The 71,839-nt window shown below is 44.9% G+C and overlaps 2 protein-coding genes and 1 pseudogene across 3 annotated transcripts in view; 1 reads left to right on the forward strand and 2 right to left on the reverse strand.

Annotated features, from left to right (window-relative positions):
* Window positions 1-465: 465 nt before the first annotated feature.
* CPEB1 (cytoplasmic polyadenylation element binding protein 1) lies at window positions 466-51,443 on the reverse strand. Of its 2 annotated transcripts, XM_035132118.2 has the most exons (12): window positions 51,334-51,443; window positions 47,504-47,681; window positions 39,765-39,953; window positions 18,859-19,073; window positions 15,823-16,069; window positions 15,596-15,709; window positions 11,010-11,099; window positions 9,183-9,319; window positions 7,003-7,201; window positions 5,292-5,386; window positions 3,713-3,793; window positions 466-1,844 (listed from the first exon to the last, which is right to left on the reverse strand). In XM_035132118.2, exons 1-12 carry the CDS (start codon window positions 51,349-51,351, stop codon window positions 1,734-1,736), a joined length of 1,674 nt encoding a protein of 557 aa, XP_034988009.2. In that variant the 5' UTR covers window positions 51,352-51,443; the 3' UTR covers window positions 466-1,733. The 2 variants fall into 2 exon arrangements, with proteins under 2 accessions (XP_034988009.2, XP_060138614.1); XM_060282631.1 differs by lacking the exons at window positions 47,504-47,681; window positions 51,334-51,443 and adding an exon at window positions 40,232-40,484.
* Window positions 27,733-27,829, forward strand: LOC118093327 (U6 spliceosomal RNA; annotated as a pseudogene).
* A 7,339-nt stretch (window positions 51,444-58,782) lies between the features above and the next one.
* The window catches only part of AP3B2 (adaptor related protein complex 3 subunit beta 2), a 48,379-nt gene continuing 35,322 nt past the window's right edge, over window positions 58,783-71,839 (reverse strand). The window contains exons 22-27 of the mRNA XM_060282744.1: window positions 70,978-71,084; window positions 69,281-69,512; window positions 67,944-68,028; window positions 66,121-66,218; window positions 61,265-61,403; window positions 58,783-59,483 (exon numbers count right to left, since the gene is read on the reverse strand). Coding sequence (XP_060138727.1) covers window positions 59,333-59,483; window positions 61,265-61,403; window positions 66,121-66,218; window positions 67,944-68,028; window positions 69,281-69,512; window positions 70,978-71,084 — 812 coding nt within the window. The 3' untranslated portion in view covers window positions 58,783-59,332. The remainder of the gene's footprint in view (window positions 59,484-61,264; window positions 61,404-66,120; window positions 66,219-67,943; window positions 68,029-69,280; window positions 69,513-70,977; window positions 71,085-71,839) is intronic.

The raw sequence follows: 71,839 nt of genomic DNA on the forward strand, positions 1-71,839 counted from the left end.
CTTGGCGCATGCGCCGACCGCACGCTTCGACATCCGGAAACCTCGACTTACGAAGACGGCTGTGGAACGGATCGTCTTCGTAAGTCGAGGTACCACTGTAGTGTATTTCCAGTGAGGAGGATGTAGCAAGGCACTTTAGGGAGGCTCAAACACTGCTTGCCATCTGTGTGCTGTGATGCTGTGAGAACAAGATGCTGGACAAGGTAGGTCACTGGCCTGATATAGCAGGCTTTTATGTTCTCACAGTGACCAGCCAGAAGTCTGTGGGAAACTCTCAAGCAGGACTGGAGAACAAGTGTCCCCCTCCCCTATTAACGTCATGTTTCTCTGTATCAAAAATGCAAAAAAGAAAAAAAGTGGCTTGTTTTGCTCTGTTAAAAAGCCTGTTTGGAAGCTTCCAAGACACACGCATTCTCTCACATGCACACCTTCAAAGGAAAAAAGGGCACCTGAGGATTTGCTGCAACGTGTTTATTATGTGCCAAGAACGACATCACAGCTTTACTCCACGCATCTGTAGGAGAGTGCAGTCTTGCCTGCATGTACAACAATGAGGTAGAGACTTCACATACTGCTTCACAAAACCCCACAAAGAGCAGCTGGAATATGCAACATCAGCTCAGCAGGAAGAAGGGAGAACTTAGGACACTGGTTCTTTGGCACACAGCTTCCAAAAGAGGGGAAATAATAAAACAAAATCAAAACTTCAACTCCCAGCACAATCTATGGGCTGTGCTGCTGGCTTGACTACATTCCTTAAGGGTACCTCTTGTTTCCTCAGGACAGAAAAGGGCTCCTACTAAAGCACAGCCCTTTAAACCAGCTTAGTTATAAAAAGAAAATTGAAGTCTTGGAACTTTGTGATTAAAAACCTTTATCAAGCCCCCTTAGTGCAACTTAAAGTGCAACGAACTATATACAGCAGCTCGAAGTTCCGTTTATCCGGTCCAGTTTCAAAATCCAAAAATCCTATCCTTCTGGGTTGCAAATACTGCTATTCACAACTGGTAAACTTCATTTTTTTTTTAACTTAACAGCTCCCAGACACAAGTTGCAATGATGTTAAAAGCTGCCAGGAAAGAAAAAAATCTCGTCTCAAACGACTTAAAAACCATTTCAAGAGTGTAAAAAGGAACTGGTAAAAATCCTGGAGCGTAAAATATGAAATATGATTTGGTTTAAGTGAAGAACAAAGTCTCCTTGTTGTTATAGTAAAAAACTCCAGCTGAACAATTTGTGTATTCCGTTCAGATGGGGGGGTTAAATGAATGGAAAGGCACTGTATGGCAACTGCAAAAAAACGGAGCCAATGAGACCTGCATTATTACCATCAGTATTGCAAGGAAGATAAAAAAGGGCCCTTGATAAATAAGAAACCGAGGCGAAGGCATCTGCATTAAACACCTTCTCAACACATGGTCCTTGGCGCTTCTCAGCAGCAACAAGGAACCAAAGTCTGGGAACTGCAGAATCATTTGAGGGGCCCTCCCCTCTGAAATAATCCCCAAACAAACCCCCGACAAAAAAAAATTCACTGTGCATTAGTGCAGAAACAAATAAAGACCAGCAAGTGCAAACGTGAAGGCAAGATTCCCCGTTAGTCCTTCCGACGGGCACCCCAAGCCTGGGTGTGGCACCGGCAAACATCTCCGGGCTCTCTTCCGGTGGCGGGTGAACAGGAGAACTTCCTCCTGCAGCGACTGCAGTGGCTCCTGGTATCTCCCAGCTCTGCTCTAGCTGGAGTCTCTGTTCTTCTGGTTGCGCATCAGTGGGCGGTGGTGATGCAACATCTCAACGGAATGTTTCCAATGCCAGCAGGAGCGACAGAAGTACTTGAAGCAGACCTATGCAAAGGGGTGGGTGGGAGGAGAGAGAGGGATCAAGAAGCATCAGCCTGGCTCCATGAGATGCTCTGACATGCAGCAGGAACATGTAAGATTATAGAATTTTGCTTACACACACACCAATCTCTGGTTGGTATGCCTACAAGGTTACCTTATTATTCTGGAATGCAATTTATCAAGAGATATCAGATAATTAGATAATTAGAGCATATTCAAAAATCTCTTCAGTTATCCCTACTAAATAATAATAATAATAATAATAATAATAATAATAATAATAATTTATTTATACCCCGCCCATCTGGCTAGGTTTCCCCAGCCACTCTGTGTGGCTTCCAACAGAAGTATTAAAATCCAATAATTTATTAAACATTAAAAGCTTCCCTAAACAGGGCTGCCTTCAGATGTCCTCTAAAAGCCTGGTAGTTGTTTTTCTCTTTGACATCTGGTGGGAGAGCGTTCCACAGGGCGGGTGCCACTACTGAGAAGGCCCTCTGCCTGGTCCTTGTAACTTGGCTTCTCGCAGCGAGGGAACTGCCAGAAGGCCCTCGGCACTGGACCTCAGTGTCCGGGCAGAATGATGGACAGATGCTATGAAGGCATTTTGCCAAAAGGAAGTTCTGACATGGTGCTACCCACTGCCAGGATCTCTATAGCACCACAACAGAATGGTTGAAACACCTGAATATCCTGGATTATAGATAGGCTACCTTTCCAAACCTATCTAGGAGAAGGATAACTCTGATCCTAAACCTGTGCTGCCTTGCGGGAGAAGAAAAGGCAAAGGAGTAAACCCTACACCAGGCATCCCCAGACTTCGGCCCTCCAGATGTTTTGGACTACAATCCCCATCATCCCTGACCATTGGGTCCTGTTAGCTAGGGATCATGGGAGTTGTAGGCCAAAACATCTGGAGAGCCGCAGTTTGGGGATGGCTGCCCTACACATATCCAGAGTGGAACCTCTAAGGTGGTTGGATTGCACCTTGAACGCTTCCTTCTGGTAACTGCTGCAGCAATGCTGGTGCCAAATGCATTGCTCTGCTTTTCTTTGGACCGTATCAGGGGGCCTTGCCCTGGGCTGCCCATATGACCTCCAGACACACCGCCCAGGCTTGCGCCCCGGGGGAGATCACTTTGGTGCTGCTTATGCAGCGGTCTGACTTCACCCCTGGAGGTGCACTCCATTGTCTCTTGAGACGGATGCAAACAACTCCCAATAGCCCCATCAAGCATGGGCCAATGGTCAGGGATGATGGGAGCTGCGCTTCAACAACACCTGGAGGGCCAGAAGTTCCCCACACCTGCTAGACACGGACGCCAAAAGCTTGCCTCCTACCATCACAAAACAAAAAGTTTGGGCTGGGAGTTAGCTAGACATCCAGCTCTTCATCCATGAAAAACCTGCCAAGAAGTTGAAAAGAGGTTGCCCTTGGGCAAGTGGAGACTGTTCTCATCTACGTTAGTCGTCCTTCGGAATATCTGAAGCTGCCTTATACAGTGTTGGATGATTCGTCTTTCTGTGAGAGGGACTCTTCCCCAGTCCTACCTGGAGATGCCAGGGATTGAACTAGAGACCTTTGGGCATGCATGCATGCAATGCAGATACGCTACCACTAAGCCACAGCCCTTTCCCACCCTAATCAAAGAGAACACAGGACACCAATGACAGCTGTTTCACCTGCGCAACAGAGCAGCTTCCACTCACTCCAAAGACGGTGAAAATGGGCAAACATTTTAAAAAGGGGCAAAGGGAATGGAGCCCTTGAGAAGTTTGTTCTGTGCACTACAGGAGAGTGGGTGGGGTAGGAAATGCTGCTCCTTCAACCAGGTCTAAGGTGGGTGGGGAAAAAAACCCAAGAGCCTTACCTGGTCTCTGCAGAAGAAGGGACCTGGTTGAGACCTGCAGACTTGACACATGGCATCTTCCAGGTATGGATCAATCTGAACCTGCCCCAGAGGTAAGGAAAGGAAATTAAAGCCAGATAACACACTGGCCCAGAGAGAGGGAGGGAGGTCAGGGGACGAGGCAGCACAGCTGGAGTTCACAGTGCAATCTTAATGGTGAGAGGAGGAAAGAAGAAATGGGGGCATGCACTTCGGGGGAAACAAGCAGGAGCAAAGGCTGAAAGAGTTCTGAGTCTCCTGCGAAAGCAGCTCCCAGGGCTTGATGTTGAGGAAGACCAGTGCTACTGTCACGATTCATCTGGCTAAAGCTTTGCTTTCATTTCCTCCACTGGAGAAGTCTGCACCTTTCCCCAGAAGAGGACCACAGGGGTAGTGGTCTCTGCACGGAACATGAAAATCAACTAGGTGCAGCCTCGCAGAATATGTATCCCCCCCCCCTACCATGAGTGAATGGCTTGTTTCTGAGGCACTAAAACCAGTTTGGAGACTGACTGGCAGACTTGCTTCAGTAACTGCGTAAGGAGAAAAAGACCGCCCTTTCCCAGCATATTTGGAACACAGAAAGCTGCCGGAGTCAGATACATGGTGGTCCATCAAGATCGCAATTGCCTACAATGACTGGCAGCAGCTCTCCAGGGTCCCTCCCAGGTGATTGAACCTCAAACCTTCTGCACGCAAGGCAGATGTTCTACCACTGCGCCACAGCCCTTGCCTCTTCTACTCCCACCATTTCTTTGCTCAAACAGGGTTTTCTGCAGACTCAAGCTACAAAGGCTGCTCCTGAAGGAGAAAAAACACTCTTTTTGGTGCCTGTTATGTGAAAAACCGGCTGTGCTTACTTGAGGCTAATGCACCCTTTTTTGAGGCCTTATTACAGTGCGGCTGCTTTGGTAAGATTTTAATCAGGGTCAAAGGGCAACGTTTTGAAGCTTAGCTTCCTTTACACGGCTATTCTCTGTGATCTTAAATTATGAAAGGGATGCTTTATATATAAGGAATTTCTTGAAATAAATGCCTTTACAAGCTTGCTAGCGTGGATATAAATATATTATGAAACATGTTTGATGTATTTATGACTGTTTCTGATGCACCTATATATTGATCTGTTTACTGTTCTCACGAGCTGCTTAAGAGCACACTTTGGAAAACCAGCATATAATAAGCTTGATGATGCTAAGATTCCTGGAATATCCAACCTCCTTTGCAATGCTGGAAGAAGATCTATGCCAGGAAGAGGCAGTACTGAGATAGGTGAACCAGTGGCCCAACTCTTCATGCCTTATATCTGCTATTTCTTTCCAGCTCCCTGCTTGCTTACTGAAATCAGTATTTATAGGGGAAGAAGTCCTACTAGCTTAATTCCTATTCACACCCCAGCTCTAGTGAGCCCTTGCCCTCTGCTGATGTCCCCCAGGATATATATTTTATCCCACCTAGAATCTCTGTTCTAGTTCTAGGGACTATATAGCAGCACCCACTTTCGGGATCCCTGCCGATAAGCACACCACAGGAGCTTGTCTTTTCCTTTTGCGCATCTCACCTTTTTTGTAAACTTGGTTGTTTTTATCTCCACAAACGCAGCACTCACTGCTTTCAGATAGCTGCGCTGGTTGTTGAAGGTGACACGGCCAGATCCTGAAACAAAACCCAGCCCATTAGTGCAGTGCACAGCTCCAAGGAAAGATCCTGGTACATATCTATCTACCAGCATAGTAATGCAAGACTTATGAGTCAGCACGAACGTGACTTGCTTGCCAAGGTCTACCACAGCAGGAAGGGAGAGGGGGTTCAGAGGTTAATGGAGGGGAGGGATGCTTGAGGAATTCAATCTTCGCAAATTCCTATACGGAACGTCCTGATCTGCAACCCACAGACTAATGTGTAGATTGGAACCTAGCCACCCAACAGATTTCACACGACAGCAGCAAGGCGACCCGTTTTTCCACTTTATTCTCACAACCAAGCGGAGATTTGAACCAGAGTCTTCCAAGTCCTAGCTCTTAAGCGCTCCATCACTCTTTTTAAAGTGATATACAGACTTCTTCAACAGTGCAGATTAATGTGGAAAAAGAAGGAAAATATGGGAAAACACACAAGAAAGTGACACCGGCCCGAAATAGTCAGATTTGTCTATTTCCAGTAGCAGCCTGCTGCCTATTCATCTTGACAAACTATACTCAAGAGACTTCTAGTGCTGAATGGACGGTTCAAAGCCTTTTTAACTTGAAGCCAAAATAACGCTGTATAGATTTATAGCAAGGGAAGCTAATCTGTGACCCTCCAGTTATTGTTAAGATTTCAACTCCCACCAGATCCAGCCAGCGTGGCCAATTGTCAGGGATGATGAGAGCCGTCAAGTCAAACATAATCTGGAATGGCAAAAGTTAGCCACCCCTGATTTATACCTTCACCATCCTGATAAGCTGAGGCAGAGATCAAAAGCTACAAAGCCGGCAAGTCTTTGGCCGGAACAGCCTACCCAGAGGGAAACAGTTCAGTTTAAAGGGCTGTTATCCAGCGTTCTCTGTCCACTCGCACTAGCGGGTAGCCGAGTTTTAATGCTGCGCAATGGAGGAATCAAATGCAGCGGCTGCGCTAGCATAAACTCATTGCCTTGCAGAATGTGCAATCTGCTGTGAAACAAACTTAACAACCTTCTCATGCACTGTCTTGCAGAACACCATCCGGAAGCCACAAAATACTGCCAGTGGAACAAGGGAACCACCAAGTGTCTTTAACTTAGCACTACGTGGGATACAACTCAAAGTGACCACGAACCTTTCCCCCAATCATGCTATCCAGCAGTAATATGCCACCCAGTGCAAGGCCATTTGATACCCTCCCCACAACCCTTGTGGCACCGGCTTAAGCCAGGCTTTGGGAAGGAGGCGTGAGACTCTGGCAGGGTCCAAAAGCCTGGTAAGCACTTGCCCAGCTTTGGGAAGGAGGTAAGAGGACTCGAGGATCTAGGACCCTGCCGGAGCCCTCATTCCTCTTTCCCAAAGCTGGACAAGCACTTACTGGGCGTTGAGAAGGCACCCTTTTCAGCTGCGCATCTGGTGTGACCACACCACTCGCATTGCCCTAAAACTGTCTCTGTATCCAGGGTCTTCAACTTAGCCATTCAACACCACTTTCATTTACAAGGTACCATCTGTACCTATTTTTGGACAAGAGAAATCATGGTAAGGTACCACCAAAAGGCCCAGAAACCAAGAGAATATGAATGGTCGTCGATTAGCCTCACTTACCAATAGGGTACTTGTGCTTGTCAGTGTCGATACCTGCATACACGACGCCAGCAAACAGGTCATTGAGGATCCCTGCTAAAGCTTCGGCATTCAGCATCCCATGAAGAGCTCCCACGAAGACCGTTTTGCCCGGGTCAAGCCTCTGGGTGGGGCTGCGCACAAAGTTGCTGTCTGCCAGGACCCATGGGATCACTTGTACCTGAAGTCACCCGAGAGAAAACTGTGTTCAAGTTGAGTCCACAAGCCACATATCCTCCCCCTTTGAAAAACAAACCTACCAACTTATTTTTAAGTGCACCTTAAATGGTCTTCCCATGTCCTTATGCCAAGTCTACTTCAACCATTGTAACCTTCCAAACCGCTGAGTCAACACACAGATGGCTGCTCTTACATTCAGACTATCTGACTTTTGTACAACTGGCCTTTGGGTCAAAGGTGTCCTGTTGGGATCTGAGCTATTAGAGACACCAACTAAGCTCATGGGAATTGTAGTCAAAACCCATGTTGCGGAAGGCATAATGCCTAGTTCTGGGCACCACAATTTAAGAAGGATGTCGACAAGCTGGAACATGAGCCGAGGATGGCAGTAGGAGCTGTTCAACATGGGAATGGTCTCCCTTGGGAGGTTGTGGACTCTCCTTCATTGGAGGTATTTAAGCAGAGGTTGGATGGCCATCGGTCATGGATACTTTAGCCGAGATTCCTGCATTGCAGGAGGTTGGACTAGATGACCATTGGGATCCCTTCAAACTCTATTATTCAGTGTTTCTATGGAAGCCAGGAGATGGCTAAAGAATAGTTCTTTTATTCCACTTCCCAATTCTGGTATACTTTGGTTCGCTACTCTATTTTAACTGAATATTGTGTCCTGTTAACAAGGAGGCTGCAGTCTCCTTTCCGTTCAGTTCCTCTATGTAAAAGCGTATTCTGCCTTACGGACTGCATTAATTACGCATTCCCTGTGAACAGCAGGGTTGGCATGACCCAGTGATAACATATGCTTGCACCATGGAAACAATACTTTGCAAGCAGTACATTTATGCAACACTTGCCCAGATTATAGTAGAGCCAAGATATGTGACTGAAGCAGCAACGCAAAATGTAGTCGTAGCCAAAATCCTACGTGCACTGTCCAAACTTGTCTCACAAGGGTCACGTCATCTAAATTGTGCATCCCACTTGAACACGTGAATTCAACTAGGGACATAGGTAACTTGTTATAGATGTGTGGTGCTAGTATCTTAGGGATGGTTTGTTTAGCAGAACACAACCTTGCCCTTAATTTGGGACATGCAAATAAAACACAGAAGGGTGACTGAGCACCCTGCTGGTGTGTTTGCAGTAGATAATAATTTTATTATTTGCAACCTGCTCATCTGACTGGGTTACCCCAGCCACTCTGGGTGGCTTCCAACAAAATATAAAACACAGTGAGACATCAAACATTAAAAAACTTCCCTATATAGGGCTGCCTGGAGATGTCTTCTAAATAAATAAAAATATTTATCTTTTGTGGTTGGTTGTCTGCACATATCCAGCCATCTCTCTGCAACCATAGGCACTAGAAACAATATTTAAAGAAGCTATTTTCAAGATGATACTATCCAATACATTCAGAACACCCCCACCACTGGCAATGTCACAGGGCAGGAAAGCAGAAGCCAACCAGCAATGGGATGCATTTTTCATGGTGTTACTGCTTGCGCAGCTATCCTTCAACAACAAAGACCTCTTACTGGAGAAGATCAATGAGGAGCCTTGCTGCCAATTCTGTCAACACAGAGTCACAAGCAACCTCTTCCAGCATCTATCACACTCCACAACGCATTACCCATCCCCCTGACCCACTGGCAACACAAACCATGTGCTTAGAGACCTTCAGAACTAGCACTTTTCCAAATGCACCACTCTCTATCCCTATCCCTCTTCCTTTCTAGCTAAAAGCTGCATGTGTTTGGAGTCAACAACCAGGCAACATATGGCACAATCAGCCTTTGTGCAAACTGGGAGCAAATCCACCCATCACTGAGGGTAGCTGCCTATGCAGAAGTCACCCTGGAGAATGAGGGGCCGCTGCCAGTGCTTCAAAGGCAATACATGGCTCCTAAATAAAGCAATGCGAGGTTATAGCCACCCACCTGGGCGCTTTGTTTGGACTGCACAGCGGCACATCCTCTCACCTCTTTGCAGCGCATCCTGCGGCTGGACATCTTGAAATAGTACTCGCTCAGGCCACTGGGACTCAGCACATCGCGGGAGCAGTTCTGAAGCAGAGCACGCACAGATTTCTCCGATTCAAACACTAGATATGCATAGCCTTGGGTGGAAGACAAGAAATTTACTTACAAAGTAGGGTACAAGCATGTTCCCTTCTTCCCTAGGGAGTATTTTTGCAGTGCAGTCTGTATTAAGAATTGCCCAGTTGTACTCAATGACCTGACTTAGTTCAACAGCGACCAGTTTGATATTTTGGGGATGCTTAAGAGCAATGCCACTCTCCCGCCTGCATGCTGGTTAATCAGGCAGGCTGCCTCTGAACATCGAGGCTCCATTTACATATATCAGTGGCTGATGAGCCCTCTTCTCAATGCTTTGGAGAGTGCAGGATCAGAGAAAGATAACCTTTTGTCTATATACCACTTTCACAAATACATAGCAGGTAATTTCCACCACTGCATAGAGATGGGGGGAAATAATGATATTAGGCTTGCAATGTACAGAATCTCATTCCTTTTCACCGCTTCCATTAATGGAAGATGGAAGAGTTGGGTCAACTGAGCAATTCTTAGGCACAGCAGAGATTGAAATCCTCTACTCCAGACCGTCGCATTTGCCAGAGACACAATTTTCTCCCCATTAAGTACTCAAATGGTGCACAAAGACTGCGGTGCCAAGTGATCCAGGGTGCTTGCAAACCATAAGAAGTGAGCTTTTTCGTTTTGCTAACACAGTGCTATTTCTAGACCCTGTTCTGAGCTAACAGTCCCTGTGGGTGGGATAGCCAGGGTGGGATGGCTAAGCCGGGGAAACCACTGGTATGTCCAACTTCCCATGGCAGGTAGTTGGGGAGAGAGAAGAGAATATACTTATCAATGTACTTTTCTCAAAAAAGAGGCCTTGCTATTCCAAGCAGGAGATTGAGATTCCCCGCCCTTGGCAAAAAGGAGTGTGCACACACTAGCACTGGACAGACTCAGCACTTAATTGTGTACTTTAAATCAACAGAGGTGTATGGGATACACCGGTGTGCCTGTGCACATGCCCAATTAATGTGCACAAGCTGAGCGGTAGCAGTCATAGCTCTGTCTAAAGGCAGCTCCCTCTGCCCTAACAGCACCCACTTCCTTCCAAGTACAGCCACCACCACCCTTCTTGGGACCTGTTAGATGATCTAGACGTCATTCCTAACTACTGGGCATCCCTATGGGTCATCCTGGCTAAACCGATGAGAGTTGCAGCCTGCAACATCTGGGAATGCACCTGAACTGCCCAATGAGGGAGGAACGGTGCCAAAATTGGAGAGAGGTGGAAGGGGGGAAAAAAACCTAGCATGGAAGTACTCCAGGTTTCTAAAGGCTGAACATTAGGGCTGATGCATCTTGAACAACAGAAGACAAGTCACTTCCCCAAATGCCTTAATGGCAAAGAAAGGTTTCCTGCTTGGCTCAGCAGTAATTCAACCCTTAATACAACGGACTGGGGAGAATGTCAACGGCAGCTGCGGCTTCCTCAGCACAAATAAACACAAAGCTCTGTTCTTTTCCCTGTGTCCTGTGTGACTGCCACCGTGTGAACACCGCTGTGTGCAGCCCCTCACCCCGAAAGAGCTGGCAGATTATATTAACGGAAAGAACCTGTGCACCAGAGTGAGGCCTGTAACCCTACGGTGCTCTACCCGTCCGGTCTCCACCATGCAGCCATGCCAGCCCAGCAGCCCTCAGTGCTCTCTATACGTAGCATGGATAAAAAGGTTCCTACCATGTCTGTATTACCTTTAGGCATATTACCTTTGGGAGGGTAGCGGGGGTGCTTGCTATCCTTACCAGGCCACTCCACTCTCAGCGAGCCAAATACACGGAAAGTGCTGATCAGACCCGCTGCACAAATGAGAGATTTAGTTTACAGGGGTAAGAGAGAAGAAGAACAGTTTGGATTTGATATCCCGCTTTATCACTACCCGAAGGAGTCTCAAAGCGGCTAACAATCTCCTTTCCCTTCCTCCCCCACAACAAGCACTCTGTGAGGTGTGTGAGGCTGAGAGACTTCAGACGTGTGACTAGCCCAAGGTCACCCAGCAGCTGCATGTGGAGGAGCGGAGACGCGAACCCGGTTCCCCAGATTACGAGTCTACCGCTCTTAACCACTACACCACACTGGCTCCTGTGCATGGAGTTATGCTTTGGGCATATATATAAATTATAAACATACAGCAATGTAATTAAATAAAACTTCCCCATGGCTCCATCGAACGTTGCATCAATAACGGTTGGCTAACAGATGCGGGTGGCGCTGTGGTCTACTCTAAACCACTGAACCTAGGGCTTGCCAAACAGAAGGACGGCGGTTTGAACCCCCACGATGGGGTGAACTCCCGTTGCTCAGTCCCAGCTTCTGCCCACCTAGCAGTTCAAAAGCACGTCAAGTGCAAGTAGATAAATAGGTACTGCTCCGGCAGGAAGGTAAACAGCATTACCGTGCACTGCTCTGGTTTTGCCAGAAGCGGCTTAGTCATGCTGGCCACATGACCTGGAAAAACTCTGCGGAAAAATGTTGGCTCCCTCGGCCAGTGAAGTGAGATGAGCGCCGCAACCCCAGAGTCATCCGCAACTGGACCTAATGGACCTTTACCTTTAACAGACACATGGGAGGGACAAGCACAGGGGAAAGTTTCCTGGCCAGCACAGAACCTCAACGGAGGAAAATTATGAACTTACCACCACTGGTAGGTGTGTTACTTTAGGGGATGGAACTTAATTTTTGCAAATTTCTTCAGTGAGGGGTCTTAAAAATATGTTTTGGGATTTAAGGAATTCAAATTTGATATTTTTGTGACCGGACAACATTTAGCTTGGCAAGTCAACGTTGGACGAAGAAGCAAATGAACTGCTTTCAGAGAACCAGAGAATTGTAAATTTTACCTTCTGAAAATGTTATCATTTGGCATTAACTGACAACTAATGATGATTATATACAACATAACCGCAAGTACTTGATTTCCATGCTATTTAACTTGCCAAGCAAAACTAAATTGTATTAATTTAACCAAAATCTCTTTTGAAATCCCAAGCTGTGTTACAACTTTTTAGCACCCCTCATTTTTGGAATGTGAGCTGGAGGTTAAAACGAGGAGAGAGGCAGATTCCCGGCCGCCCCCTTGGAATGTCCTGATTGGATGCGCCAAGGGAGTGCCACGGCCAGGAGCCAGGCAATGGGCTGGGGGAATGGCAACCATCCCCCCCCCCAACGTGTCGGCCTCGTGGGCCCACAACCTCCACTCCTCCTTACGGCGGAATGGACTTTTGAACTTCTGTACTCCATATCCAACCCAAATGCTATTCACTACTCCTGATAGGCATTTTCTGCCTTCTCATGTAATGACACTTGAATCATTCCCCTTTTTTGTGCAATTCAGAACAGCAGCTCTGATATTTTAAGTGGCATTCTGTGAAACACATAATAGCAATTATGTGGGGGACTCCACCGTTAGTGTCTTAATTATTTGCAGAGCCCACACACTCAATGTGAACCTATCTTTATCCTGACTTCCCTTGTAAAGCAGCCTGGGGAAGCCACAGATTGAGGATTTTTCTTGATATTATCTGAGACTGACTGGCCTGAGTTTGCCCAGCAAGCTTCTTGTCCAGCAGAGGCTTAAATCTGGCTGTCACCAAGCCAAGTCCAATGTTCTATTCACCACAATTCACCATCTCATGCTCAGAGCATAAACAGCACACTATGTCTCTGTTCAAGGCCACAGACCAAGGAAGACGAATACAAGAATATACTTCAATGCATGAAGCTGGCTTGTATGGCCTATTTCAACTGGCACTGGCTCTCTGGCAAAAGTCTTTCCTATGCCAAATAATGACCTGCTGTGTGCAAAGCGAAGAGGCTTAACACTGAGCTGTGGGTCTCTCCTATGATTGGTGAACTGCTTCTGGAATTCATGTGGTTCCAGAAACATGTGGTGCTTTTTGGTGTGTGTGTGTTTCTGTGCTTTGTTCTGCTTTGCAGCAATTTTCATGCTGATGTTTATAAATGTTGCATCATTTTTGGTATTTTTGGGTATGCTGCTGGGCGGCGGGGGGTGGGTAGCTTTGCAAAAAATAAAAAAGTAGCTTCTAAATTAAATAATTGTATAATTGTATAGCTGGAAGGGACACTGAGGTCACCTAGTCCAATACTCTGCTGTGCAGCAATCTTTTGCCCAACATGGGGCTCTCTTGCACCACTGAGCTATCTCCAGGTTTTCAGATAAGCAACACAATACTTTACACTGAAAGCCCACTAACTTTAAGAATAGCTAGGCTGAGCAAACAATTGATAACAGAGGCAGCTGTACTAGCTAGCATTATCAATAGACCAGCTCCAAGAGCAGTCGAGCTGCATAGGCCACATCCCTTGAGGCTGTAGACTTGGTATGGAGAGCCTGATGTTGCCGCACTAAAAATCCCTTCATCCCTGGCCTCTGTGCTCATGCTGGCTGGGGCCAAAAGGAGTTGAGTTTCCAACACTACCTGGAGGGTCAAGGCTTCCCCACCCATGCCCTGGCGCCCTCGAATAAGAGGCAGATCAAGTCAGGATGAGTTGTTCTGAGGACAGACTGTGGAAACCCCTTAATCTTGCTCTGAAACATTAACAACCACCTTCAGACCAGGAATGGGAAACCTGTCTCTCTCAAGACATTGCTAACCACAGCTTCCATCATCGCTGACCAGTGGCTATGACGGCCACTGTGGATGGGAGTTTTAGTTCAGCAACATGAACTAAATGCATGTGCTTGTCGTCTGAGACTCTTCTGTGTGTCCCCCATTCCAGAGAGGTTCGGAGGGTGGCAACAAAACAATGGGCCTTTTCTGTGGTGGCTCCCCGATTGTGGAATGCTCTCCTCAGAAAGGCTTGCCTGGTGCTATCAGTGCATGTCTTTAAGATACCAGGCAAAAACATTCTTCTTTACCCAGGCCTATGGCTATTAAATAACCTATGGTCTGTGAAAGTGTGGGGAAGTGGGAATTGGAAAACTGAAGATATACCCGCGGTGGACGATTGGCAGATGAAGCTGACAGAATTCATGGAACTGTCCGAGCTGACTGGGAAACTCCAGGACCAGGGGGAAGAATCGGTGAAAGAAGATTGGAAGAAATTGAAAGTTTATTTAGAAAAGAATTGTAAGATTAGCAGCAGTGAGCTAAAGACTTGGAAGTAAAAGGAGGTTGTAGAAGAGTGTCAGTTAAGTTCATTATGTATTAAGATTTAGTTAAGTGTTATTATTGTATTGAATTTTAAGATTTAATTAGAATAGAATTGTATTTTGAGATAAGTATAAGAGATTTATAGTACTGATAAGTTATTAAGAGTATTAATAGGTTTAGATAATTATTTAAAAGGTTGGAATCAAGATTTGGAAAGTACTAAGGACCCAGGTGGCGCTGTAGGTTAAACCACAGAGTCTAGGGCTTGCTGATCAGAAGGTCGGCGGTTCAAATCCCTGCAATGGGGTGAGCTCCCGTTGCTCGGTCCCAGCTCCTGCCAACCTAACAGTTTGAAAGCACATCAAAGTGCAAGTAGATAAATAGGGACCGCTCTGGCGGGAAGGTAAACAGCGTTTCCGTGCGCTGCTCTGGTTCGCCAGAAGCAGCTTTGTCATGCTGGCCACATGACCTGGAAGCTGTCTGCGGACAAACGCTGGCTCCCTCGGCCTATAGAGCGAGATGAGCGCCGCAACCCCAGAGTCGGACACGACTGGACCTGATGGTCAGGGGCCCCTTTACCTAAGGAAGTAATACAAAGAAACGCAGTTGGGAGGGAATGGAGGAAGTCGATAAAGATACGTGATATAAGATTGATTTGACATTCTTTTTTACTGTAATGTTGGTATTTTGTTATGTTGTGTATGTTCTGTGTTTTCTTTTTTCTGTTGTGGTCATATATATATATATATATATATATATATATATATATATATATATGAAAGTGTGGGGAAGTGGACTGTTATTGTAATTATTATTTTATTATAATTATTTTACTATTAGGCTATCTGTCGTTATGTTTTTCAATATGTTTTTATCATTGATGTTCTGCAACCTTTTTTTTAATGTTGTACACCACCCTGAAATCTTCTGATAGAGGGCAGTATATAAACTGAATTAACAACATCATCATCTGGAGAGCAGCAGGTTAACCAAGCCCTGCTTTAGACAAACCGGAGGGACAGTCTCTACAGTGTTTTAGTCTTTAGCTAAACATCCCCTGTAAATGAGGAACAAAGGTCACAAAGAGACAGTTATAATCGCACCTTAATGAAGTGGGGTGGGGGAAAGAGCTAGAGGAGGCCAGTTCCTTCACTCCACAACCTGCCTTAGCAGTTACTTGCCTTCTGTGATATCCCAGGGGACTCCTCCTAAGAACACCTTGCAGGAGTAGATTGGATTCTTGTAGTTTCGGGGTGGGAGCTGCCCGCTCCATGTGCAGGTTGCCTCGTTCACAGCTGAAGACAAGAACCAAAAGAGAGAAGCTTTGTCTAAGAGCCAAAGAGCATTCATCTTGCACCCAACTCTCCCCCGTGCCAATCTCCCCATGCAAGGCCAGGCTCCGGCTCACCCGCTGCCTGCTTGTGAAGCCTGGCTTCCCTTTCGATACTGAACGGGTCGTCCAGGGAGTCTGGGAGGACCCAGGAAGGCCAGGAAGACGCTCCAGACCATTGCTTGGGTATGCTGGCTGGGGTGGAAGTAACTGAAGCAAGAGTAGCTTGATCTTGATCCAGGTGGGATCCTGCTCCACTTAAGGAATCCCTGGGAATGCCACCAAGAGGCAGGAATGACATAGGCGGGGAGATCCGGAGATTCGACTGCAAGAGAAACATGTTAAGAAACACAGTTTGAAGGAACCAAGTACATATAATTTCAATGCAGCGGTTAATCTAAAGCGTCCTAAGATCCCTCATCTCTCTCAGATTCTATGATCCCACCTCAACCAAAGGGTAGGAAAGCTACAATTACGAATTCAGGTTACTTAACAAAAGCAAGGGGGTTTGAACCATTTCAAACTATGAAAGGATATTTTGCAGACTTTACTATGTACCAAAGGTGATAGAACCTCATGGACGCCTCATATATTTTCTCAGCTTAATATAATGAAAGTGTAAGTAATGTCTCGAATGGTAGGTGGGGGAGTCTGTTTCAGTCTTCAAGGTAAAGAATTAAATTACCAGAAGATTATCCACAATGAAAGTACTAAATGACCCTAATGGATCATCCAAATGTGCAATTTAAGGCAATCTAATGGGTTGAATGCTAGAAAATTTCTGCTTTTGTCTACAGCATGCTTCTATTCCTCGTGTCTCTATGCAAACCACAGTAAAAGGAAGCCGTGTTTAGGGAAGCTTTTAATGTTTAATAGATTATTGTATTTTAATACTTCTGTTGGAAGCTGCCCAGAGTGGCTGGGGAAACCCAGCCAGATGGGCAGGGTATAAATAATAATAATTATTATTATTAAAAGATGCTTAAGAACCCAGAAGCAAGGTTGCAACATTTTCTTCCAAGCTTTTTCTCCCCATCCTGACTCAAACTGCTATGCATCTATTCTTTATTTCAGAGCCAAAATGAATATTTTTTAAAAATATGGCTTTTAGCTGATATTGTATGCTTGTATTTTATCTTGTCAAGTGAACTCTAAGACTTCTTTGTATAAAGTGACAAGCAAATGCTGCTAATCATAAATAATAATAATAATGGGCAAGAATTCCAAATCGGTGTTACCATGGCAGGCATAATTAACTGTATTTTGGCAGCTGCCAGGTTCATTAAACTATATGCAGCTTATATCTACATGCAACAAGAATAGGCTCATTAAATGCAAGCTTCCAGTTCTACATATATGGCTGGCTAAGGCCCTGCACATGAAACAAGCAACGTTCATGTTAACAGCTTATTGCAATGTCTCTTGTCAGACCTATGACAAAAGTGGCAGTGCTTGGTATTAGGCTAGTAAACCTGTTTTACAAAGCCCTGGACAACTTGGGTCCAGGACACCTTAAATGATGCTGCCCTCTGAGCCCTTATCTCCCAGACTGATCACTGAAATCATTCCGAGGAGCACCGTTAGCTGTAACTTGTGTTACAGAGGTACAACTGGACGGGCATTTAGTGTTGTCGGTCCCATGCTGTGGAACACTTCCAGCAGAAATTTGGGAGGCAATCTTTGCTTTGGACTTCTTGGAGACGTCTTTATGTCGGCCAGAGCTGTGGTTATTTAAAATTTTCTTGCATAACTGGTCATTTTGATTATTCTTTTGTGTTACTTTTAACGGTTTCTGTGTTGCTGTAAAGTGCCCTCATGTTTTGTGAGAGGGTGGCTTATAAATACTTTTATCAACTACATACAATAAATAAGGGGGGCAAAAAGTCTTCAGCACAGAATTCTACAACTCTCTACACAGTTAAGAAAGCTACATTTCTAGCTTCAGGAAAGGCTTCAGATGAAGGCAGTGACAACCAACAGCTCAGAAGCCTGTTTGTAAAAAGGAGGGTAAGCTTAACAGCAAGTCAAAAAGAAGGATGATCTTCTGTATCCATTTCAGTCTCTGTACTCCTACTAACCCGCTAAATGATGAATTTCCTTGTCCTTACTCTGCTCCCTAAAGAAAAGCGATTTGATGAATTCTATCACCAGAAGTCCATCCAAAAAAAGTGTTGCATTTCACAACCTGTTTATTTTGCAGCAGTTACAAAATACAGTCGTACCTTGGGTTGTCAAACGCCTTAGTTGTTGAACAAATTGGCTTGCAAGCAATCAAAACCTGGAAGTGAGTGTTCCGGTTTCTGAACGTTTTTTTGGAAGCCGAAAGTCCGATGCAGCTTCCGATTGGCTGCAGGAGCTTCCTGCAGCCAATCAGAAGCCGCACTTTGATTTCTGAACGTTTTGGAAGTCGAACGGACTTCCGGAACGGATTCTGTTTGACTTCTAAGGTACAACTGTACATCCTGCCTCCTGCCCAACTTTCAGATCTTCTATTCCTTCTTAAAGCTATTTTGCCCTAACCAATAAATTTAGTGCAGAAAAAATATCCCTTCCGACTTTGCAATGAGCAGGAAACAAAGTGTTGTGGTGTATCTTGCACAAGACCAACAGATCAATGATCACTAGACCCAGCAGAACGTGCAACGCTCATTTATATTGTGAGCAGATCAGGGTCTAGCAGTTTTGCAGTCACAGGTTATTTCCCCAGGAATACAATCTGAAGCAGGACTCTGATGTTGGTGCCATTTTGCTTGAAAAAGCTATAGTTTGGGGAAGCAGAATAGCTTAAATCAGGCACCCCCAAACAAACTGCGGCCCTCCAGATATTTTGGCCTACAACTCCCATGATCCCTAGCTAAGAGGACCAGTGGTCAGGGATGATGGGAACTGTAGTCCAAAACATCTGGAGGGCCAAAGTTTGGGGATGCCTGGCTTAAATCCACCCGCAGCTGCTTGAGTATTCTCCCATTTCCTAGCGACTGGATGGGGAGTCCACAGCCAGACCATTTTGCCATCAAATCAATTCAGAATTTCAGAGTTTCTGCACACCTGCAGTACCCACTTACCTTGCCACAACCTCCCCGCCACAAGGGTACAACCTCCCCAGCAACTTACAAGAAAGTCTGAGAGATGGTCAGAACCAGAGCTGAATCCACTGGTGTCAGAGTCTGAGGGGCTGCTGGAGCGTGAATACAGGAACGAACGGGTGTTGTCCAGGCGGGAACCCCTCAAAGGGTTCGGAAGGGTATCAGTCAGCTCAGAGCCAATGGGATCCATTGTCAGGAAATTCACAGGGGGCTTCCCCAGGGGATTGCTAAACACGCTAAGAACTGCAAAAGAGACAAAGTGATGCTTTAGGTACTCTTCAGCCCTAGTACCCTCTGTTCCCCTTCAATCAGATGGTTTGCTCTCAAAAAGAAAAGAAAAATCAATTTGGGGAAAAGAACTCCTTGAGGATTATAAATCACCATCCATTGCTGTGTCAGGGAACAAAAGGACTGCCCACAAAGATCTGTGCTAAGTGCTCCAATGCAGATGCCCACCTATACCAAGCACACTGGCATCAGCTCTTCTGAGTGAAAATAAATAAATGGTGATGTGTCCAAGCTTTCATTTGCTGTTCCGCGACCCCTGCTGCTCCACCAACTACTGCATGCAGGATCCTGCCATCTGTGGCTTTGTACACAAAGACCATTTATGAGATGCCGCATGAACATCTCAGGCAGGGACATCAGAAGGTGGATCCACTGGTCCCATGAACATGTTTTGCTCTCGAGGAGTACAACATGCCAGACAAAGCTGTAAGCAGAGGCAACATGCAAGTTATGCATGATCTCAAATACGGTACTTCAGCGATATGGGACCTCCCAAATATAATTGTCAAGGCTGCCTCGTTTTTTTTCATCTCACTGTGCACACAGACTACATTAAACCGTGTGTTCTGCTTACACCAGGGCCTGTAAGCAGAGCCACTGTCATCAATAATGCTTTCGGCTCAAAGCAGTTTACACAAAGGACATTATCCAAGACAGTGGCTCAGCTTGTTGTGTGCTCCCCTCGCAGATAAACCTCACCCAGTCCCCTCCAACACGCCACTGGACTCTCTATAGTTACACACAAGCAAATGGGCGAATCACCATACACAGAAAGATTGTGTTGCTTTGAGAAGCAGAAGCAAGAGCTCTGCCAAGATGTTGGCATTTTCCTTGCCTACATCTTGATTGGGCTTCTATGTTTGTATTTTCAAGTAGAATAGCTAGAGGCTTTACTCACAGTGAAGAGTAAGAAAAGAACCTGTGTTATGCTAAGCTGGCAAGTAGGCACGTGGGCACGCTTACGGAGATTAAGAGAATTGTACCTTACCTTTTTAAAAAGAAAAGTTGCCGGCCCTCATGATTTCAAGCATGCACTTGAACACATGCAGAATCCTTTGTTGTTGCAATATTCAGCAAGTGGAGCTCTGAGCTCTTTATGACTACTCTCCTTAGTTCTTCACCCCAGGTAAATCACCTTAGCAAGGATGCTCATTTATTAGCACTCAAGTTTTAGGGAACTTAAAACACAAATGTGAAAATGCCAACATGTATTCACTATAAATAGCCTAAATTAAAAGAGTCTTGGGCTCTCCTAATTCATTAATTCACATTCTTGTCTAGTTCAGATGTCATATATGTCCCTGAGTAAACAAAGTCCCTACACAGTCTTCTGTAATTAAAATAAATAAATATTTATACCCCACCCATCTGGCTGCGTTTCCCCAGCCACTCTGGGTGGCTTCCAACAGAAGTATTAAAATACAACAATTTATTAAACATTAAAAGCTTCCCTAAACAGGTTCAGATGTCCTCTAAAAATCTGGTAGACAAAATGGATAAATACATTTTTATCCATGTTATCTATCATCTTTATGTCTAGCTTAACACTGCAGAGGCAGCACTGGCATATTGTGCTGGCAGCAGTTTCTCACTCGCAACAGATGGAAGATTATGCTGTCTGAGGGGCTGCTTACACAACTCATGAGTAACCTCGCTGCAGAACGTGTAACAGGTAAAGTCAACCTGCTAGCATTCTATTTGCATGATTTATTATGGGTTCCAATCTTGAAGTATGGGTATCAAATGTGGATTTCCTTAACACAGAAATCTCAGCAAGAATTGAGCTCAGCCAGGTGATTCCTGGCTCTTACAGAAACTTAAGGCAAACCTGATGGGAGAGAGACAGACCTGCAAAGATTAGCTGTGCACTGGTGCCTGTGGTTCTTGCTTTGATGAGTCTTAAGGGACGGTAACTGTGCAACTGGGTGTCAATTGATTATTTATATCTGTATACTAATGCAACATGTTTTACCTCTGTGTTAGGCTCCCTGCCCTGCTGAACAGCTTGTTTGAACATAAGAAACCCAACCGGTGAAGAGCTTCATATTCTAATGCCTTCTCCTCCATCATACCAGCACTGAACACCCTTGTCCAAGCAATCTGATGGTGGGAACAGCAAGACAGAAGGGCTAAGTGGTTAGAGCATCTGCTTGGAAAGCAGAAGGCCCCAGGTTCAATCTCCAGTATTTCCAGGGACAGCTGGGAAGGACTCCTGCCTGAAGCTCTGGGCAGCTGCTGCCAGTGTAGAAAATACTGAGCTAGACGGAGCAATGATCTGATTCAGCATAATGTAGTTTCCTATAATGCAAAGGTGGCTTGGAGGGAAGCTGACGCTATCTCAGAGAACCATCTTGTTTGGGATGCTTATTGCTCCTATGAAAATTAACTGGCGTCTCCTCACCAATGTTGGCTTCATAGCAAACGAAACTCTGCCTGAATTTAATTTGTCCCATTTTTAGAACAGATTCAGGTAAGATGGTATTCAATTTTAACAGAATGGGACGAGACACTGTCCAGAAGACATGAAGCAGTACGATGCTCCTGTTTATTGTAATTACTTTTATACCGCCCTTCAATTATATTCTAGGGTTGCTTACAAAAAAGAAGAAGTGTAAAATCCATCTAAGCTATAAGCCACAAAGTCATGAAGAAGCTAAGAACAGTAAGCAGGATTAAAATTACATTGGAAAAGATTGGGAATGTAACTGTTCAAAGGTCCTTTTACCTGAAATCAAAAGGGCAATGGGTGTCAGTGGCCTCCTCTTGGGTATCTACCTGCCTCACCTCAGGTGGAAGCTTACTCACACCATCTTTGGTTCAAGCATTAAGCAAACATCAACTGAATGCTTCTTTAACTACAGAGGACCAGATACTAACACCACCCACGCAGAGAGCAGATTCTCAGAACTCTACAGCAACAGCAATATTCTGCCTCAGAAGCTTCACAGCTCAATGTTCCGGCTTCATGGTGGGCCTGCAATCCTGCCAATTTCTAGATCAGGCATCCCCAAACTTCGGCCCCCCAGATGTTTTGGACTACAATTCCCATCATCCCTGATTACTGGTCCTCTTAGCTAGGGATCATGGGAGTTGTAGGCCAAAACATCTGGAGGGCCGCAGTTTGGGGATGCCTGTTCTAGATGCAAGGGTTCTAAAGCAAGGTGGCCTCCTATATGAAAAAAGCCTTTCAATAGTATAACAACAAGGGGTAGTGTGGGGTGTGTGTGTGTGGGAAACCAAGGCCCTCCTAATTCTGTGAGTTGTTTCCAAAAATCGGCCAGCCAGAATGTCAAAAGGAGCTTCCAAGCACCTTGGACAGAAGGGGCAGGAATACTGTCACACAGCAAGAATCTAGAGATACCGAGTTATCGTATTCTGGTTGAGAGAGGTTGCACACAGGGTCAATCTCCATTCTGCTTTGATAGCCTAGATGGCTATCTTCATGGAGAGGTTACACTACTTGAACAATCGCTTCCAATCCATGTGGACATCATAAATTCCCTGTTGAGACAGACACGAGGTACACTTCCACCCACAGCAGCAGCAGGGGGCCTCCTCCTGTAGCACTCACAGAGCGAATGTCTCCTGGTGTTTGATATGTGTTTTTGCTGTCCAAATTAGGACATATCTCTGCTTCAACAGATCCACAAAGACCAGAAGACCCTTGAAGATGGCTCTCAACTCCCAACTAGTTGTGTGGATTTATATGCTCTATTGCCCTTGCAGAAAGCTAGAGTGGCATGTTTCCTACCAACTAGGGATGGGCAATATCTGGTTTTCAACGTTGTGAAACAAATTGTTTGCTTTTTAAAATTCTATTGTTACCCACCCCTGCCAAGATATCTAGTAGATTTGCCAAATGTTAAAATGAGAACAGCCTTCACACAGGCAAGACTAAATGACCTTCCGTTAGCAGATTGGATGGGCTGACACAAAGGAGTTCCTAAGGAGGACAGAGTTTGCAGCTGCAATTCTGTGTCATAACTCATGTACTCCTTGAATGCGCTTTTTATAATGACCTTAGAAACAAATTACATCCACCCATTGTTAAGATCGCAGAAGGGAAGGACGTCTCTTGCAAAGCCATTTTTTGTTGTCTGATGTAAAGAGGTATATAACCTTTAGAACATCCAAATTTCTTACCGAGGCTTTACAAATTCATGTCATAAAACTTAAAAGGGGGAATGGGAAATGATTTACCCTGTAAAGGTTGGGGAGTAGAAATGTAAACCACTGTTATTATCACCAGTATTCTTGTTATTATGTGTGTAATGGCTGCTTAGTAAACACAATAAATTGAACTGAACTGAACATTGTGATATAGCACCAGGTAAACATTGCAATATACTGATATATCACAATGTCTGAAATAAGGAGGAAGGAAAAAATAAGGTGGGAAGGGAGTATCAGCCAAGTGTCTATTCCTGCATGTGGACTTCAAACCAGTTTCGAATGGAACATTGCTCAGCCCTAGCTAAGAGCAATGTTCTCCTACAGAACCTTCTTTGCATTTTCTTTTGGTATTGGTGGCAATTGCTCTCTCGCTCTCTCATATATATATCCCAGTTGTCCAATCACTGAATAAGAGGTGTGTATTTTAGCGTGGGTGGCGCTGTGGTCTAAACCACTGAGCCTAGGGCTTGCCGATCAGAAGGTCGGTGGTTCGAATCCCTCCGACGAGGTGAGCTCTCGTTGCTCAGTCCCAGCTCCTGCCCACCTAGCAGTTCAAAAGCACGTCAAAGTGCAAGTAGATAAATAGGTAGCCAACCGCTCCGGCAGGAAAGTAAACAGCGTTTCTGTGTGCTGCTCTGGTTCACCAGAAGTAGCTTAGTCATGCTGGCCACATAACCCGGAAAAACTGTCTGCAGACAAACGCCGGCTCCCTCGGCCAGTAAAGCGAGATGAGCGCAGCAACCCCAGAGTCGTTCGTGACTGGACTTAACTGTCAGGGGTCCTTTACCTTTTTATTTTAGTTTATTGCCGGTTTTAGTTTTTTCAAAGTTTTAAATTGTTGTTAATTCCTTTTTTTTGTTCTATCTTTTTAGCTTACCTGCTTTGAGGGTATAAAAAAAGAAAACTATCAATAAATCACAAAATAATACTAACAATTTATGCCTCAACACCCTCCAACATGCCCCCAAAGGACCAAGAACCATTAACCCAGCTCTCCTATTAGAGGCAGTGAAGACTGGGAACTGGTAGGAAGATTCCCTTCCTTTCCTGATGTTCACAGTAAACACCTTCTCGAGTTAACCACATATTCTGCTGGCTCCATTCCTCAGCTGACCAAGAAACTACCTCCTTTATTCCCCTTGCAGCTAATAATTTTGAAAGCCTCTATCGTGCCCTTTCTTCAGTTATATATTTTCCTAGTCTAACAAGTCCCAGATGCTTTACATCTCAGTGTTAAGGTGTACTAATCCCTTGATAACTTTCACCTGCCATTTTCTATATGTTTTCAAGCTCTATCTCCTTTGAGATGGTGCTGTTAGAACTTTTGCACAAAATTTTCAATGTAGCTGCACCCAAGGATTTGGGATAGCACTAATAAGCTTATAGTTTTATTATCCGTATTTTTTCCTACTAATTCCTTAACACTGTATTTGCCCTGTTCACAGCAACAGTACATTGAGACAAACTTTTCCGTTTGCTCTCCACAAAGCTCAAGTTCCCTTTTCCGAGTAGCTTCTTCAAAATCAGAACAGCATCAGCATGTACCGTACTGGCCCGAATATAAGCCACACCCACAAATAAGCTGCAAATCTTTAAAATTCGGTGGATTGGGGAGCCATGGGCTTGGGAGCCACGGGCGTTGTTGCCCCACACTCCCAGGCTGTTCTGGGTGGGGGAGAGGAGCCCGCAAATATAAATTGCACTTGACTTTTCACAATTGAAATTGGGGGGGGGGGAGTGCGGCTTATATTCAGGCCAATACGGTATATATGATTTTTGGTTTTCCATGTGCTCACAACCAGTTCTGCAATTTCATTGTCTACTTGCCCAGGTTGGAAAGATCCTTCTGGAGCTCTTCAGCCTGTTGTTTCACTATACTGAATAGTCTGTGGTAGTCAAGTGCACAAATTACATCAGGGTTCACCTAACTCCAGATTATTTATAAGTAGATTACACAGCATTGCTCCAAATAAATTATTTCTTATTCTTTTTCCCTAGTGGGAGAGATCCATTGTTTTATTTCCCCTAATTCAGAAGAAAGTATGTATGCTTATTTATTTCTAACTTTTATTTCCTATTTCCAGTTGGTATCTGTACTGCATCTGAATTGATTTTATATATGCATTATTGTTGTTTTAAATATGTAAATAAAACATATAAAACAGTTTTTAAAATCGGTTTTTAATATATGCAGTTCTTAGAAAACATTGCTTTAGAATTATTTTAAAATGATGCAAGCTGACTTGAGAGCTCACTGGACTGAAAGGTGGCATGCAAATGTTTAAATAAGTATTAAAAATAAATAGCAGTTTATTTTAAAGTACCTGGGGACTTACACTCCTGCCAAACTTCTACATATAAGAGCCAATTAGCAAATATTCACTATGGGGCAGACGTAAGGACAGAGAAGGAACATTTTTCTCCATTCAAGTCCATAGGAGAGGGAAAACACAATTTGTACGGAACCCCAGTACAGGCCTGAATAAAAGCTTCTCCCAAAGATATCTTAAGACTTTCTCAACTGGATCCTTTTATCATTCAGCAACAAACATGGCCAAATGGAATGGAAGCAAGGAAACTGGTTTGAGCCAGTGGCACAGCTTAATCAATGTAATGCTTTAATTGCAAAGACCTGACAGCTCAATCTTAGTGAGGAAACGTTCTGCCTCTTATTGCAGTATTGCCAGCCTGAGAACAAAACTATGTGAAGCAGACAGCACTCCCAATAGTGTACCACACAAGCTAGTGACAACTGACTGCAATGGGACCCAAACAACTGATAAAGGAAGATACAATTTACTGGGATGTGTCTTGGTATGCTCATATGCTTGCCACATACAGCACAACACACAATGACAACTTTTAAAACTGCTTTTCCCCAGACCGTCGCCTAGGAAAGTTAATATTCATGAAGTGGTACCTTGGTTCTCAAACTTAATCCGTTCTGGAAGTCTCTTCCAAAACCAAGTGCACTTTCCCATAGAAAGTAATGCAAAATGGATGAATCCATTCCAGACTTTTAAAAACAACCCCTAAAACAGCAATTTAACATGAATTTTACTATCTAACGAGACCATTGATCCATAAAATGAAAGCAATAAACAATGTACTGCAGTCACACAACCAATCAGTAGCTGAACTGGGTTCCACACAGTTACAAAAACAAAGAGCTGCAAAAACAAAAACGCAAAATAAATAGCAAAAAAAGAGACAGACCTCAGTGTAACACTGAAAATGGAAGTATGGCACTCAAATTGGAAGTGTAACACTCACGTTCGACTTCTGAAAAAGGTTCACAAACCGGAACACTTACTTCCGGGTTTGCAGTGTTTAGGTTCCAAGGCGTTGAGAACCAAGGTACCACTGTATCTAGGAAGACTGATGCCCTTAAGGTTCAGAATCAACACCAAAGAACGCAGCAAGGAGTCAGAGACTGAACTGCACACGATTTTGTGAGTGCTATCTGCAAAATAAGCTTGAAGAAAAACACAAAGGAAAGGCCAAATACAGTCTCTCTGGCGTAAGGAGAAAGAGGGCCGCCTTAGGTGGTCTTAATCCAGCACAGCTCACTCCAGAATGGCATCACCAAAGGAGAGGAATTAAGCAACTATTCCTATAATTCCATTGCACTGTCCAAGAACTGCCACTCCCAAGCTGGCAGCAGCCCAAACATCGTCACTTGTGACTCAGCTGTTCTATTAAGCACTGGAGAGACCCTCTCTATGGAATAATCTGGTGGTACTTTTATTTTTCTATACCAGATCAATAAGCACAGAGAAGGACAAGCTTCCCTCTTTCGAGGAGTAAATCGACTCCAAGGATTCAGAGGCCAGACAGCATACTGGCTCTCCATCCTCTGAAAGAGGACAGCATACGATAGGAAAGTCTCACAGCTGTTAACACTTGTGTTCCCACACCTCTCATAAGAGCATATAGCAAAAATATGCAAAAATACTTCTGAGCAAGGAAATAAAAAAAAGGGAGGGGCAGTTCCCTGGGACCCATTGTAAAATCAGCTAGGGCTGTATAAACATTGCAGAGGTAAATTCACAACAAAGGTAATTATTTCTCTCAATTTGGATCGAAGCTGTTTTTTTGGGGGGGGGGAAACGCACCAAAATGCAGTATTCCATAGGAAACGACAAGATAGATACAGAACAGATATGGATTGTGGCTAATGTCAAAGCAGGAGCACACTGGCTGCAGAGTAAACAGGAATGTATACACAGCCCAAGGGTGCATTAAAAAAAAACTACCCAAGCCTGACATAGGTGGGGTGGGAAGCTTAGGAAATGCAGACGTGGGAAAATGTTTTACACTAACACACACACCCCATCCTCTGTACAAAGGTCTCTGCAGAAATAAGCCCCACAGGCTTCGAATGGGGCTTACTCCAGAGCAAGTGTTGCAGCCTTAAGGCTACTGCACAATGGCTGCTTGGATGCTCACTTTAGCAGCATATACTACTAAAGCTGAGAAGATTATAATGGCCTCTGCACAAGGATGACGTGCAAATTCGTGAAGCATTCCATCTATAAAAAAAGGTTGCTTGGGAACTTTGAAGCTTTCTTGGTGGTGGCACCCCAATTAAGGGACTCGCTCCTTGCAAATAGATCGGGCGGTTATCTGCATGCATTTTGGACACCAGCTGAAAGCAGCTCTGTGTGCAGGTGGATGCTAAACATTAATGCTGAGCCTTTGCTGTTTTAGTACTACAAAAAGCCTCCCAAGGGTTGATTATGTATTGCTGGCTGTGTTTGTGTGGACAGACGGAGTCCCTCAAACCCCAGGCGACCCCTGAGCGGAATAATGACTCGAGACAACTTGCTATAGGATTAAAATTGGCGACGACAACCTCTCGGCATATGGCCAATGCCTCCCCTCAAGACCCCTTTAACGGGGAACCCTGATATCAATGCTGCAAAGGGGGGCGTGGGTCACCACTTCAGGGTGGTCCCTCCCCTTACTTGGCAACGCCTCCCCTGGCAGGATTGGGCGGTTGACTGAGGTAGGCGAAGACCCCAGATATCCTGCCTGGGGAGGATGAAGCCAGTCCTGAACTACCAGGTGCCGCACTGGGATCTAGGGGGCTGTGCGCAAGCACGCAAAAGTCGCCCCCCCCCCATTTGATGTGGGGAGCGGTCATTGGTGTTTCACTTCAAGTTCTGCACCCAGCTCTGGGATTGCCTGTGGCAATAAAGAACAGCCAACAATATAATTTTAAACAAATGTCTACACGGAGCTCCCTTGTCACAGGGAACAATGTGCGATATTGACCAAATCCAATTCCCTTTTAAATGTGCTGTGGGAGAGGGATTATTGGTTTGTTGTTCTTATTTTTACTATGCATTTGGGTTTTTTTAAATATTGTAACTTTATGTTGTGAACTGCCCTGGATCTGCAGGTAAAGGGTGGTATACAATTTTTTAAAAATAAGATAATAATAGTAATAGTACTGTAATAGTAATAGTAATAATAATACTTTCCCTACATTCAATGCTTTTACAAACAAAAAGCAAACTCAATAGCTACTAACCACAATGACTAGGTTCTGCATCCACTGTCAATAAGGTATTACGTCCCTGAATGCCAGATGGTGCGTTCATCTCCAGCTTGCAGGCTTTCCACAAACATCTGGTTGGTCACTGTGAGAATAGGATGCTGGACTAGATGGGTCTCTGAACTGGTCCAGCAGGCTACGTTCTTAACTAGGAAGGGCGACTTGGAATCTGTACAAAGCCAGCAACATGTGGGGAGGAAATTGAATGGGAATTCAGAGAGAAGAGCTCCTAGTTTATACAGCATGGGGCTATGATGGGCCTTCCAGGCTGTTGTGGGGGCTTTCCTCACCATGTGTATTCTACAACATGGATCACATCCACAGCACACATTTGAAGCACTCTTGTAATAATTTTAACAGCCATGGCTTCCCCCAAAGAACAATGGGAACTGTAGTTTAAGGATGCTGGGACCTGTAGCTCTCTAAAACTGCCACAGGGGCATAACAAAAACAGCCCTGAAATTCTGCAAACATTTGTGGAATGAAATGTTATGGGATTTCAGTATCAAGTTACACGATATGCCCTGAGTGGAAGTGAAGCAGTTGTTAAAAGGTAAAGGTAAAGGACCCCTGACAGTGAGTCGCAGACAACTCTGGGGTTGCGGCACTCATCTCACTTTACAGGCCGAGGGAGTCGGCATTTGTCCGCAGACAGTTTTTCCAGGTCATGTGGCCAGCATGACTAAGCTGCTTCTGGTGCAATGGAACACTGAAACCAGAGCAGCGCACAGAAATGCCGTTTACCTTCCCGCCAGAGCAGTACCTATTTATCTACTTCCACTTTTTGGCGTGCTTTCAAACTCTAGGTTGGCAGGAGCTGGGACTGAGCAACAGGAGCTCACCCCATCGTGGGGATTCGAACTGCTGACCTTCTGATTGGCAAGCCCAAGAAGCTCAGTGGTTTAGACCACAGCGCCACCTGGTCCCTTAGAAGCAGTTGTTACCACCCCTGAAACTTTTCCAGACACAAACGGTATTGAAAACAAGATCACATTATTACCACCTCAGCAGCATCATGAGCACAAATAATCATGAATGCAGAGTAAACAGGGATATCTGAAGGGGCTCTGAATGTTTTTAACCCCTCCTTCATTACACACGACTACTACTAAAAGTACTATCATTACAACATTCCATATGGAGTGTTAAGAAACAGGACTAACTGTACTGGCAACCCTAGAGAAGTGTACTGTACACAGCCATTCGCGCTCCACACCAACCTTTCATATCTTAGGCCAGGAAATCCCTATTTAGCACCAAGTTAGTCAATTTAAAGGCAGCTTAGACAACACACTCCAAGTTTCAAACACAGTATTTGAGTTTTTGTACAACCTAAATTTCTATCATAAGCAGCATTACTGATCTGGAAAAAAAGGGCAAATCTCTATACTGCGCCACAATAAATCCATCCTGTGAAAAAAATTTTTGCCTACTGCTGAAAAAACAAAGAAAATTCCGCAAATGCTAATAGCACGCTGCTAATATATCTTGCAAATTAAGTCCAGGAGCTTGCTTTTTGACTGAATTATGCTCTGCCTGGAAATCAAATCTTGAATGAATTGCACATTAGCAAGGGTAAGCACACCATTCTTCCATATCACAAAAGCCAAATTGCATTCAAGGATACAGGAAGCAGATTTAAGGGGGGGAAATCTTCATGATCTGAGGCTATGTACCAACAGCATGAAGTTGTGTTTTTTTAAAAGGTTTGAGGTACAAGAAAGCAAGTTTGCTAAAGTTGAAAGCAGGCTTAACTTTACCATAAAGCTATTCTTGAATAATTAAGGCATTGGTTGTACTTGTAGGAAGTGGCAGAATGGTAGGGTGGGTTGTATCACTTTTAAAAAATCCAGAAAGCAACAAGCGTTTCCCTGCTATATTTTTGCCATGAGTTAACATGGAGGGGTGGTCAAAACTAGACTCCCCAGAAGTAGAACAGTTCGTTCAGCTACATATCTAGCAATAGTTTAGTTAGGCCATGACAAAACAATTGCATAGTTCAGCGTTTCTCAACCGCTGTTCCGCGGCACACTAGTGTGCCGCGAGACGCTGGCTGGTGTGTCGCGACGTGCGGCGACGAGAAGGGCGATTTGCATTGTCACGTGCCTGGCGGCTGCCAATAAACAGCACTGACCCGCCGGAAAGCAATATTTCTCCTCCTCTTTCCCAAAGCTCAGTGCAAACGAGCCTGGCGGCCGCCAAAACACAACACTAACCCGCCGGAAAGCAATATTTGGCAAGTGTTTCTTACAGTCATAATTATAATATAGGGCGGCACAAAGTTAAATTTTTTAACTTTTTTAATGGTGGTGTGCCTCGTGATTTTTTTCACGGAACAAGTGTGCCGTGGCCCAAAAAAGGTTGAGAAACACTGGCATAGTTAAGTGGACCTCTTGACTAGGCCTCAAAGGACTCGGGAGTGGAAAAAGTACAGAGAAACACAATATTGTTACCACCCAAATTCATGCTGCTGCAAATTGTTTGGATCCATAAGTCAAAGGCAGAAATACAAGTGATGATAGCATGGCGGCCAAGGTTTTTGCACAACACAACCTCTAGCTCCTCTTGCTTCTTACTTATTTCAGATTCCTCCATCTTCTAAAGCGGGGAGGGGGCAGGGGGGAGAAGGTCTATGTTTGCAACTACACCATTTGTTTTACTGTACCACTGATTGTTTTTATTGTTTTTTGCCTGCTTCTCATAAACTGGCAAAACCAAAGAGATGCTGGGTTTATTAAAGTTCAGCAACTTGTAGCTTCTGGAGAAGGTGCGAGGATAATATGCTCACCTGCAGCATGTTACACCTACAGCATATTTTACAGTAATCTTAGTCACAAGGTTATCCATACTTCCCTGTCCAGGAACAGTTGTAGTTGGTGCACCAAGCAAAGCTGCTAATGAACCACAAATGGTCACCAGGGCTTCTAGTGACAGCAATGGATTTGGGTCCGAGCCGACCAAACTGTTACCCAGGGCAGGTAAACAACCCAATTCCGAGAGCTAGAAACCACCCATAAATAAAAATCATTTTAAAATGGTAGGCGCTGCAGCAATCTAAAGGAGGTACCTGGCACATCTCGTGATGCTGTTATGCTAAAGCATTGCAAGGCTGGAGTACTTCTTTCAACAAGATTCCCATTCACAACGACACTGATAAATTGTATTACTCGTTTTAGCCAGGCCATTTGCTATTTCTGGGTTTGAACCTCTTTCTCCCATTGTTGCTCCAACTGAAATTGTGCGTTTCTGTGACCTTTACACACGATGTGGCTGCGGACATTGCATTGCCATGATGCAGAATGCAGGGAAATTGGAGAAGCTGTGGATGACTGTTGCCATACCAATAAGGTATCCTTGAGCTCAGAAATGATTGGCAAGTAGAATACAAGTTGCCAAATTAGGAAATATTCTTAGTACAGTGGTACCTCGACAACCGAATGCTTCGACTTCCGAAGTCGACAACCCCGGGAGTCTTTTCGCCACGCATGCGTTCTGCACCTGCACAAAGCAGCGCGCGCGGTCGGCGCATGAGCAGAAGCGCAAAAGCGCACTTCACGCACAAGCGGCGCTTCAACAACCGACAGGGTGGATAAAAATCAACGATTTTTTTTAAAAAAAATTAAAAAATCGGATTTTTAAAATTTAAATTGGATTTTTTAGATTTAAATCGATTTTTTGATTTAAATTGGATTTTTTAAAATAAAATGCTTTTTGAGGAAAATATATTACCACCCAAAGGTGCTTCCATCATGAAATGAAGATTAGTTTTTTAATTATGTAGAATAAGGTTGGATATGCCAACCTAGCAGTTCGAAAGCACGTCAAAATGCAAGTTTCCATGTGCTGCTCTGGTTTGCCAGAAGCGGCTTTGTCATGCTGCCCACATGACCTGGAAGCTATACGCCAGCTCCCTCTTCCAGAGGTTTTTGTAAGATTATTGGGCAGTTTCTCTGTCTACAAGATATCACAGGTGCTTGGTTTACTTTTGCAGTTCTCAAAACTGAATTTGACTCAACAGAGATCACATGCCTCTTCTTCCCAGCAAAAATGTTATAACATGAACAGAGTTGAGAAAAAGACCTTAATCCTATTGTTCTACAAACCTATGAATACAGAAACAACCCCTTCAGTGCTAAGTTTCAAGAAGTTCAGTGAATAGAATAGAAACAATATTTTTCTGATTGTTTGGAGTGGACAGTATTTAAGTTTTTCATGTGTAGGCTGGGCTGACAGTCTAAGTTTCTTAATATATATTGTTTTTGTTTAGCCAAATTAGTTAACAAACATGGATGTTTGTTTAAGCAAATAACATATGCTGTAATGTTATTGTTTCAGTTGAATAAATCTATTTAAATTGTTATTATTAAGGTAATGATTATTTTTCTCCTTCCTAAGTACAACAGTAAAGTTGTCCAAATATGAATAACCCATTAAACTGGGGATAAAAAACTAATATGAAAAGTTGTTATTCTAAAAATCTTCATCTACTTGCATATTAAAGTTATACCAGCAAGAATTAGTCTTTATGTAGAAAACTACAGTATGATTTAAATCAAGCCTTACTGACTAGTGATTTAAATCGTGATTTAAATCAGTTTGATTTAAATCAAATCCACCCTGACAACCGAAGACTTTGATTTACGAAGATGGCCGCGGAACAGATCGTCTTCGTAAGTCGAGGTACCACTGTATACTGGAGTAAGAGGGGATGGTGTCAGCATCCCACTTCCAAAACTGGGCGTCTAGGTCTTCTGTATACCCAGCTGCCCATTCCCATTCTGCTAGAATTTGTCTTATGCCAATGTCACATCCATGCTATACATTTAAAGCATTCATATACCTCTGGTACAGTCATGTTGTTGTTGTTTAGTCGTGTCCGACTCTTCGTGACCCCATGGACCAGAGCACGCCAGGCACTCCTGTCTTCCACTGCCTCCCGCAGTTTGGTCAGACTCATGTTCGTAGCTTCGAGAACACTGTCCAACCATCTTACCTGAGCCAGACCATTTATCCCCCTATTATCTACTCTTAACTTGGCAATGGCCTGGTAAAGTTATATACAGGACTTCTTTCTCTTAACTGGGTATGCCAGGGAATTGAACCTAGGAAACTTCTACATGCAATGCATGTGGTCTACACCAGTGAGCTATGGCTCTGGACAGGGGCCAGGGGCTGGGGCAGTTAACTCAACTGTTGGCTCAGCAACTTGCCTCCCTTTCCTACTGTGTTCTGGTTAGCCCTTGCCAGCATTGCTGCCTTTCTTCCTTGCTATCTGGTCTTAACTGCAATGCAAATGTCTGCACCCTCTTGAGGATTTGCTCTCAGACCACTTCAGTCAAACTCTGGAGGGTTGGCTGGTCAAGTTGCTTCATCTCCTATCAAACTTTCAACCAGTGGCTAAGTCCTAGCGGTCCCTACCCTAGCTCCCAACAGGCAGTAGTACTTGACACTCTACAGCCATGGCCTCTCCACCACAACCAAGATGCCACAACTACATTCTGCTTAAACCAGTGTTTCCCAAACTTGGGTCTCCAGCTATTTTTGGACTACAACTCCCATCAGCCCTAGCTAGCAAGACCAGTGGTCAGGGATGATAATAATAATAATAATAAAATTTTATTTATACCCCGCCCTCCCCAGTCAAAAACCGGGCTCAGGGCGGCTGATGGGAATTGCAGCCCAAAAACAGCTAGAGACCAAAGTCTGGGAAACATTTGATTTAAACCATAGGCTTCCAGTACAGTTCGGTACAGTTCCAGGACACGGGTGGCGCTGTGGTCTAAACCACAGAGCCTAGGGCAGAGGTCGGCAACCTCCGGCCCATAGGCCGGATCTGGCCCACAGAGGCCTTTTAACCAGCTCACGAGCTGCCCGCTCACCGAGCCGCCCGGCAAGTCCCCCGTGCGCTGCGCTAAACCGGTGCAGCACGGCGCAGGGTCTCGTCGAGTGGTGCCGGAAATGGCACCTGCGCACACAGATACCAGAAACCGTGTCTGCACATGTCCAGGCGTCGAAAACTGCTTTTGCGCAGTTGTGATTTTCAGCTTCCGGGCATGCGCAGAAGCACGTTCTGGCGCCGCGGACATGTGCAGACGTGATTTCTGGCATCGCGCTGCACATGTCCGGCCCACGGACAATTGTCCGTGGGAATGATCCAGCCCATGCCCAGAAAACCTTGCCAACCCCTGCCCCTGGCCTAGGGCTTGCCGATCAGAAGGTCAGCAGTTCAAATCCCCACGACAGGGTGAGCTTCCGTTGCTTGGTCCCTGCTCCTACCAACCTAGCAGTTTGAAAGCACGTCAAAGTGCAGTAGATAAATAGGTATCACTCCAGTAGGAAGGTAAATGGTGTTTCCGTGCGCTGCTCTGGTTCGCCAGAAGTGGCTCTTAGTCATGCTGGCCATATGACCCGGAAGCTGTCTGCGGACAAACGCCAGCTCCCTCGGCCAGTAAAGCAAGCTGAGCACCGCAACCCCAGAGTGGTCCGCGACTGGACTTAACGGTTAGCGGTCCCTTTACTATGTGCCATTCCCTGCAACTAAATATACAAGACAAAGGTGGTCACAGAGCCCAGCTGATAAATCTGCAACAGAGGAATCACTTTCCTTACCTGGTGAAATAGAAGGCTGTGGACTATATACTTCAATGAAAGCAGCACCGCTGTAAACAATGCTTAATAAAGCTACAGATCACACAGTCTTTACCACTCTGGATGGTGAGAGCGAGTCATAGAGGAGCTGCATGCCGATTTAAAGGAATCACAGCAGTAAGTACATGCTTGGATTCAGAACTCATCAGTAGTCAAACACTGGCACTTCAAGAGTGCAGATCAGCAATAGTATTTTTAGCATGATTGCGAACTTTTTGCACTTTCAGCCAGCTCCCTGTAGATTTGTACAGCTGAGTCATTATAGAAGCTTCCAAACTGCTCAGAACCAATGGCATAGTCTGGTACTTGGCAGGGCTTGTCCCTCCCAACCTACAGGCTGGGGCCTTGAGACAAATCTGGGCAATGCTGCAGTCCTGGTGTCCAGCACTTCACCAAGATGCCAGCTGCTGCACCAAGACATGGCGAAGGAAATCTGCCTGCTGGAAATCTGACTCTTGACAAAGCACCCAGTCTTCGCTTACTAAAGCAGCCAACTCAAGGAGATTTCTTCCTTTGCTGAATGATGCACTTGGGAAGGCCATCTACATTGCTACTTACTTTTTGAAAACATGTCTGGAACTGTTATGTACTAGGCTTGGATCCTGGAGAACCAATGCCAGCCCATGCAGAGGATACTAAACTGCATGGACCAACAGTATGACTCAGTATAAAGTTGCTTCCTATGTTGTTCCTAGGCTTCACTGTTCTTAATTTTGAACTCCTTCTCCAAAATAGGCTTTTCCATACATAGGCAAAATCAGCTCTCTCCTGCTGTTCCTCTGGCTCTGCAGAGTCATTGCAAAGCAGAAGAAACAATACAATAAGGGGCAAGGGAGGCTAAAACAGTGAACATGCAATGGCAGAGTTTTGCATGGGAATGCAGACACCCACTGCTTCTTCCTTGCTGTTCAGCCACTTCCAACACGTGGCTTTTTGTTTTTGCTCAAGGTGGTGGTGGGGAGGCCACCCAGCTCAAGCACAATTCTGTGCTTCGATTGAGAATCAAAGTGGTATGTGATTCAGAGCTGACTTAAGACCACAAGACGACAACACACCCATCGTTCAGTTTTTGCAGAGGAGTTAATGTAGCTGCATGCACCAAAAGCCACACAATATTGCCAACTTGGGCCTGCTGTCAGCCTTTCCACCAGAGTACCTGTCCCCTTTCGCTGAAAGATTCTCAAAAAATCCAATGCCCTTCTTTATCCGCTAATGCTCTATTTCACAGAATCACAGAATTGTAGAGCTGGAAGGCACAACAAGGATCATCTAGTCCAACCCCCTGCAGTGTAGGAATCTTTCACCTAACATGGGGCTCGAACCCACAACCCTGAGATTAAGAGTCTCATCCTCTACCAACTGAGCTATGTAGATTTCAATTTTTTTCCTTTTTATTATGGACTGTTTATGTAATTATTGCTTATTGTAGGATGAAAGGTGGGGCTAGCTGTTTTTTTTAAAAAGAAAAATAAGTGCTTATACACACACAGGATGGAACACCCTGAATGTTATACAATCCCTGCCCTCTACTTCAACAAGGTGGGTTAATAGATGTGTGGATGTTGCCACTTGTCTTATTTCTAATATGACTTTCTCACATTGGGTATGGTCTGAAAATCTCTTGCTATGCATATTGTCTGTTGAACCTTAGCTACAAATTCAGGCCCTACATTGGCACTGGTTAACTCAGGCATCCCCAAACTTCAGCCCTCCAGATGTTTTGGACTACAATTCCCATCTTCCCCGACCGCTGGTCCTGTTAGCTAGGGATCATGGGAGTTGTAGGCCAAAACATCTGGAGGGCCGCAGTTTGGGCATGCCTGGGTTAACTTAATGGATTTATTTAACAGGTTACATACATAGCTCGTTGGCAGCACTCCTAACACAGACCTATGCAGAACATCTTCTGGCCTTAGGGATGGGAGTATAGGAGTCACAAAGCTCGGCTGTACACTTCGGAGACCAATGTGCAGTTAATTTACTGTGTCCACATGTACAACACATGATGCCCAGATTGAACTGGGGCTTGGGCCCATATGCAATGCTATTTCTGCCCTAAGTCTCTTTTCTGCCCTAAATATGCTCCCAATGCCAATGGGACCGTTCTGCATTGCAAGAATGCCTCTAAATTGCACGCTCATAGTCAATGGAAACTGTTATCTAGGTTGGTGAAATTTTAACTTCTGTGGCCAGAGCAAACCGTGGGTATCAGAGCAAATTTCTGCCATGGGCAGAATTTGACAAAGTTTTGCATTACTGGAAAGAGACTCGAGCAGGATTTGCTTTTCTTGTCGGGGCTCCCATCCGACGGAAGTTATTTTTGCAGCAGTATCTTGCAGCTGGTTGCAGTGCAGTTAAGAAGTACTGTAGTCATATATTGCTGCAATACAATTGAGACTAGTGCAGCGGCTCTACAGTACAGAAATAAGTTACGGAACATGCTCTGTTCAGGTAGTTGCCTAGGCAGATCCGGTTAATGCTGGCCCTCGTTGAGGCCTTCATGATCACATGCACTCTGTCTGGAAATCCTTACTGATATCTTACCCCTTCACACATTGCCTCCCTGACTTGTATAGTCAAAGTGGCACAGCACACACAGTTTTTATAGACTGCTACAGTTGAACAAGTGCCAATACTGCCCCACCTTAAGATGTCTGCACCAAGCTCTTGCCCCAGCCCACTGCGCCCATTATTCTATTGCAATACAAGCAAGGCTCTTAAAAGCACAATATATGCCTAGCAGAGTTAATGGCTGCGTTTACAGGTCTCTTTGGGAATCAGTTTGGTAGGGCAGGCGTCCTTTGAGCAACCAACATCTTCCACTAATGCAGCCCTGCATTAGTTTTCCTACAGAAACTAGTTGTATTAATGCAACACATCTGTTGCCAAAATGAGCACAGCCCAAAAGGACAACAGTGGAGGAACTAAAGTACTTCCCTGACAAGCAACTTTTGCAACCAAGACTAATAACATAAATGGGCCTTCTGCATGTGGTTTCAAGCCCACCTGTCCCACTTCCTGGGAACACCCACCTGTCCCCCCCCCATTACACGAGCAGGAAAGGTACACAAGCCTTTCTTGCTAGAAGTTTGCAGAACCACTCAGAAGCTATTTAAGATGCTGATGCCAAAAAGCATTTACAACAGCCTGACTGGACCAGCAAAAATACTGCTGAAACATCATACTGATTTGTCCTGCCAGCCATCAAAGCCAGTGGTAGTTTCCAAGGCTTTAACAGGATAAAAATGTATTTTGGTTTCTTCTGCAAAAAGCCAATACAACGCACATTCTCAAAGAACTGTACTGAGTATCATTGTAAACCTTGAGAAGCCCAGCTGAGCAAAAGCAGAATAGTTTTCAGAGGGCAGTGACTAGACTATTTTGGGTTTCTTTTACTTAGCTTGGCTTCTCAAAGTTTCATCTTCCTGACTCATCACATGCTGGTAAATCACAGAAACTCTGCAGTAGGAGAGGACAACACTCGGAAGAAACAGGTGCAAATGCTTGGCTTCCCCATGAAGGAAAACTTCCAAAGGCTAATGGAATGTGAGAGTTTAGTGCAATCACATCCAACCAGAGATACTATCCTAACCTGGTAGATCGGTAATCTCACAAGTGGAATAGAGGCATCTCTCACAGGCCCTTGACCCAGGAAGAGCTACCACCAACCGCCTAGAGTCAAGATTTGGGCATCTGCTAATGAGCCTCTTTTCTACACCCCCTGCAGGGGGCAGCTTCAACTGCTGTGGGAACTTCTGGTGGGTTGAAAAGCACAGTAAAAAAAAACAGTCTAAATAAATACAATTAAAACTCCTTGCAGTCATCCCACGTTGCAACAGCCTGAAATATTACAACAGCCCACGATTCAAAGCCACTTTGGGGAGCACAACTTTAGTCCTCCAACCAGCTGGCTCTACAGGAGCATCACAGAAAACACTACTACTCTCTCTCTCTCTCTCTGCCCCCACCCAATATTTACCATTGCATTCTCAATGCAGTATCAGGTTTAGAAACTTATCGCACCCTATTATTAGTGGGGGCGGGAGGGACAGCTACAGTTCTCCTTCCCCAAAAGGTCTCACTTAGTGCCCCAAACCACTATATTACTCTTGAGGGAATGGATGCCTTAGTAAAACAAAACAAAACAACAACAATAATAATGTTAAGAAAGAAGCTGTCGGTAATAATCAGAAGCTGGTGACAAAGCTGGGGGGAAAAGCAAAGCAATCCGGCAACTGTTGCTGTGCGTCAGCAGAGTCACTCACCAGACTGCAGGCTAGGCTGGGCTGCAGCATCCGAATCCTGGGAGCTCCATGGCCTGTCCCACCCTGGCTGGCTGAGAGACTGCAGTCCAAGGCACAGGTCAGTGGTGTCTGGGAGACCCCGCGGAGACTCCTGCACAGAAGGTGGGAAGAGCATTCTGCTTGCTGCCACTCCCTTGGAGTCCTGGAAGTCTGCTCAGACAGGGGGGGGGAGAGAAAAGAAAATACACAAATAAAAATACACGCACGCACGAGCTCGGGAGTTTAGGAGTTTTGCAGAGGGCGAAGCCCAAACCAGATCTCACGATATTCAGCAGCTATTATTTCTACAGATAGTGATGACACGGAGGGGTGGCGGGGAGGAGAGGAGCAGAGCACCAGATGGCCTGTGCCCAGACCCACGTCCACCCTCCTATCCCGCCGGCACTAGTGACTGGGCCGGCATGTGATCAGGCTCTGCTGATGCTTACCGTTCTGCCAGAGACGTCACTCGGCCATGCAATATAGCCACATCTTCGCTTACATGATAGAGGTGGAGAGCAAGCCTGCCCATGGGAGCCGAGGCAGCATGCAGGAGGGGAGAAGAGGCGACACAGTTAAACAGGGAGCTGTAGCTTAGCTCTGAGCCGAGCAGGGAGGTGGCTAGAGGCAGCAGCCACCCCCCTCGGTTAAAGCAGAGCAGCAGAGGCAGCAGCAGCAGCACAGCCGCGGAGGCAGTGTGTGAGTGTGTGTGTGTGTGTGAGAGAGAGAGTGAGTGTGTGTGTGAGAGAGATCACACTGTTGGCTTGGTGCTTTCCAGCTCCCCTGGCCCCGCCTCCCCACCCACAACCCCCCCACAACCCTTTCGTCCTGGAATGTTTCCAGCTGCTGGCGCAAGCCCTGGAAGCAGCAAAATGCAAAGCTTCACAATTCTGCTAGCATAGTCTGTTTGCTTTAAACTTGGCTATTGTGTGCCCTCACAGTCTCTGCATTGTTTACCGCTATGGGTAACCTTCAGATAAAAGAAAGATCCTGAGCTACACATTGGAAGGTGCATGCACACTTAAGGGGTAGTGGTAACAGAGCCTGACATTTAAACGGAGCTAAGGTTAAAGTCAGCATCCCCTTGCCTTAATAATAATAATAATAATAATAGCTATTTGGGGGGGCAGCCACACCCAAAGCATAACCTGTCACTACACTGCTTTCCCATCTCAAAAAAAACCTCCAAAATAAATGGCACAGGGCTGTAGGAGGAAAACGCAGTAATGTTTTGCAAGTCTCCAAATTCCAGCATAATGCAGAACAGGGTGGGAGCCAGACCAGAGAACCTTGTCTCCTTTGAAGCTCCAGTCATAAGGTGTTCCAGCAGTAACATCACTGCCACCCACTTGAGATTTAACAGCTGGAACAAACACCACAGAGCACAGCTACCTTGTGCCAACCTCTGGAATTGCTAAGAAATGGCAGTTTCATTCTCGATTTAGACCAGACACGCTGCCTGAAACCCTAAAGGGGAGCTACGAAGCGGCCACATTTTTAGTGCAGAATCAGGAGGAGATGAGAGGAGGATCTTCGAGGATGCAAAATTGGCTTCTTATGAAATCATCCAGGGTTGGGTTTTTTTTTGGGGGGGGGGGACAGTCAGTTATCACTAAACCAACCGTCATTTTTCATAGTCAAGTATTACATGAAGTTAACACCCCGCTTATGTAGTAGGCAGCTTGCATTTTATGCACCATCACCTGATAAAATCCTTCCTCTCCAGCCCAGCAAGAATCTCTACACACAAAAGGACCCCTCCAATTCAGGGATAAGGCATTCGCTGCCTTGCATCATAACCACAACTCAGATTTTGAAAAACTAAGCTGCATTACACTTGTTTGGAGTTTTATTGTAAACGAAATTTGCAACAGTTGGAGTTGCCTGTAGGATGCAAAATGAAAACCAACGGTTGCTCGATCCCAGTATTCCTGACATTTATAGTTAACTATTCATGCATAACTTTGTTAGCTGTTGATAACTGATTACAGTAAGTTTAGAATAGTCCTTTGTTTTTTGTTGGTCTCCCCCAGCTGTGGAATTCTTTTCTCTTCCCCTTCAGAAGCTTTTTTAAAAAAACTGATAGAAGAATAGTTAAAACATTGCAATTTAGGTTGTCATTTGTTGGCTAAGATTAAACTGGAGAGATGTTATTGTAAATGGATCATATTGCATGTTTCCATTTTTTAAAAGAGTGTGCTCTGAAAGTTTTGGGATAGAAGTGAATGCAAATTTAGGCTAGGAAGTCCTATTCTGGAACTCATGGGATTTTATAAAAGCTATGACTTAAACATGCATGCTAGCTGGGTAGAGTTTTGATTGGGGGGGGGCTTGGATCAGTTGAGTGGCTGAATTGTACATGCCTTTAGAGTGCTTATTGGAAGCACAGAATTAAGGATTCTCTATTAGACACAGCAGAGGTCTAAGTACATTAATTAAAAAATCTGCACAAAGTGACATTTGATGGGCAATATTGTTTGATAAATTTCTTACAGGAGGGAGAAAAGGGAACACAATTCCTTGTTATCTAGGTTTAGAATATGCCTAATAAACTATATGCTGCAACAGCAATGTTTAAAATGAGAAAATTGCTTGGGAAGGGCAGATTGTAAAGTCCCCACACCCTGGAGGGCAGAAGAAGAAGGGACCCGAAGGAGTCTCAAAGCAGCTAACATTCTCCTTTCCCTTCCTCCCCCACAACAAAGACTCTGTGAGGTGAGTGAGGCTGAGAGACTTCAAAGAAGTGTGACTAGCCCAAGGTCACCCAGCAGCTGCATGTGGAGGAGAGGGGATGTGAACCCAGTTCACCAGATTACGAGTCTACCACTCTTAACCACAACACCACACTGGCTCTCTCAGTATTTAGCCATGTGATTTCGCCAAACCACAGCCCAGAGGTGAATGTGCTCAGAAGAACATCTGAATCTGCTCACAGTCTGGATAATTTTAAAAAGTCGTTTGTGGCTGTATTAGGATGCCAAAAATGTTGCACACTTTGCACTGGACTGACCAGCGTTCAACATGACTTGGAGAATTTGTATCTGATGGAACTTCAACATAAGGCTCCAAGTTTGAGAGTGAAACTGGTAATTACCTAAAAACTGGAGAATAGACTTAGTAGTGTGTTTGCTGCAGGTTCATGCAGGCACAGCGGAAAAACCCACAGAACACCACAGCAGCACACAACTGTTTCCTAGGAGTTTCAGTTTTTAGCAAGAAAGCAGCAGTCTCGTGGTTGCCAAGATATTCTTGAATGTGTGGGCAATGTCTGAAGTCTCAGAGCCAGAGGAAATGCTGAACAAAATTTATACTACTCCTGGGAAAAGAGAGTAAGGCAGGGCTTGGGTGCCCTCACATGGCTTTCCAACTTTCTCGTGGTAGCAGAACTATGGCAACTGCAAAGTACTGATGTAAACTTGCACTGATATCATTCACACAGTTCATAGTTGTCCGATTATATCACTTGCAGTTGTATCAAATTTACTGCTAAATGAAAGTTGCTAAATGGTAGATTTGCTGCACTGGCAGAACGTCGTTGCACATGGGAAAATTACGTGCACTACCAAAGATGGCTGTGCAATGGATTGCACAAATGTTTCACAACCGTGTTGGATTCCTTGGTTGTGCAACCTTTAAACTCTGCCATCTCCTACAACCCTAGGTTATGTCCACACGAAACATGATTTGTGTTAGTTACAGGTAGGTAGCCGTGTTGGTCTGAGTCGAAACAAAATAATAAAATTCCTTCAGGAGCACCTTAAAGACCAACTAAGTTTTTATTTTGGTATGAGCTTTCGTGTGCATACCCTCTGATGAAGTGTGCATACACACAAAAGCTCATTCCAAAATAAAAACTTAGTTGGTCTTTAAGGTGCTACTGAAGGAATGATTTGTGTTAATAGCCTTACGGGGTAATCCTATGCATGTCTGCTCAAAGACCCAATGAGTTCAGTATATTCCAAAGACTAGCTGTTTTCATGCAGGAACCTTTTGAGCTATGTCTGCACATAAGTGCTATACTGTACTGCAAGTGTGATATACAAACCTATTCTAGAGCTATACTCTCAAGAACAAAGCTACATTCTATTCTAGAGCTATACTCTCAAGAACAAAGCATATATTTGTGAATGCTCACTCAACATGATCTCATTTGCGGGAATAATATTCCTTTAATCTGAAATCCTGTTAAACATTAATACTATTCTCAGAAAGGTGTAAAACTTAAATCTTTTTAACAAGTGCCAGCCCAATCTTCATTATCTGAGGGAAAATCTCAATCAGCTAGGTAAAGCTACTAAATTGGGATTCTACGACTTTTTCTAAACCTAGAACTCACCCTAAAACTTCATATTTACTTTTGGCAATGTAAGGGCCACCTTGTTTTTCCACCTACAAAGGAATCAGCATGTTCCACCAAAGGATAGAGGACAGACACCTAGGCATTTGCACAGGCAATACTAATACTAATAATTTATTATTTATACCCCGCCCATCTGGTTGGGTTTCCCCAGCCACTCTGGGCAGCTTCCAACAAAAGATTAAAAATACATTAAAACATCAGTCATTAAAAACTTCCCTAAACAGAGCAGCCTTCAAATGTCTTCTAAACGTCTCATAGTTGTTTATTTCTTTGTCATCTGATGGGAGAGCGTTCCACAGGGCGGGTGCCACTACTGAGAAGGCCCTCTGCCTGGTTCCCTGTAACTGCTATTTTATGTTTGAGTGCTTTGCTTCCCAAGAGGTCTATGTTTTCCATTGTCCATATTTATGAAAACCTGGACAAACATCAGTTATTCCAAACACAGTAAACCAGTTATTCTAAAACAAGCTGCTCAGTCAGTAGAGCATCAGACTTTTAATCTCAGGGTAGTGGGTTCAAGCCTTTCCAAGTCTATGATTCCTGTGTAGTACCACAGAAGGATGCAGGGAGGACAGCATACCAGTCTACAGGAAACCAGGCTTCTTCTTATAACATGAAAACTAAGTGTTTGTGATATCCCATGAATGCTTAGTGGCCAAGTTTGTGGGCTGAGATGTTTGAAACTCAAGCTTAAATCTCTGCTCAGCTAGGAAGCTTACTGTGTGGGCCTTGGGCACGCAACTCTTACCTGCCAGCCAATAAATGGGTGTTGCAAGCACTAAGCAAATGGGAGTTGTGTGCCCAAAACATCAGAATGGCACCAGATTGGTGAATGTGGCCTTAAGGGGTCCACTTGCCATGCTCATTTTCAGCCTGCCTGAAAGATGATGGTCTCTCTTAGAAATTAACCTGGTATGAGCTTTGGAAGCAATCCCCACCCACTTCTATGATTTTCAGATCGCAGGCTGAATAGTCCTATAAGCATTTACATCAACAGGAGCAGATGGTATTCCCCAGATGTCTGCAGGAGATCAAGTGATATTGCTATGAGAATGATGCCAGGTTATAAATCCTTCAGAGGCTCATGGCAGAGAAGGCAGTGCCACTGGGAGTAGCAATTAGTATGACTGGAAACAGTGGGTAGATGCAGCCAATAAATTTCACCAAGTCATGCCCACATGCTTGATGAGATGCCGCCTGAGCAGAACCAGTCAATTGCTTTATTTTTTGAAAGAAGGCTCAGCTCCTGCAAAGCTGTTATTCAACCTGCCAAGAAGTAATCCTCTTAAAATATTCAAAAGACCTTGTTAGCCCAGGTCTGAATTGCACAATCTGAATTTAACTTTCATCAAAAAGGTCTGGAGATGGCTATGAGCAGAGATCTAAGGCTCCATCAACAGTTTTTAATTGCTGTTTTACTGACCCAGGATCAGCATTTTCGGCCGAATGCACTTTAAAGCTTAACTTTTCAAGGTCACAAAACTGCACATAAATTACTACTGCGGATGCGTGATGCATGGTGATGGGGTACAGTTCTATGTGCTCGTAATACCACCATTAGTTAGAAGACATCATTCCCACGTTATAGTCACGTGTTTCAAGGTTAAGGCTGACCCAACAACAAATCCATACATCCCCATGAAATCTGGTATGTAATGAATGCTCTGCAAAGATGGGTTCTTTCCAGCATTCAAGACCCTGTCTATTCTCTCTTTCTAGGTGGGTTTTTTGTTCTGTCCTGCAGCAGTGAAGAACCTTTGGCCCGTGGGCCAAATTCTTTTTTATGTTGTTTATTTAAGATTATATCACACCCTTCTTCCCAAAGGGGCCCAGAGCAGCAAACAAAAGGTGAAAAAACAATAAAAGCATATTAGAAGGCATCCTAATATGGTCAGCAAGGCAGGCTTTCTTTATTTTCAAACCATGCACACCTGAGATCATGTGTTACATCAAGTGTGGAGCAGGGGAAGCCGTGACGAAAACGAAACAACCATGAACTCTAAGTACACTCTAAATTGATCCTTGGTTAGTGAGTGTTGCTGTTAAGTGCCAATAAGCTTACTAGGATCCTACTGTATTACAGAATTCCTGATCAGGAACTATATGCAGCCAATCCCTGCCAGAGGTAGGGCTTGCTGTCAACATCAATCAGCTGATGGGCATCAACAGCAAACCCTACAGGGAAACAATTCCTTTGCCAGCATGGTTTGATTTCAACACACCTGGGCGCAAGTAGTATATATAAACTTGGGAAAAGAAAACACTTCACCTGGCATTGCAGTGACATCAGCTAATAAAACAGGTGGGCTTCCCCACCTACCTGTTGAAGTGGCCTGGAACTTGTGTGCAGATTAAATGCAAATAATCTCCAAATCAAAAGGACCTAAACAGCACACAGTCCATTATCTGTGTCTTAAAATAGGATTTGCTATGGATAATTCACAGCCATCTGGATATTTATTATCTAACGTGTGAACCCAAGAAGGCCCACTGCCTCCATTTCCCCCCCCAAAATAATGCAGGTGGAAAGCCAATTGCTTTACTTATATAGCAAGGATGGGGGATTTTAGCTAAATGAGCACCCAGGGTAGAGCTTACATATATTTCACTACTTGTGGAGCATTTTGTTTCTCTCTAAATACTATTACCAACTTTGGGCTCAAGCTTCAGATTTAAAAATTCCTGGCTGCTTCCTGCATACAAATCCTCAAGGCTGCAGAACAAGACTCATCATTTTCATAGGCTTGCTCACTATCCTTGGATTAGTGTCTTCTTCATTTGCTATCTGTAGATTTAAGGACTAATTTAACACTGACTTGCCTGTTATACTAGCACATTCAAGAAAAGAGCACTTCGGCTACACAACTACAATGTAAACTGAAGCTTTTCTAATTTTACAAAAATTATTTATGCCTGCTATTCTGATTGACTATGTTTTGCACTGCTCATTACAATCACAAAATGAAAGCAAATGTGTGCTTTCCAACCTCATCAGACAGGGTCAATGTTTAGCCATTTAGAAGCATTGGATAGTAACACTTGTTTTATTTTAATGATGGTGCACTTTGGCTTGTGTTTTAATACAACAGCCTTTACCAATGGAATGGGTCTGGTCATGCAGCAGAAAGTAGGGAACAGTGTGCTTGGGAACTTGAAGTTTACCCACTGTATCAGGAATATAATCCTCATCTGACTCTGCCAGCTGTTCCTCCAGATCACACACATTGCTACCAACTTATTTGCTAGCTATTTAAACCATCAAGGAAACTTGCACATTGACTGTAAATATTACAACTCCATAGAAGCCTGCAGACTTCTATGCCCCATATGTTAAAATATTATAATCAACTCATTAAGTTACCTGATAACAGATCTCTCCTTTCCTTTGCAATGGGTGTTGTGCAGACTCCCTTGAAGTCAAGTGAGTTCCCCAGCATGCTGTTTATTTGTCGGAAAATCTCTGCATTGCTGCACGTGGTCAAAGCTGGAACATCAGAGTTGTCCCAGCAATCTTTTATGGTCCTTCCAATACTGTCCTTCTGGAAACAAAAGCAACTGTATTAGCACCATAGAAGGGAGGGGAACCTTAGGTCAGGGAGCCTGAATGCAGTCCTCCATGCCTCTCCATTTGGTCACTGAGTGCTTGTTCAAATTTGGACTACTCTGGTGTAATTTGAATAGAGGGGAAAGATTAGTGTACGAGGAGCAACTTTGATCTTTCCCATTCATAATAGTAGATGCTCACTTTTGTGTGTTGCCCCTGGCTTTTGGCGTGTTGATTCTATGCTAATTAAGTACAGTGGTACCTCGGGTTAAGTACTTTCCCATTGAAAGTAATGGAGAGTGGATTAATCCGTTCCAGACGGGTCCACGGAGTAATTAAATTGAAAGTACTCAACCTGAAGTGTACTTAACCCGAGGTATGACTGTATTGACAGTGCAGGAATAAAGATAGCTGTAGACACACCTCAATTTCTTTTTTAATCCCTACCCAGGAACTGCGCAAAAGCACATAGGCAACTGTAAGTTCTCAGCATACATTTTTGCAGTTTTCCGGTTTTGTACAAATTCAAGGGAATGTGCCAGAATGTGCAAAATCCGAGGCAGAATTTTTTAATTTGGTTTGCTGGTGCAGTTTTCTGGTTTTGGTACAAGTGTTTGGAATCAAGGGGAGGGGAATATTGCTCCATTAAGGAATGCACAGGAAACAGGTACCAGAATGGCTGGAAAAGGAATGAGAGCATTGAGGAGGAGTAGGCGTGGAAATAAGGAGTACCAGAATGTGACAATGGATCCACCCACCCCAAAACTCTGAAACAATCTGCAAGCCTAAATGGAGAGGGCTGGATTGTTCCTGTACTGATTTATCCCTAAATTTGCAGAGGAAAGGCATTGAGACTGTTGTTTGAGAGTAACACCATGGGGAGACTATGCAAATTAAATTGAAACACAAAGGACTGCAAACACACAATAAACTCTGCTGCAGACAGGCTCCAAGACACTCTGCCCTGTACCAGTCACCAGCCTCACACAACATCCTCAAGTGCTTTTGTCTGACAAAGGTTATCCTTGAGCTGCCACCTTGTCTGCCTCTTGCTTGCCTGAATAGAGAGGTGTGAACGTAGAAAAGCATATTTTGACTTTTGTATGGCTGGAATATAGCCCACTGGACAAAGGCAGGAGTCATAAAAAAATAGTTGGTCTCTAAGGTGCTACTGGAAGGAATTTTTTTATTTTGTTTTGACTACGGCAGACCAACCTACGGTACCTGTAACTAGGAGTCATAACCTTTGCTTTGCCCATTTTTGCCTCCAGCTCTGCCTGCCACTAGGCTTGTCCCATACCCCTCAAAGGGCATGCAATGCTTGGGCTGAAATAGATTACCCAGCTTGGAACGGCAGAATCAAAATGAAGCTACAAGCAACAACTTAAACTGAAAGCTTTCAGAATGTGCTTAATGTGTCAGCCACCACAGCTTTGGAATCAAAACTATTTGCACCACACAATGGTAATAAACCAAATGCTTAGCATACTCTCAAGTTAGCACTTCCAAGTTTGTGTGAGTGGGTGATTCAGAGCTAGGGTCATTTTCACTTCCTGACAATCTAGTCTTTTCATACCATTAATCAAATGATTCTAGTGTCGTCTACTCCACCAAGCGAGCCTGCTCAAGGCTTCATCCTCCACACCAACACAGGCACACAAATATATGTTTTCAGATATTGCCTGGAGACATGAGGATTGGGGCTTGACTGCTTAAAGTGCATCATATTAATAAAGCAGTGGCTACAGATCTAAACTCGCACCCCGTAACTCTTGCAACGGTTTCTCAACTTCTGAGACTCTGTGCTTGAGTCTCCAAAGCCTTCTGCACCATGAGGATTAGAAGGCTTAATGAAATCAGGACTCGCAATGTTGAATTCTAGCTTATACTAGAACACACTGCTGCAGCTACTGTGTGGTAATCAGCAAGCAGCACAACCACCAGCAAGGAATAAACCTAAACACAGCACAGTCCTTAAAGTATCTGTACTATCACAGAACACACCACAAACAGCTGTTCTAGAGTCAACAGCTAATGAAAACAACTGACTGAGTTTCAGGCAATTGACGTGAGGATAACACCATCTAGCAAGTATTATTCCTGACTCCACCACCCCTGTTCCTTAAGTTTAGGGCCAACAATGAAATACAAAATCAGTTAAGCTATCCAGCCTTAAAAAAACCTGGTATATGCAGTACACAAGCTATTTATGCATTATCAATTCAAGTATCCTCTCCAGTTACAATTTCCAACAACCCTAAAACTACAGTGCCCAGAATCCTTTGAGGCAAAGAACATGCCTCAAACGAAGTCCTCTCTCTTTGCTGGGGAGTTTGAGCTACTTCTGAATTTCTAGTCTTAGCGTCCACTAACTCACCTCCAAGGAACTCATTCTTTCTCTACTAGCAGAAAATGTATTTTTTCCACCATGGTACAAACTGAAACTGAGCGTTGGGTAGAAAAGTACTTCGAAGGAAAAGAAGCCCTCCCCCACGAAACAGGATAAAATAACTGAAAAGCCAAGCAGATTTCAGTTAGTGGGTCAGAACCAGGGCTTTTTTTCCCCCCGGCAGGAATTCACTAGAGCTCAGCTCCGGCACCTCAGGCGAGCTCCATTACCATTGTAAGAGAACAAGGGAAGCGCCGTTCATGTTGAGTCCCGGCACCGCTTTTTCTATAATAGCACTGGCCAGAACCCATACAAGCAATACCACCATTATTATTATTTTGCTGTGTTAAAAACTTTTGTAACGAAAGAAGCAGAAAATGGTGAGGAAAGATGTGCAATTTATTGCACGTGCGAAGACTTTCTACTCAGTCCCACTGAGTTCAATGGCCCGTATTCCCAGTAATTTGTGCACAGGTTTGCAATCTAGTAGAGGGCTCCTAACGACGCCTACTCAGAAGTAAGTCCTGCTGAATTAAATGGGTCATACTCCTAGGTAACTGGGGGTTAGGATTGTAGCCTAATTGGGGAGAAAACGGGTCACCGGGGGGGGGGAGGTTGGGAAACAGAAAAGCGGGTGGGGCAAGAGAAGCGGAGAGCCAGCTAAAGAAAAACGAAACCAACGGGAGAAACGCAGCCCGGCGCGGATGCGCACATTAAAAAAGGGAGGCGCCCACGTTCCTCGGCGTTAAGAGCAACTTCACTTTTTAGAAAGCAAAGCCCATGGGTACACGAAGCGAAGTAGGGAAGCGGAGAAAAGAGGGAGTGTTTGCCGCTCCTATGCGTCCCCCTCTGTACTGCCCTTTTATGTGCTTACCCTAATAGTCAACATTCACGCTAAAGGTCGTGTAAACGCCGCCGCGCCTCGCTAAGGGTCCCCTGGGACTCCCAAACCGAAACATCTGCACGCGGCTGGGGCGGAGAGCCAGAAGCCACGCGCGGCTCGAGCACGTGAGAAAGCTACAGCTGGGGAAGCCAGTCCCGCCCCGGCCCCCTTCCTAGGCAGGCGAGGCAAGGAGGCCGCGTCCTCCCGCGATGCAAAACCCTTCGGGGGACACCGCCCTCCGCAGCTCTCTGCCCACCCGCCGTGGTCGCCGAGGGTTTTTTTTTTTTTTGCAGCCCACGCTTTGAGCCGCTCGCTGCGCCGCCGTTGCTTCGCCCTCCTTTCCCCCCTCCTGTCTCGGTCCAGCCTCGGACTCACCGGGACTGTAAAAGCCATCGCAAGGCAACCTTCTCGGAAACCCCGCGCGAGCGCCGCACGCGGGAAACTTATACCTGCGCGCCCGCGTGGCTCCTGCTCTCCTCCTCCTCCACGGGGCGGGGGGAAAGGCGCTAATTAGGGGGTTGTTGTTAAAAACAGAAAAGCAAAGCCCCGCGCGCGCTTCCCCGGGGGATCGGGCGAAGCGTCGCCGGGTCTGCCCCACCCTCGCGTGCAGGAGTTTGCAAACGCTCCCTGCCCGCCAGAAGGGAGTAGCTTTCAGCACAGGAGGCCGGCTAATTATTAATCAGCCGTTTGCCTCGGTGCCTCGCGTATACTTGGCGTGCTCGAATAGCCACGCAAAAGCTTAAATTAGATTTATTTTTAAATGCGCAACGCCATCCATAGAAATGCACCAAGGCTATCAAGCTAACCTATTTATTTGGGGGGGGGGGGGGAGACAACACATGCATGTATGCCTTATTCCGCTGCTGCCGGCCTCCCCACCCGGTGCAAGGCGGTTTGCACGACAAATTTGCAACAGCTGAGGATGCGCACCTCGCTGATTCGGGAGCAAGACCCGCTGGATTCAGTAGGCCTTACCTCTGAGTAGAGGCTGCGCTGTCAAAATCTTAAAACGCCTTGCCAAGAGGCCTCCCAAGCAGATAAACAGCTATGTGTTGTTTTTTTAAAGACACCTGAAGGCAACTCAAGGAAGCTGTGTGTTGTTTTTACTGTTATTTTTGTTGGCAGCTGCCCAGAGTGGCTGGGGCAACCCAGTTAGATGGGTAGCATATAAATAATAGAATTATTATGAGGAAGCTCCTGTTTTTACAAAAAATTTTTGTTGGGAGCTACCCAGAGTGGCTGGGGCAACCCAGTCAGATTGGTAGTATATAAATAATAAAAGTATATAAATAATAAAATTATTATTATGAGGAAGCCTCTGCACACGGGGGCCACAGCTGTGGCATCCTCCCAATAGCCAGCTAGATCCCTCTGGGAAACACAGGAACAGTGCTTTTTTTGGGGGGGGGGGACGCAGGAGTACGCATAAACATTTTGTGAATCTAACAGGTGAAGAAACTAAAATTCTTAAAGAATTAAAAAAACTATAACATTGTGATTTTCTTGAGTCAAAATGAGAGTAACCCAAACATTTTTTTTTTTTTAGAAAAAAGCGTTGCGCGGGACATAAGAGTAACAGTATGCTTCCCCTTTATTCCCCCCCCCCCCCCGCAGCAACCAGTAATCAGAGGCAAAGAATCTCTTGCTGTGGAGGTAAACATTGGCTTCCTCCTCCTCCAGCAATTTATCTAATGCCCTTCTGAAGCCATCCAAGATGGAGGCTATTACTACTCTGTGGAAGTACTGTATGTGTTGTGTGTTGAAGAAGTGCTCCCTTCATCTCCTTTGTGCAGTGTGAACACCCAACCTCACAATCCACATACACCTCTGTTCATAGGAGCCAACTCCTGGGGGCCGATAAATAAAATATTTGAGGGGGCTGGGCCCCTGCAAAGTTGATGGGCATTGCCAATCAAAAATTTGTATGTGTGTGTGTGTGCTGTATTATGCGATCAGTTATGCGGGGTGGGGTTTACTTGCACTCCCCCCTCAATATTTTATTCAAGATGGCACCCCTGCTTCTGTTGGTGGGCGATAAAAGATGGGTCTCATCCTGTTTATTCAAGGGCATTGTGATTTCAGCTGCAGTCCGGCAAACTTCCTCAGGGTCTCTCGCCTGATATTTCTTCTCCCATCTCCATTTTTATGGCATATGGTATGCCATAAAATTATAAGTGTATTTTTGGAGGTGTTCTTGGCATCTATCAGCTGTGCCGCCTTGAATAAAATATTAAGAGTGGCCCGATAAGCCCTGCCCTGCACAATCAACCACATGATCACACACACCATTTGAATGGCCATGCCCATTAACCTTTAGGGAGGGAGGCCCCTAAAAAAAATTATTGGGGGGCAAAGGGACCTCAGCCCCTAGGAGCTGGCTCCTATGGCATCAGTGGTTAAAAAAGAAGTGTGCATGCACACGAAAGCTCATACCAAAATAAAAACTTAGTTGGTCTTTAAGGTGCTACTGAAGGAATTTTATTATTTTACTTATAAACCAGTTAACCATCAAGGGGTGTAATGGAAAGTTGGCACAGTTAATTCCATAATTTGCTAGACTTTTGGGGAGTTTATTATTTTTCAGTTTTAATACAACTGCATACAGTAGTAAATCAGCTTGCAGCCTAAAAGCCCGGTGTCTCTGGAAGTCGTCCTCTCCCCAAAACCAAGGCAACTCCAACTAATACAATGCTGGCAGTAGCAACCTAGAGTCTCAGGCAGAGGCTTGCACTTTACCTGCTACCTGCCCTGCCCCTTTTTCTTAACTTTGTAAGATCTAAGCCTAAAACCATCTACATGCAAAGCCTGTGCTATACAGTGGAACCTCGGTTTATGAATTTTCAGTTTACGAACGCCGCGGACCCATCTAGAACGGATTAATTCACTTTCCATTACTTTCAATGGGAAAGTTCGCTTCAGTTTATGAACAGACTTCCATGCTTCCATACACCCATGCTTCTGGTTAAGTACGCTTCAGGTTGAGTACTCCCCGGACCTGTCTGGAACGGATTAATCCACTTTCCATTACTTTCTATGGGAAAGTTCGCTTCAGTTTATGAACGCTTCAGTTTATGAACAGACTTCCGGAACCAATTGTGTTCATAAACTGAGGTACCACTGTACCACTAAGATGTGTCCTAGGCCAGTGTTTCTCAACCTTTTTTGGGCCAAGGCACACTTGTTCCATGAAAAAAATCACGAGGCACACCACCATTTAAAAAGTTAAAAAAATTAACTCTGTGCCGCCCTATATTGACTATATAATTATGACTAAGAAACACTTGCCAATTGCTGTGTTGGTTGCAATCTCCTGTAATAAGGCTTCACAAGCCGCTGATTTCTCTGCCAGCACAATCCTTTGCTCAGCAAGTTTCAGGTTGAGCTCATCCAGCCAGCTTCTTTAAGTTTGTCTAAAACCACCCTCCCGTGGTGGTGGCTGTTGAAAGCTGCGCTCGCCCCGCATCGTGACCCGGCCGGCTTCCTTTCCGGCGGGAAAGTGTTGGTTATTGGTGGCCGCCAGGCACGTGACAATGCAAATCGCCCTTCTCGTCGCCGCACGTCGCGGCACACCAGCCAGTGTCTTAGGGGGTTGTTGAGAAACGCTGTCCTAGGCACAGAGCTCTCTCTCTCTCACACACACACAATTCAGTATAAGGTAAGAGGAAAATAACCACCCAAGCTTATTAGAAAACTACTGTAGTGGTTCAGCATAAATGGGCAAACGTCTAAGCTGGCATCATTGCTCGCCCTGTTCTGCTGAGCTGCACTAGCTCTAAGCAGGGCCCATGGGATAGCTGTACCTAACCGTTCATTGCTCCTGGCCTCCCCCCAGGTCAGAGAGTACTAAAAATGTTTTAAGAGCCTCAAAGGACCAGCCTTCCTTGCCTGCAGTGTTCTGGTGTCTCTCTCCTTCTGCAGCCAGTATCGTGCCCTCCAGGGATAATCATAGCAAGTGTCTGCTAGGGCTGGAATGGTTAGGTCAGCTTTCCTCATTGGACATGCTGGTTGCAGCTGATGGGAACTGCATCTGGTGGGCACCAGTGTGAGGAAGGCTAGGTTAGTTGAATAGTCAGTTTGATGAGTTTTTTTAAAAATCCTTTGAAAGACTTAAGCACGTGCCCCATTTAACCGAGAAGCATATTTTATATTTTTAATACTAGCGCAGACTAAAGCTGCAGATCTTTGAAGCATTCTCCCTTCTCTCACAACAGAAGCAATGTCTCTTCTAAGAAGATAATGCCAGCTACAAGACTATGCACAGTATCATCATAATTTCTGTATACTGTACTGCGGACAAGAAAGTCCTGGGTAGTATGCTCAGAGTACAACTGAGATGCAACGGCAAGAGGCATTTCTGCCTTATGGAGGGCACTGCCGTTGTTACAAGAGAAGAACGGTTTAATGACTTATTTGCTCGTGGCCTTCCTTTTGGCAGATACTTATGTAGTTGCCTTCTTGACTAAGTCTCAAAGGACCTGGGAGTGGGAGAAAGTGCAGAGCAGCATAATTTTGTCATCCTCCAATTCACGCTGCTTCAAATCCGTTGGGATCCCAGATTGAAAGGCATCAATGCAGGTGATGATGGCACTGATTCTGCATTTAACCAACAAGCACACTTGGAACTTCTTGTTGGAAAGGTTTCCCCCCAAAATGTTGCGGAGTACAGTGAGCCCTGAGTGCTCACTGGAAGGACAGATCATGAAGCTGAGGCTCCAATACTTTGGCCACCTCATGAGAAGAGAAGACTCCCTGGAAAAGACCCTGATGTTGGGAAAAATTGAGGGCACTAGGAGAAGGGGACAACAGAGGACGAGATGGTTGGACAGTGTCCTCGAAGCTACAAACATTAGTCTGACCAAACTGCGGGAGGCAGTGGAAGACAGGAGTGCCTGGCATGCTATGGTCCATGGGGTCACGAAGAGTCGGACACAACTAAACGACTAAACAACAACAACAACAACAGACCACCTTCCGGTATTTGGCCAAGGAATGCCGCCAGGGATTCTGCCAAGCATATCCCTCCTGCAACATGGTAGCCAACATTTTTGCACAACAACTTCTGAAGCATGTGAAAGAAACTGGCCTGTGTTTGGAAACACACCAGTTCAAGAAATAAACTGACACATGAAAGAGCTTGTTTCAATCTGGGCAAACCTGCAGTTTATAGAAGTCCATGGTATATATTATGATAAATATGGGAAACAGAAGCTCATAGTGATAGCCTAGAACAGCGGTCTCCAAAGGGTGTGGCAGGAGAGGACAGAAAGCATGGCAAGAAGATTCAAAGCCAATCAGTATTGTATTTTGGGAATGATTCATGTTCTTATGTAGCTGCATTGTTCTATACCTTCTGGATGTCCCATGATCATATTATAAAGTAGTTGTGTTCTATGTTATAAATCAAGTACTGCTAGTTGTTGTTTATTTTTGTTTTCCAATATATTTTCTATAAATAAAAAAATTGGTGTGGTGCAAGCAAGTTTTTATTCTGAAAGTGTGGCCCAGAGAAAAAACTTGGTTAACTACTGGCTTAGAAAGAGGGACTGATTAAATTTCATGTAGTATTCATGAGTTTTGTTACCCCTCCCCTCTTTTCCTCAGTTCTTGTTATAGAAATGAGTGCTTTATATCTGGTTGATGCTGTGGAGAACTGAAAAAAAATAATTGTAAAACTATTATGTTGATGGTTCCTTAAAAATTTTTTTTGCCTGCTCCTCATGAACTGGCAAAACCAAAAAGATGCTAGTTTCCTTATAAATGGAGCTAACAAAAATGTCAAAAAATAAATTCAGCTTGTCATTTTTGCCTGAATAAATTATACTTTTAATATATTGGACACGATAATTCTATGGTAAAGTTATATGTGGCCGCCAGAACCATATAACACCGGTCCTGAGAGATCTGCATTTGCTCCCAGTACGTTTCCGAGCACAATTCAAAGTGTTGGTGCTGACCTTTAAAGCCCTAAATGGCCTTGGTCCAGTATACCTGAAGGAGCGTCCACCCTCATCTTTCAGCCCTGACACTGAGGTCCAGCGCCGAGGACCTTCTGGTGGTTCCCTCATTGCGAGAAGTGAGGTTACAAGGAACTAGACAGAGGGCCTTCTCGGTAGTAGTGCCTGCCCTGTGGAACACCCTCCCATAAGCAGCTATCCTATTTTTAAAAGACATCTGAAGGCAGCCCTGTTTAGGGAAGTTTTTAATATTTAATGCTGTATTGTTTTTAACACTCGATTGGGAGCCGCCCAGAGTGGCTGGGGAAACTCAGCCAGATGGGCGGGGTATAAATAATAAATTATTATTATTGTTGGGATTCTGGAAAGCAAGGAGTTAATAATACTCTCAAGTCGTTCTTATTCTCTGGGTGCCAGCCCACTGCAGCTACATGCTGATTGCTGTGTAGTCATGAATCATGCTGTAAAGAGAATGTACTTTCACTTTGAGTTTGAGTGCGAGAGAATGAGATGAGAGAGCTAGGAGGCAGGAGATCTGTGGAGGAGTGTTTAGAGATAAGAGCGCTGCTAACATGCAGCTAAGTTCAGTTGGTTTTACTGTTTTATGTTAAGCTTCTGTAAATAAAGTTATGTTAGTTTAGAAGCTACTGTGTGCTTGATTTCTTGAAGACAACGACTGCTATCCGATTTCCATTTGCGCCATTACTCTGCTGGGTCCGAGAAGAGGAGGAATTTTAACAGACAGCTGGGAGTGTGCTGGGCACCATTATAGGTTGGCGGCGTGGGTCCGCGAGTGTTTTACGACCCACTAATGAACTTAGTGGGTCACTAATGAATAAGGGACCCAGGTGGCGCTGTGGTTAAACCACTGAGCCTAGGGCTTGCTGATCAGAAGGTCGGCGGTTCGAATTCCTGTGACGGAGTGAGCTCCCGTTGCTTGGTCCCAGCTCCTGGCAACCTAGCAGTTCGAAAGCACGTCAAAATGCAAGTAGATAAATAGGAACCGCTACAGCGGGAAGGTAAACGGCGTTTCCATGTGCTGCTCTGGTTTGGCAGAAGCGGCTTTGTCATGCTGGCCACATGACCTGGAAGCTATACGACAGCTCCCTCGGCCAATAATGCGAGATGAGCGTGCAACCCCAGAGTCGGTCACGACTGGACCTAATGGTCAGGGGTCCCTTTACCTTTACCTTTTAATGAACTTTATAGCACCACGATCATAAATACTTCAAGAATTATTACTTTTTGTTCCTAAAGTAAAAAGTGACCTTTGATACGTAAAAAGTGTTTTGTTTTAAATATCCCCCCCAAAAAGTGTTCATTCCCCAAGATTAAAATAAAAATTAAAAAAACCTACATGGCTTCAAAATATCCAGAAATGTTACATCTCTGTGCTGAATAAATAATGTCAACTGGAGGAACCCCAACTGAGTTGCAGCTCAAGTTCAAGTTGTCCATTGTCATAAAGAAATAGTAAGAGTAGAAATGGGAACTGATTCTTACTTCATTTTTGCAAATATGGTAATTTTTTTTAAAAAACAAAACCCATCATTTTGGGTATTTGAATAATGGAATAGCAACATGATGATTCAGGCAGATATGTCTGCATATGTATCAATATTTTAGGTGCACCGATTGTGTTTTAAAAATACTATGGCAGTTGTTAGATCAACAGAAATCTCAGTCTTCATATACATGTGCTTTCTCGCCCTTCTGATCTACATTGGATGAGCCTTGGAGAAGGTTGTAGTGGGGAAAGAGCAGGCACCCCCAAACTTCGGCCCTCCAGATGTTTTGGGCTACAATTCCCATCATCCCTGACCACTGGTCCTGCTAGCTAGGGATTCATGGGAGTTGTAGGCCAAGACATCTGGAGGGCTGCAGCTTGGGGATGCCTGGGAAAGAGCAACAAAAGGAGATGTCTTAGGTCTCACTTTTGCCACCATACAGATGAGCCAGGAAACAGAATTTGCAATTCCAGGAAGAATTTTTATTGAACGATCTCTGCCCATAATAAATAGAGCCATAGAACAGAAAAACGGGGAGGAGACTCACTGCACAACAAGGATGGCAGAGTCACAGGGCATCTTCAGCATCCCAACAACCCCTGTTTCAGCCTTTTGTAACCTGGTGCCCTCCAGAGGTTTGGGGAGTTGTACTCCAAAAACTCTAGTGTGCACCAGGTTGCAAAAGGCTCCCCTAGTTTGTTGCTGAGCTAGTGTCTCTTGTCCACATCAGAGGCTGCACCTTATTTTCTACCGTAGATTGTTTCCCATTGCCTTATCTCAGCTTTGACCTATATTTTACATAAGGACAGGGAGACACAACAAGCTGGGTTGAGGGAGACAGATGGCTGAGCCCAGGAAGGAAGGACAGCTGGATGACTGAAGTGGGTGTGACGAGAGAAGGAAGCATTCTGGTCACTGCGTCAAGGAGTGGATAATGTCCTTTACTAGCATGGTGCTAATCAACATCTTCTCGCTGTTGATAGTGAGCTGTGCCACACTGCCCGCCTTCTTCTCCAGCATGATGAGGATGAGACTTCCACTGCTAACTGTCTTGGCGGCGAACCTGTTCAGAAGAAAACAACCCAACAAGAAGGTGACTACACGTCACAAGGTTTAGTATGGTACAGTAGTTAGAGCAGTGTTCCTCAAACTTGGGTCTCTAGCTGTTTTTGGACTATAATTTCCATCACCCCTGACCACTGGTGCTGTGAGCCAGGCATGATGGGAGCTGTAGTCCAAAAATAGCTACAAGTTTGGGAAACCCTGTTAGTGCAATTTCCCCAGCCTAGTTTCATGTAGTTGCTTTGGACTGCAACTCCCATCAGCCCCAGCCAGCATGGGTTGGGAGAAGTAGTTCAAAACAACTGCAGGGCACCAGGTTGGGGAAGGGAAGTTCAATTCCCCACTGTGAGTCCTGGAAGACCTGCTCCCTGCCTTGCAGGCCTTTCTCCACCTGACTTTGGAAGGAGGTGCCCTGATTGATTCCAGCAAACACAGAAAAAAACCTGAGGTTGCTGAAGGGGTCACAGACCATCTCAGCTGTCTCTTAGTGCAGATGCAGGTTGTTGAGCCTGAGCTTCCATTGCTGCCACCGTTGGCAGCAGCTACACTCCATGCTTATGATAATGTTTTATTCTTTTGTTAGTTGTGCTGTTTTAAATGTGCATTTTATATTTACCTTGCTTTAGCAATGTTTTCATTTCCCCCCATTTAACTCTGCTGTGTTAAATGTGCATTCTGTAGCTGACTTCCTTTGTAATGTACTATTTTGAAATCTTGTAAGTTAATAATTTAGTTTCCTGTTAATTATGTTGCTTTGTTTGCTTTATATTTGGTTTTCTTCAGTAATGTTTTATTCTGCATTTTTATTTGATGTTTTAATTGGTTGTAAACTGCTTTGAGATTTTTTTCTTAAAAATATAAAGCCATATAGAAATGAAATTATTATTAATAATAATCCCTCCCTCACATCCCCAGTATGTTTGCATTTTTATTGGGCTGTTTATACCTAAAGAACATTTGCCCAAAAGAAGACGTCAAAAGATCCACTGTGCCTTTCTTTAGTTTGGCCTTTGGTTTCCACCAAGAAGAAGCCCCAAAAAGAATAGCACATAAAAGTGGTTTGAAACCTGAGGAATGAGTCTAGATTTTTATGTCTATGCAGAAAATGCTAGGACAATAGAGATTACAGTCCCTAGAGAGGTACGGAATGCTAAGAGACTATAGAGAGGGTGGTGTTGCTAGGAAGCAAAGATCAATCCACTTCCTCTCTCAAGGGCAACCAGCTCTAGACTTTAAGCGCCCTAAGATATTCTTACACTAAAGGCTGCTAGATCCAGAATTCAGGGGGGGGGAATGGAATGCTGATGTTGCAAAACTTCAGACCTGTGAGGCTCTGAAATGTTACAATTAGGGGGAGATTTGCTCAACACTAGGTAGACAGTAATTTAATTGCCACAGCTGTAACGTGTGGCATAGTTAAGAGTCCTGGCTTTGTGTAGCTTCCACATTTCCTTTGTTCCATCAAAGTCTGGAACTACAGCTGCAAATTTGTGGGCATCAAGGGCAAGTATTTGAGAACAGAACCAGTAATAGAAGTTGTCAGACATCCAGATGGGGATTGGAAGTGACCCAAGAAAGCAAATATGGGGTTAGGACAGGGATGGAAAAATGGAGGCCCACCATGTGTTGTTGGACTACAGTTCCCATCAGCCCCAGCCATTATGGCCAATGATGAGGAATGATGGGAGTTGTAGTCCAGCAACCTCTGGCAGGCCACAACCCTCACTATTTAGAAGAAGCAGAGACAACATTGATCTTAGCATATGGCAGCCATCTCCTCACCGATACTCCTTATCTGAGCCACAAGGCACACGGCTAACGTTGGCTGCAGATGTCACCTGTTGCACAATCACGTGGTCACTCTGGCATTTGTCAGGTAGAGTCAACTTCTCTGTGATTTCACTCATCCCTGTTAGCTTCCCTGGAGGACAGAAGGTAGAAAAGGGGGAAAAAAGAACAGTAGACATCTGGATGGAGACAAATTCATCAAATGGCAGTGTATGACTTGGGAGGAAAGGGTCCAGGTTTCCATGGTGGAGATCTGTGCTATGCATAGCTTCCTGTCAGCTCCCACTTTGGGTTGCATATGCAGATCTGGAATTCCCATGCCCTAAAAACATTTGATAGTGTCAACTGAAGGATTTGAATTTCGCCACCCCATGTCTGCTTCTATCCTTGAGATCTGCAGGTCAAATGTCTCCAACTATTCATTATTATTTTTCTGGGCAACTCCACCCTATAGGATACCCTGCCCATGCCTCCAATGACAAAGGCATCAATGCAAATATCTGAAGCATACACATTTTCCTGTTGCAGCTTGCCCATGTTCTTAGGCCTGGAGGGGAGGCCCTTCTTGTCATTCCACCACCAAGAGAAGGGCATTACACTATATGGAGTTATGGAATAGGGTAGGGGAAGCCAACATGGCGTCCTGCAGATGTTGTTGGACTACAACTCCCATCAGCCCTGACCATTGGCTGTGCTGGCTGAAGCTGATGGGAGTTGGGAATCCAATAACACCTGGGGGCAGCAGCAGTGTTAGAGGCCTTCATGAACAGTGGCAGCACTATTTGTTGTGTTGTACCTTCCCAGTGTAGGTAGCTATCTGGACTTGCTTAAGGATGGCCCTGATCCTGAATATTTTGCCTAAACCTGTCCATATTCAACCTCTTACTTCTTATTGGATTGGGATTATTGTTGTCTACACTACAGATGGGTTCACTGACCACAGTTAGAACCAGATCTGCATTCAAAACCCTAAATCAGGCATCCCCAAACTGCGGCCCTCCAGAAATTTTGGCCTACAATTCCCATGAACCCTAGCTAACAGGACCAGTGATCGGGGAAGATGGGAATTGTAGTCCAAAACAACTGGAGGGCCAAAGTTTGGGGATGCCTGCCCTAAATCTAGGATTTGAACGCAGGCTTCCAAGGCAGAGCCAAGTGGAAAGATTTTCTGGACTGAATCACTTCAGACTGCAAATGTGGGAGGAGGATGTTGCATGATCAAAAGTTTCCATAGGAAAAAAAAAAGGGAGAATGTCAAGCAGAAAGCTAGGCTAAGCAGTTCTCCCTGCCATGCTAGTTTTCTACAGGCAGGATGGGTTTTTTTTTGGTTTTGGTTTTAAATATGCTTGAACATTCAAACATGTAATGCAACACCTGCAGTCCTATGTGATACTTGTTGGGAAAAGATTCGCAAGTTGATTCTGATGAATATCAAACCGACCTTTGGTTTTGCAATACAATTGGGTGGTTACACTCCACTGTGAATAGCAATTTCTATTTATTTTATTTATTTGCCAACGCATCTTATAGGCTTGCGGGACAGACTTAAGAGCTTCTGATTGCTGCAGAGAGAGCTTACAAGATCCAGAGTTCAGGGCAATTCTAGTTTGACACACCCTACCCTGGTCTATCCAGGATCTAAATGAGTCCCCATTGTAGCTTAGCTGGACAAGAGGTACTGATGGGGGGCTATCTGAAGAGAAGACATGAGATCGGTGTGTGTTGTAATATCTATATAAGCCAAGAGTTTCCAAATGGAAGTGTATGTGTCCAAGGGGAGGGTATAGGTGTATTTTCGTGTGTGCTCTTTAATCTTCAGGAAAGGACCCTCTCCCCACCCTACAGGATTATATTTCTAGCGTTCTTACGAACAGCCATTCCAAGCAAGTAGGCTTTGGGTTCATTGTCCCAGAAAGCCCCCTGCTTGCAGAAAGTGGTGTGCAGCTTGGAGTGTTATTAGAGGCAGTGGTGCCTGGATGCTGGGTGTTAACATGCCGAAAAGGCTGCCTTGCTGGACCATGCGCAGGGAGTTTCGTCAGCCGACGGGATGCCAGGTGCTCTGCCAAGGTAAAAGGTGAAGGGAAGACAGAGGGGAAGGTACAAAAAGGGCTCAGGAGCAGGTCCACCTCTCTGCTGGTCTCTGTCGGTTGAGGAGCAGCATGCAAAAGTACATGCAACTCTACTGCAGAGACAGAAAACCTAGTGAACCAACAGAAACTTGTGGGCATTGGTGTCCTTACCAAAGCTTCAATGCCAAAACCTTTCCCTGAGAGCCTAGCAAACTGAGTTCTGAGGATGCTCCCTAGGTTGCAGTAACAGCTTGCCTGTTTGCCAGGGCCTATATATCCTTAGCCTCTGGGCTGGCTCCTAAATCAGAACAACATGCCCCTGATGCAAGGACAGCTGTGTGGGAGTGCCTGTGCTTTTGGATCTTGGCCCCTGTCCAGTTTTGATGATGCATCTTCCTCTAGCTCAAGACCAAGAATCTGTGGCCCTTAAGTCCAACTCTATTCAGCTCTAGCCAGCATGGGGTGACGGGAGACTCTAGCCTTAGCCCCCCCTTTATTCTTGTCTGCTGCTCTGGAATTCACCTTACTTCTGCCCAACTTGGATTGAGAGTCAGATCCTTTGGGTCCTCCCAACAAAGTTATTAAAGACCCAAGAACACCCCTTGCTTTTGGGTCAATACTTGGAAACTTAGCCCTGGGCCAAAATGTCATCCATCTTCTGTTGGAGTCTATCTCAAACTCCTCATAAACTCAGTAAACAAAGCTTAAAAATAGCCACCACCCTGGTATCTGGCACGCCTTCATAGGTTACACCAAACCGTAAGAACTTAAAACCAATTAGCTAATCAATATTAATTAATAACTGCTAACTTTACTGTCCTATTGCTGTGCATAGTGTCAATGTACAGCTGACACCCAACATCTGGGCAGTAGCTTCCTTAAAATTTGATATGGTGTAGAAATTATAATCATCCTTGCAAAGTTGAAAATAAATTTTTTGAAATAAATAAATGAATAAAATAAATAAATAATTTATAGCTCACCCATCTGGCTGGGTTTCCTCAGCCACTCTGGGCGGCTCCCAACAGAATATTAAAAACATGATAAAACATCAAACATTAAAAATTCCCCTAAACAGGGCTGCCTTCAGATCTCTTCTAAAAGTCAGATAGATGTTTATTTCTTTGACATCTGATGGGAGGGCGTTCCACAGGGCAGGCGCCACTACTGAGAAAGAGTTGCTAGTCTCCTAAATCAGACTTCATCCAGCTGGTGCCCTCCAGATATTGTTGGACTACAACTCTCATCAACCCCAGGGGGCTGATGGGAGTTGTAGTCCAACAATCTCTAGAAGGCACCAGGTTGGCTAAGTCTTTCCTAAATGTTTCCCCATGTGTATTGACATCTGTAATAGGCTGGGGTGGGGGAGACCCAACAATTACTCCCTTCAAACAAGTTTTTTATACAACACTGGGTTAGCGGAGTTTGTAACCTGAAGCGTTTGTAACCCAAGGTACAACTGTAGTTACATGGAGACAATTCTTACTTGCTGGGGTGACAAAGAGCCTGCCAGGAAATCCTTTATTGCACTAGCAAGCTAGAAAGGTTACATCCTCCTGACCTCTATTCAGGCCCGGCTCTAGGTGCAGTCCCGGTGGCGCGCGGAAGCCATGCTGCGCACTGCAAGGGCAGGGGCACCGGAGCGATCTCTGCGCCTCAGTGCCAGGGCGCCCGACCTGCTCGAGACGGCCCTGCCTCTATTACCCTGTTTGCGACCTATTAACGGAGTTTGGTAGGTGGGGGCATGGAGAAAAGGGTCAAGGGATCGGGAAAGTAGCAGGAGAAATAGGGTGTGTCTACAGTGCAAATTGCACCAGGCTAAGGTTAGGAGAAGGATGTGTGTGTCTGTGGTGAAAGCAGTGCTAATTAAAGGCTCTGCAGCTAGTGGGTTGGGAAGAGTCCCCAGGGTAGAAGCAGGGCTATTACTACGGCTAGAAAAGGAGAGAAACTACCTAGTGGAAGCAGTGCTAGCACTACGGCTAGAAGGAGCAGACAGCAGCTGCAGCATCCACAGGAAGTAGCTACCTGTGCTGGAACTTACCCACACCCATCCTTAACAGTTGCTCTAAAGAAAAAGAAGAAGCAAGAATGCACAAGGCAGCGGAGGAGAACAAAACACATGATTAGCGTCAGCTGCCAACACAGCCCCCAACCAAAAGTGCTCCCCCCCATAGCCACAGCCAGCCCGAGCGGGTGATGGCAGCTCTTGAATGAATGGGAGCAGGGCCAAGAACGCCCTCCCTATGTGGGTCTCTCTCCCATGTCTCTCTTGCTGGCCAGTTACACCCGGAGCAAAAATTCATTGGAAATCACAGGAGTTGGGAAACTCTCTCACACCCACAAAAAGAGAAGCATTGTCTGCATGCAAAATGCAGCACAATCCTATATATGTTTACTTGGAAGTAAGGCCCACTATGCCCAGTGGGGCTTACTCCCAGGAACATGTGAATAAGATCGCATCCTTGATGTAGCAGGAAAACAGCCATGACAATTTTGAGTCTGGTAGCCTTTTTGTAGGGGGAAAGCACCCCACAGATGCCTATACTAGGGCGAGGCGGTGGGGGAGGGGAGGGAAGCCCGAATGGCCGAGGGCAATTCTCCCCATCTAGTATGATCTCGCTTCTCTTACAGGGCAGAGTGGGCCAACAGAGAAGAGGGCTGTGCAATCCAGTCTTCATTACCAAGCTCTGGGTTTGGAGCTTGCTGTCGAGAATCTGCCCTGCTTCCTTTTACAGCTGGGGGTTTTTTTTGGGGGGGGGGAAGAGGAGAAATAACACTTACCTTGCTCCTTTTTGAATTCATTCTCGCTCATGAAGACAGGAGCCATGAGCTCCCCCACTGGGGGCTGGATGGACACATAGAACTGGCGTGTGTGTGTGCTGGAAACAGAAAGAGAACAGGCAAGATGAGCTAACACAGGCATCCCCAAACTTCGGCCCTCCAGATGTTTTGGACTACAATTCCCATCATCCCTGACCACTGGTCCTGTTAGCTAGGGATCATGGGAGTTGTAGGCCAAAACATCTGGAGGGCCGCAGTTTGGGGATGCCTGAGCTAACACAAAGGGAAAAGCTTGGCTTCACCAATAATTCACCAAGAACAACAGGACAGTTCCTTAAGACCACTATAATCTATCCTGCAGCTATTATACCCTCGGCTAGTTATCTTACCTTTCCTACCCATAAGGATGGCTCAGAGAAGGCTAGTCCTTTAGGGCAAATGGGACACTGGCCCAATAACCTCAAACCCCCCCCCCCATCTGCCTGCCTTTTTACTTGCAACCAGTCCAACAGGTGGGCACTTTAAAATCTTACTTTCAAACACTTGTATTTTGTTCCCATTTATCTTTTTTTAACTTCGAATTGCTCTTCTATTGCTCTGCATAGCAATCTCTAACTTAAACCAAAATGTTGTGTCTGTGGTCTCACACATCTATCCATTTTGGGTGGCAGCTCCTTAAATGTGGAACTCATTGCCTCTATGTATTTGCATGAGTCAGTCTCCCTCCCACTCTATAAGAAGCAGATAACAGATATGTTATCTGTTTTTGCAGCCTCCTCCTAATCTGCAGATATATATATATATATATATATATATATATATATGTATGTATATAAAGTAAAACCAAAGCATATCACAGTGTCAGTTTGCATTTCTTGGTATGGAAAGTATTGATCTGATGTGCAGATATCTTTTCTATTCTAAGTAATTCAAGAGGGTTCTGGAAGCTTCCCTGTGTGAAAGAAACTGGTGTAATTTGGAAGTTTCTGGCTGAAACATAAGTTTCTATTCTGCCTAGAAACAAGGTGCAGGTTCATGATGTTTGGGTTATTCCTTCAGAGAAGCTGAGTACTGCTGACTTAAACTGGTTCTGTTATCTCTTTCTGTCAAGGACATGCTGACTATAATAATAAGGCCAAAAGGAGCCTGGGTTTCACTTTCTATCTCTCTTTCCTTCTGGTGTGGTGTTCTGTACATAGTATGCTTAGTGTTAAGGTTTTAATCTTATTGTAAGTTATTGCAAGTTTAAGTTAAGTCTACTGCAACTGGATTTTTTTATGGACAGTGCCAATCATGAATCTATTGGATTTGTGACTATTATGCTCATTTGCCTTCAGGAGCAGTAAAGCTCTGCTGGATGAAGTATTAATTGCCTCTGGTCTATTTTTGGGGAATCCTGCAACGTGTTTAAGTTTTTACTCTGTTAACTATACATTGGAATCTGCTCTGGATCAATATGAGTAGAATTCATGACATGCAGACCATTGACTAAAGTGACCTGCAGGGAGCTCTCTCATACACCCCCACCTGCTGCAAAAAAACAAACAAACAAACAAGTAGAAGTATAAATATTATTATTATTTAGTAGCAGCAACATACAGCTTATAGCACAGAAAGGATCGACCTATCAGTGAGGTAGCAAGGACAAGATAGACATGAAGCTGGCGGAGAGAATGGCAAAATATTGCTGTATATGGAGTTATTGTACTCTTGAAAGCAAAGCAAAGCTCCTGCTATTCTGTTATGGAGTAGATGCTTTGGTCTGCTCATTGCTGAGAACACAGCCATTGCTTTGTACAAAATGAAGGAGAAGAGGTACTCACCAGAGCTGGAAGCTGGCTGCCTGGGTCGAGTCACAAAAGTCTATGCCCATAGCAACACTGACTGTTTCACCAGGTGCCAGAGACTCTGCAAGCCCAGGAGAAAAGGACCCGAATGAGATGCTGGGGTGACCGTTGCCCCCAGCTTGCACCTTGCACCAGGAGGCTCCAAAGTACCTTAGGGTGGGTTCAACCACCCCTCCAGTTTCATTAAGCAATACATGTTGGACCTGCGTCAAAAAAGTCTGGGTACTCCATTCCAAACCCCATTTCCACTCAAATGTCAGTCAATGCTTTCTATGGCTACTGAATGCGCTGAGTCATCACTAGGCTGATTTTTGAGGATCAGCCCCACCACCACTTTATGGATTTTCCCCCTAGTGGGTTTTGGGGTGGGGTGGCACTTCTGAAAACTTCTGGTTTCCTGCAAGTCTGCAGATATTTCCCTCTGGTGCGATGGCCCCTATACCTAAACTTTAGATACAGTGCCAAAGTTGCTGTTCCAAATGGCCCAACTCTTGTGCTGTTGCGATTCTTTTCCCCAAGCCAAACAGCAGTGGTTCTAACCACAAGAGAGACAATCAGACTAGTGCATGGTGTAGTGGTTAAAGTGTTGAACTAGGATCAGAGTTTAAACCCCCATTCAGCCACAAAGCTCAGTGAGTGACTTTGGGCCCATCAGTTTCTTTCTTTCTCTCTTCTCTCTCCCACACACCTCACAGGGTTGTTGTGAGGATAAAAATGAGAGACAGAACCACGAGAAACACATAAGCTACCTCAAGTTCCCTGGAGAATAGGCAGGATATAAATGGAATAAAATACATAAATAAGCATCAGCTAGGCTTGCTGATACTAGTGATGCGGGTGGCACTGTAGGGACGTGGGTGGTGCTGTGGTCTAAACCACAGGGCCTAGGGCTTGCCGATCAGAAGGTCGGCAGTTCGAATCCCCGCGACGGGGTGAGCTCCTGTTGCTCGGTCCCTGCTCCTGCCAACCTAGCAGTTCAAAAGCATGTTGAAGTGCAAGTAGATAAATAGGTACCACTCTGGTGGGAAGGTAAACGGCGTTTTCGTGTGCTGCTCTGGTTCACCAGAAGTGGCTAGTCATGCTGGCCACATGACCTGGAAGCTTTACGCCAGCTCCCTCGGCCAATAGAGTGAGAAGAGCGCCGCAACCCCAGAGTCGGTCACGACTGGACCTAATGGTCAGGGGTCCCTTTACCTTTACCTAGGCTTGCTAGGGGGTAGGTAACATTCTCAAACCCAACTGACTACCCCAGGAGCCAGCGAAAAGCAAGAATTCAAAGCGCATGCATGTACGCATGCTCACATAGATCCTACCAATCTCCTTGAACTCCTGGACACGCATCCCTGAGAGTAGCTTGGGCTCATTCACATGGATGTTCTTCACCTCAGCAGCGGTGTTATTGGAGATCTGAATCTGCACAGCCACCATACGGGAATCAGGGGTGAAAGGCTGTCGGCTGAAGTAATACTCGACAGACAGCCCCTCTCCCGTCATGCGATGCAGCAGCTCATGCGTCTTTACTGCACCAAACCCAGGACTGATCATCTGCAAAGCAGGAGAGGAAAGAAGGAAGAAATGGGGAGATTCAGGCAGGCTGGCAATGCGACGAGGAGAGGCAGGATGGAAGGAGGAAGCCCAAGAAGGAACCAGAGGCTCCTTCCTAAATCCCCTTAGGAAAAAAACCAGGTATTTTAATAGCTTCTATTTTGGTTGGAAAAGTCGCCTTCCATACAAAAATGGGTTAATGATTTGTACTCCCTCTCCTTATCTGAAGTAGCACCGTATCAACATAAGCACAATTAACAGAAATACAAGAAGCATTTGGTCAGCCTTTCTTGAAATTTATGCATCACAGTTGGCCAGTGGTTTATATGGTCAAAACATCATATTCCCCTTTCCTACATTCCGTTTTTATTCTTTTGTTTGTATGCTACTTTATTCTTTGTATAAATGTATAATAAAATGTATAAAGTTAGAAATCAAAATCTGGGAACATCCGATACAGTTCTCACTGGAAGGCAGCATGGCATCTGCACAGCCGTGGCCAATCATGTGTCTTGCACAGGAACACAAGGAGCTGCCATATACTGAGCCATATCATTGGCCCATCTAGTTTTTTATCTACACTAACTGGCAGTGGCTCACTAGGGTTTCCCAGCCCAGAGACTTTCCTAGCTCAGTTGGGAGATGCCAAATATTGAACTCAGGACCTTCTGTTTACAAAATGTGCACTCTTATAAGTGAGCTATAAAGTTCCTATATAGTTTATACTAGCCACTTCAGATCTTGGACAGCACACCTGGGAGGCTTATTTTCCTGACAAAGACAGCTAAGGAAATTTACCACAGGGCCTCTAGCTTTCCCCAGCCACATAATTGTCAGGTCCTGCACCCTAAAAACCTCATTTAAGGTCCTATCAACAAAAAAGAACCATTGTGGAATAGGGCAGTACTGTATCCAACTAACTCATTCCATCAGTGCAAGGATTTCCACTTGTGCAAGAGGGCTGTCCCTCACTTTCCTATGTTCCCCGTACACACACCCCAAATCTGCTCTAAAGGATTGGGAGGATCCATGGAAGATATTCAGAGGGTGGTTGGGAGTGGGGAAGGAGAGGGAGAGCTGCCAGAACATTCATGTAGCATTATGTTAGTGCTTTGTTCAAATTTGCACTGAACTGTGATGCTCACTGGATGCCCTAGGGCCTAGGCCAGGCTTCCTCAACCTCGGCCCTCCAGATATTTTGAGACTACAATTCCCATCATCCCTGACCACTGGTCCTGCTAGCTAGGGATCATGGGAGTTGTAGGCAAAAAACATCTGGATGACTGAGGTTGAGGAAGCCTGGCCTAGGCCATCATACTCTCTAGGCCAAATCTGCCTCACAGGTTTGTTGTCAAACAGATGGAAGAAAGAATCATGCATTTTGCGAGCTTCTTGGAGGAAAGAGAAGATCTAAAAAGGTAGACAGATAAATAGAGAGATATATAAATAAATTGAGATCACTTACAGCAGCTGCTAGAGAAGTGTCAGTCAGGGTGAGCCCCTCGAGGTCGGTCACTAGGCTGGTGGAAACTGCGGGGCTGGAGGCAACTGACTGTGGGGGAGGGGGTGTGACTGTGGGGCAGAGAAGCAGGAAACAAAGGCGTTGATAAACTTCTAGATCCGCACTTTTCACAATTTGGGTTGGGAGGAGAGAATGGCAAGTCAACAAGACCTGCTCTATGGGGAAAAAGTGCTTAGAGTTAGATGCAAGCACGTGCACATACACACACAAACACAAACAGGGGTATACAGTCATACCTCGGTTTAAGTACGCTTCGGTTTGAGTACTCTCAGTTTAAGTACTCCGCGGACCCGTCTGGAACAGATTAATCCACTTTCCATTACTTTCAATGGGAAAGTTCACTTCAGGTTAAGTACGCTTCAGGTTAAGTACGGACTTCCAGAACCAATTACATTCATACTTCGGGTTACGTATGCTTCAGGTTGAGTACTCCGCGGACTCGTCTGGAATGGATTAATCCACTTTTCATTACTTTCAATGGGAAAGTTCACTTCAGGTTAAGTACGCTTCAGTTGAAGTACTCCATGGACCATCTGGAACAGATTAATCCACTTTCCATTACTTTCAATGGGAAAGTTCGCTTCAGGTTAAGTACAGACTTCTGGAACCAATTGTGTACTTAAACCAAGGTACCACTGTACAAAAAATGTCTCTCCAGCACCATGGACAGATCACCTGCTCTATGGCAACCTGTAAAGCAGTCGTTCCAAAACTTTGGCCAGGGCACAGAACATGAATTTAAGCATGGGTCCCCATGAGGCTCCAGTATGCTGCTGTGTAACAGTTGTCTCTCTCTACCAGGAGT

This window comes from Zootoca vivipara, chromosome 14, assembly GCF_963506605.1.
Source record: "Zootoca vivipara chromosome 14, rZooViv1.1, whole genome shotgun sequence".
NCBI classification, from domain to species: domain Eukaryota; kingdom Metazoa; phylum Chordata; class Lepidosauria; order Squamata; family Lacertidae; genus Zootoca; species Zootoca vivipara.

Coding starts and splice junctions, on each gene's coding strand:
- CPEB1 (XM_035132118.2), bottom strand. Junction 39,954..47,503: donor AAGGAGAGATCTGTTATCAG/GTAACTTAATGA, acceptor CTGTCTGAGCAG/ACTTCCAGGACTCCAAGGGA. Junction 7,202..9,182: donor GCAGGATGCGCTGCAAAGAG/GTGAGAGGATGT, acceptor GGGTGACTTCAG/GTACAAGTGATCCCATGGGT.